The sequence below is a fragment of the Squalius cephalus genome (assembly GCF_949319135.1).
Source record: "Squalius cephalus genome assembly, chromosome: 16".
NCBI lineage: Eukaryota > Metazoa > Chordata > Actinopteri > Cypriniformes > Leuciscidae > Squalius > Squalius cephalus.
Genome location: NC_137137.1, coordinates 16,498,327 through 16,570,415, shown reverse-complemented (window position 1 = coordinate 16,570,415; position 72,089 = coordinate 16,498,327). Strand labels below are relative to the sequence as shown.

The window sequence follows — 72,089 nt, the reverse complement described above, 5'->3', positions numbered from 1 at the left end:
CCGGAACTCTTCTACGACGAAGCCATGCTGTTGTATTATCTGCAGTGTGTGGTTTTGCATTGCCCTGCTGAAATCAGAGGCGGACAGAGTACACAGCTACATTACTTGAGTAAAAGTACAGATACCCCTTGCTAAATTTTACTCAAGTACAAGTAAAAGTACTACAGTCAGTTGTCTACTTAAGTAAAAGTACTGAAGTACTTGTTTTTAAAAGTACTTGAGTATCAAGAGTACAAGAGTACATTTTCTAAATATTGCATTACTACTGCCACAGTGCTTACATTGGTAAACACAGCAAACACTTGAAGCGAAAACTATCATTAACTTGTTCAGAAAATTGAAATAGTCTGGCGAGGTGGGCCACGGCTTGGCACGTTCCCGGGATGCGATATTTTTTTTCCCATGATGGTAGGGGAAGACTCATGAATATTCATTAGGGAAGTCATCCCTGATTGGTCTGATGACCTACCCTAACCCCACCCCTAAACCTACCCGTCACTGGGGGTCTTATGACCTCCATAACCCCGCCCCTAAACCTACCCATCACTGGGGTTAAAACCAATCAGGGATGACTTCCCTAATGAATATTCATGAGTCTTCCCCTACCATCCTGGGAAAAAATATCGCTCCCAGGATGGACCTGCTGCGTCTTCATCCATTTTTTCGTCCATGGTTTCGTCTCTTATCTAAATCTGACCATGGAGTTGACTTTGGCGGAAAGCTGAAGGTGATTGCTGATAGGCTGTCCCAATCAGTGGTGCCTGCACAATCCAATCACATTTGAGAGGGTTTCCGAGATGTTTCTTTTTTCCTTTTTTTAATTTTTTTTTTTAGAAGAAGTAACGGGTACTCACAGTTACGGATAGAAATGTAGTGGAGTAAAGAGTACAATATTTGCGTCTCAAATGTACTTGAGTAAAGTCATGGGTACTCCCCAAAAATGATACTCGAGTAAAGTACAGATCCCTCAAAATTGTACTTAAGTACTGTACTCAAGTAAATGTACTCAGTTACTGTCCGGCTCTGGCTGAAATACACAAGGCCTTACCTGAAATAGAAGTTGTCTGGAAGGGAGCATGTTGCTCTAAAACCTATGCCCATACCGTATGCACTTATGCACCCCCACACCATCAGAGATGCTGGCTTTTGAACTGAACGCTGATAACACGCTGGAAGGTCTCCCTCCTCTTTAGCCCGGAGGACACGTCATCCGTGATTTCCAACAAGAACACTATTCCACTTTGAAATAGTCCTTGGCCCACAGGACACGACGGGGCTTCTGGACCATGTTCACATATGGCTTCCTTTTTGCATGATTGCGGATTGTGTTTACTGACAGTGGTTTCTGGAAGTATTCCTGGGCCCATTTAGTAATGTCATTGACACAATCATGCCGATGAGTGATGCAGTGTCGTCTGAGGGCCCGAAGACCAGGGTCATCCAATAAATGATGATATTATGCACTGTAGATGATGAGATTTGCAAAGCCTTTGCAATTTGACGTTGAGGAACATTGTTTCCACAAGTATTCCACAATCTTTTGCAGCACAAACTAAACTTTAACCGGCACAAACGAACAAGACTATTTTATTTGGAGCGCGTGGGGGGCTGGGTGACCTCAGAATGACCTATAAATATTCTTTTAATATCTAAAAAATCGAAGCAGCACAAACAAACAAAAATTCCAGCACAAACAAAGTAAAAATGATTGAGCCTATTTTGCCAACGTTTTGCATTGGGTGGGGGCGGGGTTATTCACGCAGTGATTGACAGGGTGGGAGGGGGCGGGGCGAACTTCACGCGGTGACTGACAGGGCGGGAGGGAACGTGATCGGTTCGGAATGCATTTTCAATTTGCACAATGAATTTAGCAACATTCATTGTGGGACATTTAATGAAAATGCAATCGCAAGTGTGAATGAAAGTGTGATTAGCTGTGAATGTAAATGCAATTAAGAAAAATAACATTTAAATGATCATTTTGCTACAGTTTTTGCTTGAACATGTTAAACATATCTAATCATTTCTGTAATACATTTTCATTTTAATTTTGCAACTTATCAAGCTTTAAAATATGTACTCAATTTACATATTAAAACTAGTGCATGAAATGACAAATGTAAATTATATAATTGAATTTTAATTTAGCACCAAACGTTGCACAAATGTAATGGCAAATGTACATTTAAATACAGAAATGCATTGCCATTTTACATATTGCATTGCATTACATTTCAAATTGAATATTGCTACCCAAATGCTTCCATATTATGCAGATTGGAGAGCCTCTGCCCATCTTTACTTCTGAGAGACTCTGCCTCTCTAAGACATCCCTTTTATAGCAAATCATGTTACAGACCTGATATCAATGAACTTAATAGTTGCTAGATGTTCTCCTACACTGTAAAAAATTTATTGTCAAATCAACAGTAACTTACTGGCAACAATTATCCAGTAGTTGCTGTATTTCATTCAACAGTAATATTACTGTAACACTAAATACAGTACTGTTAAGCATTCTGTAAAATTAAATACATTATTTTACTGTATTTTTTTACCATGTTAAAACACAGTATTACACCGTTGATTTGTAATAATACTGTATAGTATTATACAGTTATGAAATGTTATTTTATGACTTTTATAGTGCTATTATTATTTTAATATTTTATTATAGGAATATTATTTTAATATAGGAATATTATTTTAACTGTTAATGGGAAATAGAAAAAAGAACAATTGAAGCTTTAACTGCACAACAAGGTTTATTGTGTATTTTTAAACAATACATTAGTAATAATAATGTAATATAACACAACAATAAAAATCTGCTTTAAAATAAGACTAATGAACAATATATAATTAATAATTAAAATCAGTGAACAATTCATGTATTTCAATTCATGCAAAAATGATCCTGAACAGGTAAAAAAGAAACTTAGAAAGAAAGCAAGACAGGTGAGGATGAAGGCCAGGTGAGGAGGGTAGTGATGGTGTCAAGTGGAAGAAGAGCGACAACACTTCTGATAATCCTGCAAGGAATGATAAGCACAAATCAATCAGAGGCAAAACATACAATTAATAATCAAAAAAACCTAACTCACATTATCAACACCTTTTTAGGAGATTTTTTTTTTGCCTATGGTATCCACCTTATTTTTACAGTGGGCATGGCCATTTGTAAATGAAATGTGTCTGGCTTCCGGTGTCATCTGCTTACAGTTATTTCTAGCAGTACAAAAAAGCTTGTTATGCTTCTTGATATTTTGATGTATTGAATTTGTCATAATTGTCAACAGTTTATAGCACAAATATTTTTATCATTTACAGCACTTTGTTATTCATCTCGTTATTTCCATATAGTGGGTAATGAACCGGAAGTCTCGCACATTCACAGAAAATAGCTTAGGTAGGCTACTTTAGTTTTTACATACAAGAAACACGTTCAACATGGACACGCAAACGGTTTTCTGTGGTAACGAACAAATACTCTGTAAAAGAGAATGAACATGTCCTGTATCAGAAGCTAAAGTAATAAATATTGAGAAGGCAATGGCCCATATTCTATATCTCTGACTCCAAACAATCGGTCACTGATCAGGGCTGCGTTTCCCCAAAGTATTGTAACCTTAAATTGATTATAGAACAATTACCACCAATGGTCTCTACGATCAATTTAGGCTTACGATGCTTACTATAGTCAGTTCCTTTCATAGTCATGTCTGTCGATTTGATTCTTACTCATTTTAATGATGAAAAAGACGTGCGTGAGCTCACGCCGTGAGAGGCTAATGTGAACGCTGAGCGGCAGCGGGTTAGATTAAATTAACGCAAATATGAGGTGTGTCTCAGGTGTGTTTAAACTAAATAACTCCCACTTGATTAGGACAGTAGCTGCTGTTCATTTCTCTGCTGTTCGATTCTCGATTTTGAATCAAATTTCATTAAGATATGCATAGATTTGATTTTAGATTTGATCATATATTTTAATTCTATTCTATGCATACAGTATATCAAATTGAAATTTGATTCAAAAGAGAATTCCCAATTTCAAAAGTACTGCCTCTTTTGAATCAAATCGTGATCCCAAGAATAGATTTGAATCGAATCGTAGAATCAAAAAGATTCCCACCCCTATTACATTTCATTATATGAATATACATATACATTTCAGGACAACTTTACCTGTTGTCTTCATTATTTAATGTATGTTTGAGAACATTTAAAACTTAAAAGAAATAAATATTTGACATTGATTGTGATAATTATCAACACTGACTGATATGAAACATTTTATCAAGATGATTTTTTACCATATCACTCAACCCTATTTTTACCATTTCATTTTTTAATTAAAACTTATTTAAAGAGATGTTACAATTATAATATAAAAATATGAATTCTTTGACTTATACAAGGCATATTTGTTAAATGGAAACTGTAAAGGGAACATAATTACATTTTAAAACAGACTATCAATTGAAAAATTTATGGTTTAAGTCATTTCCACCCTTTTTGGATTTTTTCTAAATACAGATTCAGACACAAATAATTTCTACAGATATGGACTCCACTGCACATCCCTAATATTACTCTTACCTTAATGATTGTGCCAATCATATTCTGCAAAGTCCCTGATGTAAGATGCAACGTGTGGATTCAAGGCCATGGTCTTCCTCCGAACAACCTTCCCACTCTTTCTGCTCACCTGGAACTGTGATGTGCATTTCGAATTTTCAGGATTTATCCTGACAAGAAACCTACAAAAAAATAAAAAATATTTTACTGAATCAAGAGTGATCACAATATAGCATAATCTGTAATAAGTCACATCACAATAGGGGATAAGCTCTAAACCATCACTTGTGCAAAATAAAAACCCATTGGTGTTAGTGTTACTAATAGAAATCAATTTGTAACAAAAGTGTATGAATGAACACTGACTGAGTCAACTGCACAAGGTCCTGGCAGATCGCCAGGTCAGGTCCTCACAGGCGTGTAAAAGAAAATTCTGATTTAGACGAAAATAAGCGCGAATAAATCAATAAGAGGAATCGAAAATTTAATTTTATAACAAGAATCCGAATCCTAACCTTGGGTATCCGATTTCAGGATATATTGATCGATTTGATATAACCGTATGATATAAAATAATGAACGCGCGGGCACTTCCACCGACTTAAAATGGTAACTAACAAAATTATTAGATCATTCTGACCTTATAAGAGGCTACATATGCAATTTATGTTAATAAAATCACATTTATTAATCAAGTAGGCTAGCTATCAACAAGAAGGAAATACGCTTCTGACTTAAACGAGGCGTGGAACATAAGCCGCGGGCAGTTCTTCTTCTAAACTAAACGTTAACCTGCTACTATTTAGTTTGCATAAAAAAAATAATAATAAAGATTAATCACTAACCAGATATTTATGGCGAAAACTTCGCCGACAGACACAGCGACGCGATGCAAAGGCCTGCGCTCTCAAAGTTAGGCTACTCAGGGAACTAAAGATTTCTTCATAAAATGGCAGCTTGTGGTTATTTTTCGCGGTCATTTCGTACTACTCTATTTAAATTTACAGTAGGTTAACATGTCCCAAACTACATTGAAACATAGAGTAGCCTATCATACTGTAGACAGCTTATAGTAAAATGTTGAGAATAAATTAAACATCGAAATCGTGGTCAGCTATTCTCTAAAAAACTTTAAAGTTATTAGCTAGAAGTTCGAACACATACACATATTAAGATTTATTACTTACCATATGACGAAGTTCCAGGTCGGCAGAAAAGACGTGACGATGCACTGAGTCACAACAGAAAAACTCTGTCAAAGTAAACGCGCTCTCCTGCACCCCCACTGACAGAAATTAAGACTGTTAGACTGTAGGACCCAGTCCTGGAAATGTTTTTTGTAAGGATAATGTTAGTAGTCCTGTGGAATTGTGTGTGGTGTTTTTCGCGGTCAATTTGCACTGCTGTATTTAGATTTACAGTAACTAATAATTTCCCAGAATGCATTGAAAATCTACAGTAACATACTGTCAACTGAGTGCACAGTACATAACTGTTGAAAATACAAAATAATACTGTGAAAGCAACTAAATCTACAGTAACATACTGTACATAGGTTATACAGCAATAAACTGTTGAGAAAAACAGTATAATGCTGTGAAAACAACAGAAATCATTTACAGTGTAGCTGAATCTCTTCAAAATGTCTTTTTGGGGCATTTGTTGCCCCTGTGCCAACTTTTTTGAGACCTGTAGCAGGCATCAAATTTGAAATGAGCTCATTTAGCGGATAAAAGGTAAAAATTTCTCAAGTTTAAACATTTGCTATGTTATCTATGTTCTATTGTGAATAAAATATTGGCTCATGTGATTTGAAATTCTTTTAGTCTTCATTTTATTCCAATTTAAAAAATGTCCCAAATTTCCAGAATTCAGGTTGTCCATTTAGCGTAAACAGCAATTGATAATGGATAAGTGGATACAGTGAAACTTGCGAAAACTCACTTGCGCTCCACCATGTCAGATAGTAGACTAAGCAATTTGTCAATAGGCCTGCTTAGTATTGAGTCTGACAATCAAAGGCTACAGACAAGGCTGCTTTCATTAAACGTTTTTGTGCACATCATGGTAACCGGCTAATTCAGCTCTACTGATTTATTTTGACAGAAAATGAGTCCCTGGCTTCTGCTTTACATGTTTGATTATTTGTGTGACTAGTGTAACTAGGCTCACATAATCAGTTACAGTAGTATATCTACGGCATCTTACAGACTATGCATCATTTATTTTTCCTGGAATTTTGCCCAAAATGCAAAGTTGTATTTTTTGGTAATCAAAATATTCTGGATTCCTTATCTTTTTGATCAATATGAATAAATAAATAAATAAATAAATGCACTTTTGTACAAATTAAGTAGAACATTTACTTCATTTTAAAAGTTTTTGTTCCCACCAGTAATCTCCACTACAGCAAGGCCATTTTTCCATGATAACTCCATATGCTTACACACACATTCTCATACACACACACGCACGCATTCTCACACATAGGCCTACTCACTCTCATACACACATTCACTCACACACACAATGCTGGAAACAAAGATTTCGTATCCTGCGGACAATATTACAGCCTTCATATTTCAGTTAAAATGGAAATTCGTGCAGTATAAGTAAAGTATCAAAAGGGAACCAAGCACACACATGTCTTCTGTCATTGGTTTCAGCGATGAAGTGGCTCTCTATTGTGCGTGCAGCTTGTGAACAAGCAGCACACTCTAGACAATAAATAAATCCAAAACAGTTTTGAAATATATGGGGACACTTTTTGATGGTGAGACTGTACCCCAGTACTTTCATGTCGACATGAAACTGCTGCGATAGTCTTTTCTTACCTGTTGTGACATACAGTATCTGAATGAAACTGCTTCTCAAAAAAAAAAAAAAAGTAGGACGAGACTTGATTTTGCCCATCGGGAATTGATTGGATAATTGTGGTTTGCTATTGCAGTGATCATCTGATGTGAGTGACAGGTTGTCCTGCCCTCACCAGTAAACGTCATCAGAGAAGAGGGATGTCATTGCAAGAGGGAGGGGAAGTTATTTTGATTAGCCTATAGATTACAAGGGCACATTACTTTTTAAAAATGATGTGCACTAATAATTCATTTATAATAAAAACTGCAATATTCCATATGTCATGATGACTTGAAAGGCTAGAATTTTCAGTATTGACACACTACTTGCACTATTTATACTACAAAACGACACAGAATAGTGCATAAGTATGCAAATTGGGATAAACCTAAAGTTTTGCATTGTGTGTTTTTGATTAAAAAAGAACCGAATTATATGAGTCATCTCTAGGATTGGCTAGCACTAGTCACGCTGTATGTTTTGATTCACTAAACTTCCCCTCCCTCTTGCAGCAACATCTCTTCTCTGATGACGTGTTTACTGGTGTGAGGGCGGGACAACCTGTCACTCACATCAGATCACTGCAATAGCAAACCACAACCATCCAACAATCCAAATATGGACAAAATGAAGTACCGCCCTTCATGTTTTCTTGTTCGAGAAGCTGCTTATATCACAACAGGGAAGAAAATACTATTGCAACTTCAGTTTCATGCCGACTTTAACCCCTTTCCAAACACTATTTATGAGATGCTGAAATGTCTTTGTTATCACTGATTTTACTACCACATGTTCCATATGTGTTGGGAATAGTTACCACATATGGTTGCTGAAACAAATCAATTCATTTGCTTGAATCGCCACCAGCATACATCATTAGACATACAATGGCTGTTTTGTCCTTCACCCTTGCCAGTTTTTCTTTGAGTCTAGCTGTTTTTCTTTTTTTTTTTGAGGATATATATTCCATCACTCTCTGGCACTGGATAACTGCACTTAAGCCTCCAAGCCGCGTTAGACTTGATTTTGCTCCGGGCTGATGGCAGCAGTCACTGAAACGTAACGCTCCTCTGGGTGTTACCATTGAAATGTCAGCCTGCCATTGCTGATCACTTGTTCAACAGCTTCCAACACTGGAAAATAAACACCTTTTTCGTTTTCTTCTTCTACTGTCTGATTTTTTTTTTTTTTTTAGTCTTGTTTTTTTGGGGTGGGAGGGGTGATGAGATGTGTGATTTCAGGGCCTCTGAATTCCTCCATTAATGACTCCCAGCTTTCCAGCTCTGAGAGGCTAGAGAGAGGGACTGCAGCTCTGATACTGATAGACCTGCTAAATGCTTCTCACACACAAACACGGACACTCTGCCGGGGTGGAGAACCAATATGGATGTCAGTTTGCTGATTGTAACATTTTTACTTGGAAAAGAAGAGTACTTTAATATTTTTAAATGATGCACACTCACATGAGATGATTCCAGTCACATCAGTGGCTGAATAAAGGCTGTTTTAGTGCGCGTGATTTTTATACTCTTGTAGAATAGAATTAATCATGGCGGACTGCAAATATTGCAGTTTTTCTGAATTGCTAAAACACATTTCTTGAAACCATCACTCACTTTCTCAAAACCTTAAACACAAAACCAAATTTTCAAACCACATTCAGAGAACCTCTGACTCTTCTGGCAAAATCAAACAATGGCCTCAAAACCATTTTATCTGTGCTCAAAATCAAACAATGGTTTCAGATCATACACACAGCAAGTCAATATTACAGATCATTAGACACTACATCAAAAAATGGAGAACACAGAATCCAAAGCATGTTACAGGAACAAAAGTATATTCCCAGACAGCAACATAGTGTCAGGCCCGATCCGGGCCACATCTGTGGATTCCATGCGTACCAGATGTGGGCCGGATCTGGGCAGACATTATGTTGCTGTCTAGGTTTTAACAAAGTAAACAAATGCCAACTTACAGTAGTAAGGTGAATGAATTGTATATGCACTGCAAGTATAGTATTGTACTGAATATAGTATTGAAGTCTGTATATTCAACACTTGCATACTGTGAAAATACAGTGACCCAACTGCAAAAGACAAAAAGGTTACAGTAAAAAACTCTAAATGAAAAGCAGTAAAGGACACTCAGAAGAGATGTGCAACTGCAGAATCAAGGTCAGTGAGAGATTTTATTCTGCTTCAGCATCATGTCTTCATGTTGGGTCCGGCCGGAGGACTTTGTCCACATCACAGACAATGTTGTCTCTGCAGGCAAAGGGAAAAACCCTAAAGCAGACCCAGCCTTGACAACATTCTCCACACCTTGCTCTTTCTCATCCTCATCCTCTTCCTCTCCTTCTCTCCCTCTTATATTGTTTCCATCCATTGTTGGTATCAACATTCAGTGCAACCGACTTGTTGGTTTGGTCACATCATTAGAAATAAGTGTGAACAATTTTGAGTCGTTGTGTGTAAACGATGACAACTGTGTTGTAGTTGTGTTTAACGTTTGCCTGCCTGTGTTTAGCGTTTTGAAACATAAGTGCATCACAGTGCGAAATGTGTTTTAGTGAGTGAGAATGTGTTTTGAGTTTTACAGAAAGAGTGATTTATTTGACAAATTGGTTTAGGCTGTTGAGAATTTGGTTCAGAGAATGGGTTTTAGTGTTTTAGCAATTCAGAAAAACTGTAATACTATCAATTTCAACAATTTCTAAAAACGTAGAATTTCAAATATTTAAAAAAAAAATTATTACAAAATATTTAATATGATAATAAAACGATTGTCTTCTCTTACCTAGAGTGAAACAGCTTTTAGAACAAGAAAAATTTACTTAGTTTTTCCTGCCCTCGCGCCAGTAAACACGTCATCAGAGAAGAGAAGAGAAGAGAAGAGAAGAGAAGAGAAGAGAAGAGAAGAGAAGAGAAGAGAAGAGAAGAGAAGAGAAGAGAAGAGAAGAGAAGAGTTGCTGCAAGAGGAATTTTGATTAAAGATAACCAAGGCATATTACATGGATAAATCATTTATAATAAATAATATAATATTCCATAAAAATAAAAATAAAAACCTTTTTTTGGAAGATCCTTTTTTTCCCATTTATTCCGTCTAACGACCACTTATAGTCTCTTACACCAAAAACAGTCATCATTTAGTTTTTCTCTAATTACTCAAGTTTCTGTCAATGCCCTCTTTGTGGAATAAATATCCTCCTGAGAACCAGAAAAAAAGTTTTGTGATTTTTTTTTTAGGTCAACATTGTTTGGATCATAAGAAACAAATGGAATAAAGACATTTTTGAAAAATATATATTTTATTCCTGTTATGCTATGTATGTATAGAGGACAGGACCCATTTATTAAGAAAATTAATACATGAAAATATGCAAAAACAATGTTTTTTTCATTCACCAATCAATTTTTAGTATAAAAATGATTCTCATCTATATATATATATATATATATATATATATATAATTTAATATATTTTAATTTCAATGGTATAAGTGTAAACTAAATAGGATAATTTAGTCATTTTTAAAGACCAAGGAGAGGAAGATGTCAAGGTGAAACCTCCAAACATTTGATATCTCTGCAAAGCCCTGAATGTGCTCTTTACAATTCATCCAGACTTAAATTGAGAAATTCCCTAAAAAATATCGTCCTCTACAGAGTCAAAATGCCGATAACAGGTTCTCAGGAGGATATGACGCCAAAAGGTTGCAGGTTTGAACAACTATACCTTGTTCAGGTGTAGTTGATGTTTCCAGGGCCGGTTTTACCCTCGTATTGTGACATGGGCAAAGTCTTTTTTTTTGCCCCACAATAACCCTATGTTGGCACAGTTTTTTTCTGTCGTTTGGCCAAAAGTTCAAAATTATATAGGATGAATACAGAATTGGCTATATGTCTCGAAGACAAATGCAAGGCCAAGATCTATATTTGCCTATATGTTTTATGGCAGGTTGAGTTATGATGTTTGACTGACAGTTTGAGGATCCAATGGAGTTACAAGCTTCAGTTTCGAGCTCGTATTAATACGTTTTGAATTGGTTAAATATTTGCAAAACACACAGACATAAAGGGTGACCTATAGTAATGATTTATGGAAAATGAAAATATGACGAATTATAGAGAGACAAGGTTTCTGCCCGATATTTAAAATTTTAATTTAGATTGTCTTACAGTGATCTACAATTAGAGTGAAATTTAAGAAGAATTAAAAAAATATATTATTTCTCCTTGTTGTAATAGCCCCCCATCCCAACCCCCACCCCCACCCCCACGCATAAATCTGGCCCTGGATGACCCGTCCTTCAATAACAACCACTTTGCCAAAATTAGATGATGTCACAAGGTCATAGATTTCATAATGAGCCATTTTTGCAGTTTCGTGTCAAAAAAAGTTGAATCATTAACAGATTTATTTGACCTGAAAAGCTCATTTCACAATAAATGTTAATGAACCAAGTCCAGCCAAAGTTCGATTTCTGAGTCTAGATCACATCACATGATTAGAACGTCAGTCCTGATTGGCTCGTAGGAGACATAGGTTGTGCTCCTGTTGGCTCTAAAAGCAATTACACCGACCACAGTGTATTCAAGAGAGCAAGTTGCTGCAGCGCATCAAAGGTTACAGTAGATTGAAACAAGCTTGGCAACTATAACGTATGAATAATAAATGGCTGCCACCCATGCAGCAGTTAGAAGGGGGCAGCCTGAATCAGTTTCCATCACTCTGTTTTTAAGGCCATATGCCCCTTTTCATTACTTAGAGCACACCAGCTGTATTGTAACTACAACCAATTTCCTTGCAGTCTATAAAACTGTCAATCAGAATCATACAAGAGAGCCGAGCGCAGAGTTGAGTATGACTGCCTGAACAGGGGGAGGCTGAATCTGTAGCCAGATGTCAGCAAGTCGAATTCCTGCGCGCGAGATAATGTTGTCGGACTTTCTTGACTTTAATGTAAAGTTCAGGCAAATTGATTAGGCCTTTTGATTGTACGTTTGAAATGTACAGAGGCTAGGTCAGGGAATCGTTCTTTCTTTTCTTAGACTCGCACAGCATAACCAACAACGTCTCGGATGTCTCGGTTAAATCAAGCAGGTTTGTTAGTTTAAGGCCCGTATGTGAGGAAATTTATAATGCCTGGGTGTTAGGTGATGAAAACGCTAATGCTCCATGCAGCATTTGACTAGTAAATGTCACAAGGTTACGCTAAAGAAATAGTCACGGGTGTAGCTACATTTTAAAGAATCATTTATTAAATGTATAGCAAAGAGACAAATAAGTTATAATATTTTTATTTGTTAGAATTCTATCAGTGTTTGAACATTATTATTTAGAGAGCTAGTACATTTGTTCTACTTTCATGGCTAGCTTTTCACAATACCCAAAAACAGTCTTCAGATTGGACTCACTCTCGTCTATATAACACTGTAACAGGGGAACTTTAGTTGTCAAGAGAACAAGTTAGCAATGAAAGTGTGCATCTTAACGTCTTCTCAGTTATGTTCTCACAAAAATGGTAGCATTACATATAAACTCTTTAAAAATATACTTCTGTCAAATAACTTGACAACTACTATGTACACTACAAAAATAAATTTTCATATAAATAAATTATATGGCATACATTTATCTTTGTAACTGAAAACGACATACATCCACGCCAAAACAATGGGAAAAAATGGCAGTCTGTAAAAAAAAAAAAAACATTATTTTTTCCTTTTAAAATCCTCTAAGAGCTATGATGGATCTGTAAGGTAAATGTTATATACTCTTTTTTTCCTATTTAACATTAGTAAGCACTTTATACAGATCAAAATCCATTATTGTAACAAAGAAACTGTAATAATAGTGTTTTCCGACAGACGTAAAAATCCCTGCATTGTTAAGAACTGGCATTATGACCATTATTGAACAAAACATCTTATTATACAAAAATATAAATATTGCAAAACAACTGTAAAAAAAAAAAAAAAAAAAAAAAAATAGAATATATATATTTATATATATAAACATTACAATAGTTGCCAGCCATGATTTTCTCCCATTTCTGCCAATGTGACATTTAGGAGAACACAAACACAACAAACAAACAAACAACACAGAACAGCTCTCAAAGTCTTTGTCAAGAACAAACGTTTGTTTGACAGGAAGTCAATCTGGACGAGGGGGTCGCAGCAAACACAAACACACTATTAAAGACACACATGCCAGCTTCAGAGCCATGGAGGAGTGGGGGCTCCATGACTCTTGACCCTTAAAGCACTCGCATGCACCATTTGGCAGTTGAGGGGGGAACGTCCAATTAGTGTCACAGCGTTATGTTGTGGATTTTTATGAGGTGAGGTCAGCGCAGAGAACTGCTCGTGCTAAATTAGGGCCAGTAGTTGTGGTTTGTCATTGAGGAGGTCAACGAATTGACAAAAACCATCGTCGTGATCGGCCGTTATGCGACGCACACCTTGAGATTGCTCGTTAGCATAGCTTATTAAAACAAAAAAAGACAAAAAAAAGGTTACGTCACCAGAATCAGAGCGGATATTGTTTAACAGTAATGTTTTAGCTTAAACCATTATTGAACAGAAATAATGCCGTACCGTAAAAACAAACAAACAAACAAACAAACAAACAAACAAACAAAAAAACGCTACAATGAAAACCCGAAAAAACCGTCACATTGCATTACCTTAGTAATGCAAAGTTGGAGTCATGAGCAAATTTAGGGTGGCCGCATACGACCGTTTTACAGTAAATAACTGGAATATGAAGAGAGAATACAAGAGACCAGAGAGAGTTCCAGTACAGAGGACAGAAAAACGGAAGCACAGTCACCCAACAATCACTCGTTTCCTTCTTCATTTCTGCTCATCTAAATTCTCACGCATAGCGTGTTTCAATGTTAAACAGTATTTGTTTTTGTTTTTTTTCAACTACCACAGGTTTGTGATAAGCAAATTAAAATTAAAAAGCATAAACTCTAACGCTTCAATATACACAAAACGCAAACATCCGCACGCACGCACGCTTAAACATCTGATGCTTGTCGGCAAACAACTGGATATTAATGTGAAGTTCTACGTGTTCTAGCATATGTCTGAACAAATATCATTTCCCTGAATGTGTCCTCTGAAAGTGAAAGCATCTGTGCAGTTTTGTACTGGTGTTCTGAACAGAAGTGTACCGTAAGTGCAATGGAACTGCCACAAAATCGTTCAACATATTATGTTAGGCCACTTAGTGTTTGTTCTTGTTAGTTAATATGCATCTGAGGGGTCTAGGGGGCCTGACGTGGACCAAAATATTCATACATGCACACATACAACAACAAAAAACTGTACATTTTCAAACTCTCACACGCACAGTTCTATAAAATTAGAGAAAATAATTGCATAGCATTATACAAACATTACAACAATATCATAAGCAGCAACGACTGTATGCTGAAATGTTTGTCAAGAATGAAGTTTCCTTATGGCACAGATACCCAAATGATGGGTGGGCACTTGGAACACACAAGTCTGATGATCCCGGTCAAATTATAGCTACTCTCAATTCATTATTTACATTTGTGTACACATAAATACTTAGAAATATCTAACAATAATACACCAGGGTTATACAGTAACAGAGTCAAGCACCGAAATGGCACCGCTGGTCAAAGTGTCCCCGCCATGTAGCACCATGTTTCTGAAACGCTGGCAGACAGATGTCCCATCTTTGGCTGTTTGAGCTTCAACATTCAACCACTGTGAAGACAAAGTAGGGGGAAAACAGGTTTAATAGCAGTTCAATATTAATTCATAATGACAGATAAGATACCTGGTTAAGTCCACATAACTGAATCAGATAGAAAGGTGTTATTATTAGTAGTCGTTTTTATTAGGACTGTCAATTTCATTTTCTAATTCTATTATAAACAATTATGTGTTAAATAAGTAATGCAATTAAAAACACATTTTGATATATGTAATTTCATTAATAATTAAAAAAAAATGCTTTTTTAAAGGAGTCTCTTATGCTCAAGGCTACATTTATTTGATCAAAAATACAGTAAAACAGTAACATTGTGAAATATTATTGCAATTTAAAATAACTTTTCTATTTGAATATATTTCTATTTCTGTGATCAAAGCTGAATTTTCAGCATCATTACTCCAGTCTTCATCTTCATCAGATTTATCTGTTTATATTATTTAACGGACCTGAGCTAACATGAACTAATAACATGAACAATTGTATTATTAACAAAGATTAATGTAATAAATGTATTTTTCATTGTTAGTTAATGCATTAATATAAAATTATTGTAAAGTGTTACCACATTAACATCAGTTTTCTGTAAAGCTTCTTTTTAAAACAATGTGTATTTTGAAAAGCACTATACAAATAGAACTGACTTGACTTAATATCTTTGTGGAAGCCGTGATTCATTTTTTTCAGGATTCTTTGATGAATAGAAAGCTCAAAAGAACAGTATTTACACTACCGTTCAAAAGTTTGGTGTCAGTTAATTGAAAAAAAGGGAACGAAATGAATACTGTTATTCAGTAAAACTGCTCTTTTGAGCTTTCTATTCATCAAAGAATCCTGAAAAAAATGATCACGGTTATAATATAGTATTACAGTATATATGGATTTTGATTACATTTATTTTTAATTAATATAAACTTAAACCTTAATTCATGCATTATCAATATTAATATTATTTAATATCATTAAACATTTGAATAAATTGACAGCCCTATTTATTCATAGAACTGCTGATTTGATGTGGACCACTCTACTTGAATTCCGCCGTATAAGAAGCTCCCCAACTAACCTCAGCTGGAGGGTCTTGTGTGGCAGACATTGGGAGTGTCATATTCTAGATCCTGCAGCTCCATGCCCTCCGCTTTTGAGCTGTCGTTGCTCTCGTCAAAGGGCACGTGAGGGTCGGAGAAGTGAGGGTCAGTGTAGACATCTTCTGAAGTGTGATAGCTGTCATTGGAGGGGTGGGACGGGTAGGTAGCGCTCTGGCCGGGCATCCCCGAATGAACGGCGACCGTCACCGAGGCTGAGGCCGTCACCGTTGTGATGGGCTGACCATAGGCAGGGCCTGTGGACGGCTGGGAAGGGTGAGAGTAAGGGTTGTGGGAACGGGGACGATGAGCCCCTGAACGTTCCCGGTGGTTGGGGCCTGAACGGCCTCCTGGCTCAGTAGCGGTTTCAAAAGCATCCATGCGCGGCCTGTGAGGGGGAGGCGGGTGTCCGCTCCCAAAATCCCTCTTAGGGTCCCTGCTACAGTATCGCTTTGACGACTGAGGTCCAGCATCCTGAGAACTGGGCTGATGGGTAGACCTGTAATGCCGCTGTGGTTGCTGCTGTCTAGAGTCATCCTGCGGAAAACATTGTAACAACGTTACTTCATTGTTTTTATGTAAAATATATAGTGATATAAACACTCTACTCACTGAGTAAGAAGGACATATTGGCAATTCAACTTGACGACTGCCTTGTCGTCCCCCTGTGGCGATCTGCACCTCTTCCTGTCTGGCTGATCGCCCCCTGTTGGGCTGGAGGTCATATTGCTGAAGCTCTTGGCTAATGCCAGACACAGTAGTGTTGGAACCGTATTCTGAGTCTGAGGAGTCTGAACCTGCTCCAGGGGTCGTGTGACTGGGCCGCATGGTGAAGCGGACCACCTGTGGGGGAGGCTCTGGAGACGGGGTGGGCAGCCGGCTTCGTCCGTCCGCTGGAGATACCTGAAAGTGTATTGGCCATCAAAATAAAAATCTGAGAAGTTGCTCTATCTAAAATCTAAAATAAAAAAGATTTAACATCATCGTGCAGTTTTGAATATTTACAGTGGCTCAGTTTAGCCACACTTAAAAATGCTGATAACAGATAAATGGCAGATATAAAAATTCTATGCTATTTTGTCTAAATAAATTTAAATTAAAGCACAATCAAGCTTTTTTTATGCTGCAAGTGAATTTAGGCATCAAAGCATTATAATGTACAGTGTAAGAAAGATTACATTAAACACTGTGTTTTCAGGCCCCACTTCTTTTTTAAAATGGAACTGTTTATTGAACTTTTAGACAAAATGTATAAAAAATGTAAATCAAAAAAACTGTGTTTTTATTGTTCATATTTGATACATCAAGCTTTTATGGCTCATATTGTATGATATAGAAAAATATGGAGCTCATCCTCAAGGGGTAAAAAACACCCCAATTTTATTCAGAGGCTCAAACTGAGCTAAAATATGCAATTTGGAGCAGTTGCTGATATTTATATGGCCAAAAAATTAAATGCATGTAAATATCAGTCATCATTCTATATCTGCCAATGATATGTCTTAAGATGATTTTTTAAATGCTTAGTTGTATGATCAAAGCTCTGTCAAAACAATACATATCTGATACATTTGATTTTTGATTTTTCAACAAAAACAAAAAAAAGATGCATGGATAATTAAGTAAACCTAAGTTGTTCCAGTCCAGTATATGCTCATCTTGAAATATTACTTAAGTTATTATTATTCTTAGGTTTAAAAATCTGTGAAGATTACACAGTAAAAAGACATGTATCATGATCTGAAGTGGGATGCTTTTAGAATTATACAAAAAGGCCTTTTACATGCTAAAAACAAACAAACTATCAATCAGACAACAGGTTTTTCAGCAAACTCTTGGGCTTGGAAATCTGCGTATCAAATATGATAGAGTAGGTATTATAGGGTGTGAGCATTAGATGACAGCAAAAGTAATCTAAATGTCTAATATTGGTAACAAAATATTTTGGTCACTCTTTCAGAAAAAGCTAAGTTTAAAAGGAGTTTAGCACTATGTATGGTATGTGAAGGCGTTATGCAGGATAACTTAACAGGAGCAATCCCCTTACCTCAGGATAAGGGCCAAAGTAGGACAATAAGACTGGGAGCAGCACCAGTCCATTCAGGACCCCCAATACTGTTAGGATGGCCAAAACAGCGAAGAAATACCTGTAAATACACAGCAAAAAACACTGTAATCAGAATAAAAAAGGAACTTTACTGCTATGATTCAAGCACAGAGCAAAAGTCACTCAGGCACATTCTAACAAACATTCGCACACAAAAAGACTTTAGTCGGGTTTGGTTTTAAACAAAATTACCTTGTGCCAGAGAAAGTCTCCAAAGAGGTCTTTTAGAAAGCAGCACAGAGAAGCAGAGGACATAATTAGTTGGTTAATTCAAAAGGATGGAAAATAGGGAAGGAAAAAGAGAGAGGTTTTTCTTTTCTCTTTTTTCTAGGGGTGAGTGGAGTACAAGCAAACACAGGGAAAAGCAAAACGGGAAGGAATGTGGAGTACAGGCTTGCGAGAGAAGAGAGGCAAAGCACAAAGGGACAGGGGCCTCTCTCGCTCTTTAAAAAAAGAACGCAGAAGCAAACAAATGAAGTGAACGGTATAGAATTTAAACAATTTAGTCTAGGAGGAAGAGACGAGAGGAAAGACTACAGGCCCCTTTTGCCTGGCCTCGAGCACATTCACTTTCCCTCTCTTTCTTTCTCTATCAGTCTTTCTATGCTAAGCCCCTGTGAAATTTCCCTGCCTTTTACAATCCCCTGCTCTAATTAAATCTCTAGAGTATCAGGTAAGACCCCCCAATCTCCTCGACAAATCCCTCCCTCTTGTCCTCCTTCGCTCCCTCGCTCTTTCTCTCTTCTTCATTATGGCCAGCTTTCCCTCCTTCGCTACTCCAGCAATGCATCAGTGTAAATTGCTGCGGCTCAAATTGCAGCTGCCATCTTGTACTTCAGAGAAATACTGGGATGAAAACACACTTTTTTCTTAAAATTTTCTTTATAATATTTTTTTTTCCTTTTAGAGATGTTGAAAGTTCTCGCTTATATATCCAGATAATGACATTTCTGTTTAATATTACCATTACTAAATTTATGCACTGCAAAAAAAAAAAAAAAAAAAAAAAAACGCATCAATCAATGCGTTTTCTTATTTTACAGTAAATGATCTAAACCGTTTTAAAACCAGACTAATTTATTTGAGCTGAACTGTGAGAGAACAATGTCTCTTTTCATAAAATATATACTGAATAAATAAACACATTATAGATGAAAGACAAATTATGAAATATGTATTTTAGTACAATTCACCCCTGGTTTTACAGACAAGGCTTAAGCCTAGTCCCAGACTAAAATGCATGTTTGAGCTGCTCTAACTGAAAGCAACTTGCACTGGCATATCTTAAAACATATCAGTGCCATTGTTTTGTCTCAAGATGCACACCAGTAATGTTTTTTTAAGGAACATTTATAAAAGCTACTTAAAATGTCCTAATTCAACCAAGGCTTAATCTAAACCCTGTCTGTGGAACCAGGCCTTAATGTACTTTTTATCTTCTTCACACACACAAATAATGTTAGATTGATAATTAAAAAGATCATATATATAAAGAGATAAATAAACAAAGTAAATCAAATAAATATTATATAACTTAATTTCTCATTATAAATACATTTTTTGCATACAGATATTTTTACTGGAAACCACATTTTTGCAGTGATATCAAAGGTACTGCATGGGCGAAATATGCATTTAAATCATACTTTATACTGGAATTAATATGTGAATGCATGTGTGGGAGAGACAGTGTGTACATTAGTGGGCCAGCTGGTATGCAGCACAGCTGCACCTCAGACTAAACCCACAGACACATTTATAACTGATGCTGCTCTTGCTTGGCCTCCCCAGGTTTACAAGCAGCTCCTCAGACTCAAACAATGTCCTGTTATGGCCGCACGAGGTGGGCTTCTCACTAGAGAACCACAGACCTGGGTGTCTCTCTAGACACACTCACTTTATGTCATTTGGGAGGATTCGTAGGTCTGGTTCAAGGGAACAGCTACCACAGTGTTTAACCAAGCAGACGCCACTTGTTTGGGAAGAGAGTGGAGAGAGAAGCCAGCCTGGTATTATTTAGGCTTATGTTTGAAAAAAAAAAAAAAAAAAGTTTGGATCTTTAGACTATGTCTGCATTTCATCAAGTAAGGTTCCTTGAATTGCACTTTTGGGTTTGCGTTTGGCTCTTGCTCTACCACACGAAAGGCAGAACTCACAAGCTGAGAGATCAAACAGATCAATAGCTACAACTCAACAGACATCATCTTGGTCGAACCGCTCGGAAAGTCACAGACTCCAAACTAAATGTTCGTGTTGACGAGTGATTTAAGCCGGTGTGCTTTTGCACGGATGAGAGAGATTCCTTCAGACTGGCTGAAGCAACAAGAGAGTTTTATGTTCTTCAACTCTGAACTCTTGAGACGTCGCGTGAAGTGTCCATGAACCAAGAGCTGTTCTCGAAAGCCACTTCTCCCAAGCGAAACTCTCGCCGAGCAACACGTCCGATCTGTTTAGATTCAAAACATTAGCGGACCTGACGGAGCAAAGTCAGGGAAACATTTATTCCTGCAAGGCTATAAAAATACAGCCTGCGTTTTTAGTTTTTTCCATATCTCCGGAGGCCAGGGGGTTTTGTTTGATGAAAAAACAGTAGTTGCGTTTCAATGGGAGCCCATGAGAGGGACTGGGGCCCAATGTGGTCTGCGGAGAGAGTGTGTGATTGCTCTGAACTTGTGTGTGTATTATTTTTCTGGCATGCTACTTTAGATCCAGAGTGATTTGAGGGTGGAGGGCTGTGGTGGTTTTCCAGTCCTCTAATAAGAATGAGCTACTGCAGACATTTGTTCTTTACCTCCCATAGAAACAGCCGAGATACTTACCACTCAAACACTCATGACTCAGTTTGATATAACTGTGATTTGAATTTCAGCACAGTGATAGTCTCGATACCGCTCCAAGAAACAATAAATTAGCGTATCTGTTCGGACTCATCTGAGGACAGGAAGGACATAAAACATGAAGCAATTGCAAAGTTACTGATTTAGATCCTCTAAGTAGCAGTGTGTGTCACTCCTCATTTCCACTCCTCGACATGCTGCAAAATAACCCCCGGGCCCTCTCTGTGCTCAGCTTGTAAATGTCTTTGCAGGGCCGTAGAAAAAAAAAAAGATTACAGAAAACACAGAGGAGAGCCTCAAGCTCTGTGAAGACAGACAGGAAAGATTGTGAAGGGAGGTTGGTTAAAAATGAGAAGAGAGTTAGGAAAACATTTACACTGTGTCCTAACCAGGCGTGATGTGACAAAAGCGATAAAAGTGATATTTTCTATGTTAATCAGTTTCTGTCAAACCAGTTATGATGAGCAAAGAGCAGCACATTTTGTCAATTGGTTAGTTTCTATGTTTATGCTTTAGATAGCCAGATAGCTATGCATTCACAGGATATTCATTGGACCACAATCATTCTCCTCATGAATATTAAATCATAACCGATGAGGTTTGTCATTGTGCGTCAAGCAGGTTTGGTTGAGCTTCTGTTTATGTTCGCTGATCAATGTTTAAATGTGAATAAAAGCCTAAATCAAATCTGTTCATCATTAAAAGCAATCAAATCTCTTCCGAAAATTTGGGCTAAACTGCTCAATTCATATGGATTACTTTTACGATCTCTTTATGAACTTTTTGAAGTGACAAAGTGCTAGTTGCCTGAACTCAATAGAGGGACAGAAATCTCTCAGGTTTAATTTAAATACCTTCATTTGTGTTTCGAAGATGAATGAAAGTCTTACAGGTTTGAGACGACATAAGGGTGAGTAATTTATGGCAATTTTTCATTTTTGGGTGAACTAACCCTTTACTCTGATTAACACAGCTATCCCATCTTAAAGTACATTAAATGTACTACAATCTATGCGGCAGAAAGGGATTGAAAAATACAAGTCTGCAGTCTTTACCTGACTATGAAGTCGAACTCTGACCCTGCCAGCATCAAGACTCCTAACAGGGTGGAAAACGCTCCATCCAGCACTGGGGCAAACATGTGCTCAAGTGCAAGAACGGCTCGTTTGTTCCTGTCCCCGATGGCTGTGAGGAACGCCTGAGAAGAAAACATAACAAATATGATCAATATAAATCACTCAGTAAATAATAAAAAATAATAATCACTAAATAATAATGAGTGAACTGGCTATATATAGTCGCAATTGTGAGATAAAAAGATGCAATTACGAGAAATAGTCGCAATTATGACTAGCAAATGAACTCACTAGTGCCACGTGGACGGTAAACTCCACACCGATGCCAACAGAAGCGATGAGGATGACGACGGGCACAGCGCTGAGCTTGATGCCGATCAATCCCATCATGCCAAACAGCTCCACCGTCATCAAAGACAACACCAACACCTGTTGGAGAGGACCGGCAAACATAAATCCATCATCCTAGTTCTTTCCGAAAACACAAGGAGCCATACTTTACATAGATTAAAGTAAAGCACGGCTCGGGTTAGATGGGTCAGCTTAGATAAAGCGCTGTGGAATGTGGGAAAATATCTGTTCTTCAGACGGGCTCTTTTGCGACGCTTTCATATGGAGCTGAACTCGGGCTATGAACTGGTAAAGTAAATGCCATAATCAGCTGATGAGTCTTGGGTTACTTGGGGGCCTAGCTGCCTTTGAAGAGGGATGAAGAGGACAGAAAGAGGGCCAACGGAGGGGAGTTTGGGGGCTGGGAGGGCTGGCAAATGAAAGGGAGGGGGGTCGAGCATTGCGGAAGTGGGGACGTATGGAGTTTAAGGGGGCCGCTGGTGGTCTGGGACAAAAGCGCAATGGTAAAAGCTGAAGCAGGGCTATAACTTTCCCTTTCAAGTGTCCAGTAAAGCGAAAGGATGAAGCCGCTATCCTGTCAGACAGAGTTGGATCAGTCAGATGGCTTAAACACTGCCCCTAATAAAACAGAAACCATCAAAAAGTGGCTGACAGAGTGTGGGAAAGAAAGTTAGGCCTCATGAATGATATAAATGTTACATACGCGCACATTTCAGCAGGAACAGCAGGTCTTTTTTATATATGATATAGTTGCTGTGGTAACCTCTCATTTCCCCATTTATTTTAGAGAAATGTCTCAAAAAGCCTCATGTAGACTAAACAAACTGGCTCTGACAGTATAAGATAAACACAAAGCGCAGGGCTGTAAAAACACGGCTTCTCTTCAGCTATTCATGCCTGCCCTCCCGTCTTGCTCGAAATTGTGCACATTTAATTACTTCCAAACCTCTTGTACATCACAGTCCTTCAAAGAATAATGAGGAGGACGTTGTGAAAGCTTGTTTCCACCTCAGAGTAAAAAGATTAATTAAATGTAATCGTAAGAAACTTGTTTTATGACATATGAACCAAAGCGGCAATTGAAAAATGTACTCAATTTTAAGACAACTAGTAGAAATATGTGCAATTAGTGTTTTAAAGGTGGTATTATGAAAATAGTTGCAATTTTGAAATATAAAGGTGCAGTTATGAGATATAAATGTGGTTATGAGGAATAGTCACAATTTCAATAAATAAAACATTTACTATAAAGTTGCAACTGTGAAATATAAAATGTGCAATTGCAAAAAAATAAGGTCACAATTACCTTTTATTTTGTGAGGAAAAAACTGAGTAAATAGATATTAACGGATGATGAAGTTTAGTGAAGGAGCGAGAATATGAAGAATTAGATAAATTAGCATTAATTGAACCCTATGATGCATGTACTGTTGAATAACCGAAACAAATATTTTAATGTTTCTTTTTACTCCAAAACAGGACTATAATATTTCAAAAGGTTGACTTTTGAGAGAGTAACACAATGAACTAAAACTCAGTTCAAAAGATATAAAATATAAAAAAAACATAGATATACAGTATGAAATATTTTATTTAGTTATCTATATATTTATATCTATATATTACCACTTAAGACCTGCTTACACTAAGTCCAGTGTAACTAAATGCTACGAAAGTAAACAATTTCGTTTATAGATTTGTGCCAAAACTACTTACACCTAGTCTGACGTCTCTTAAAAAAATGTTTGGATACATGAATTCATTTTTTCGGCATGTGAACAATTTTTAAAAAACGACCTAGCCTCCAACTGAAAAAACAACAACAGATAATTGCAGTGGATATTTCAGATCATGAAGGAGTTCATAGAAATGTTCCGTTTCATGCCAAAAATTCAGACTTGGTTTGTACAAGCCTTGAATGTACATACACAGATAGAGCCAAGTCTGTGATGAATGTGCGTGTACACAAAACCCTGACACATCATAAGGAGAAACTCACTATGATTCCCGCAGTCCAGGGGTTGAGCAGGAAGACGGCGCACACTAGAAAGGTGCAGGCCAGCACGACGCTAATGGACAGCAGGAGCCAGTGACGCAGGCCTACGTACTGCTCCCAGAAGAGGAATGGGTAGCCATTTGGGTAGCTGGGCAAGCCCTGGCGGCTGTAGTTGCTGCAGATGGCGCGTACACTCTCGATGGCCTCCACGAACTGTGGCGTCTCACGAAGCCCGTTGAGGTAGAAGGGAAACTGTGCATATTCGATGGGCTCAGCAGCCGGAACTGCAGACATAAAGACAAAGATGTCCATACAAATGAGATAATTATTAGTAAATTTTACTTTTACAACAAGCCACATGACCTGTCGCTCTTTGAGAGTCGTAATTAGCATAAAGGACGTCTAGTTCTCAAAGTGACAGACTGCACCTATTAAACATGTCGATTTTTTTACCGCCCCAGGAGGAAAAGAGCGCTAAATTACCAGCTATCAAATCTCGACATGCAGCCGAGTGTCAATCCTGATGATGATCTGCTGTAATTATGTTGTCAAAAATCTGCACTGCAATATCCCATTGCTCCTCTCTGGAACGAACACACACACGCGGACGACCATCAAACGTTTGAGTATTGCCAAATTCATGCTGACAGTTATCACCTGTCATCAAAGCGTGTGTGCACTGCAGGGCTTTCAGCAGCAGGCCTGGAATGAGTCATCACTCTGGCTACTGGACTTGGATAAGCGGCAGTCTTAAAACCACAAATAAAATCAGAAGAATGTGACCCAGAATGACTAGCGCTCCAGAGGTGTGTGTGAGAGCATCTGTGAAGGGTGTGTGGGTGGAAGGGAGGGAATATCTGAGTGTGTGTGTTCTAGTGCCTGAAGGGGTCAGGCAGGACCACTTGCTAAACATGCTTTTGCCCCGTTATAATCTCCACTATAAATTTCCATCAGGACGGGAGTTGGACGTCTGCCAGCCTGCTGTGGGGGCTCAGACTCGGAGAGGCCGTTTCAGCTTGTTATCCAGTCACATTTTCCCCTAGCGCCCACTGTGTACTGCACACACACAATGTACACAAGATCACGCAGCCCAGTGTTGCAGTTAACTTTAAAAATACAACTACAATTGGAATACACCCACTTTTTTTTTATTATTATTATAAATTAATCAAATTAAAATAAAATAATCAATCAGAAACAACTCTCCCCTTCTGTTTAAAGTATAAAATTATGTCACTAAGCCCTATTATTTGGTAAGCCGAAAAATAAAAAACCCTACATAAGAAGATAATATTTTATTTTTTTATTATCCTGTTTTTGTATCAAATAGGTAAAATTACGGACGTACAATGTGTTGTAAATGCCATTTCATGTTGACGTTTATCATTTAACACAAAAAATGTATATCCTACCAAATAAAACCTGAATAAAGGAAAAAATCCCCCAAATGACAGCAGGTTTATTCACAGGTTTAAAATGTCTAAACTTCCAAACCACTAATGTAAACTAAGCATATCCCAACCACGTAATGCATTAATGCCATCTTCTGCTGCTTGGGATGAAATTATTGTGCTCACAAAGCATAGGCGCTGAGGATAACAGGATAAGATCAACAAAATTCAGCATATTAAAATACTGAAAATAAAAGTTGGTTACATGGACTCATTGTAAAGTTTCTGGCCCCTTGGACTGGTGATAAATGAATCAGAAAGTACTCACTGTTGAGTCTGCTGACAGGAATGGAGTCTGTCCTGTCATGGATCCACTCAGGAGGGTGTGGACGGATGTTGGCCTGGGATGCGGCGTAGGCAACCGGGTCATTGCTCACCCAGGCAGATAAATAAATATGGAAGGCGTTTGGGTTGATGATTCCATCGGCACCCACCAACCGCTGTCTGGTTAGCTGGTGATTAAAAAAAAGAAAAAGAAAATGTAAAATTAGAAACTGTTCAACACGGTTCGTCTGCTAACTTTAACTATTTCTAGAAAAAGCAGATACACCAACGTATGTACTACATAATTGAGCATTGTGAATGCCCACCAGCACTGCAGCAATCTCTGCTTCTCACCTAGCTACCTCCTGTGAAGGCAAAGTCATTACGGCATCACACTCAATGCCATACATGTTTCTCAAGAAAATAAATCTACAGTTTCCTAGCCAGGAGTTGGGGGTCAGTGTGCACTAGAGTGTGTGTGTGTGTGTATGGGGGGGGGGGGGGGGGGGGGTATGGTCAGGGTGTGTGGTAGAAATGAGAGTAAGTGAGAGAAAAATTGCTTGAGTTAGTGTAACAATAAAAAAATTGGCCGGAGTCCCTGAGCGCGTCTGTGTGCAGTTAACCTTGCTGTTAACACTGGAGGAAATGCCACCCAGCAAATGGAGGAGAGCTATAAAAATAACACAGCATCTGTACAAATGTTGCAAACACTTGCTTCTCCTGACCCCTATGAATACCCACAAAGCCCGGCGCCACAGACGGCTCCTGCTGTGAAGGCAAAAATAGGGTTTTTGATAGGACAATGACCTAAAATCCCACTCAACACAAGTAAAAATGAAAAACAAGTAAAACTGCCTGAAAGCAACAAAAAAATCTTGAGATTAAATACAAAATAAATAAATAAATAAAAATAAATCTGTAAAAAAAAAAAAAAAAAGCACGCACTTTAGATTTTTTTTTTTTTTGGGGATTTATTTATTTAAAAGGGACAACGCACATTAATCAACATGAGGACAAAGTCCAAAATGTAAATGTGCCAGATTTAGCCATACAGGCTAATTTTCATCTGCAGTCCCTAGCAGGTTGATGGTTAAGAGAAAACAATAAATACACTACAACAATACAATAAATACATATCAATAAGAAAGCCTTAGATAAAAATAAGTAAGAATAACACTACTATTCGCAATCTGGACAACTGGCAGGTTAATCAAAAAAACAGAAAAAAAACAAAACAAAAAGTATCCTACACAGTATCATACACAGTAGACACAGATTTTTTCACTTTCACCACGGTTCATCTTAAAACTGACGACGCATTTATAATGTGGTTTGTTGTAAATAATTATAACAAAGTGTAAAATAGACAGAGTTTGGCTAATGTACGTTTCTGTCGATGGATACGTATTCTGGCTTCCCCATACGTTACAACAGCGATGATCAAAAACACATGGACAAAACAGTCACTCTTTATAAACTTTGTTCGATGCGAGTGCTGCATGCTCTAATATGACCAGTCATTTACGCCATCAAACCTGTGCTCCGCACCGGCCTCGTGTCTCACGGAGGAGCTACGGGAGCATAAAGGAGGAGCGACGACAGTAGAGGATGAGAGAGGACCAGGCCTGGACTATTTTACGTTATGTTTTGTTTATGTGTGCACTGCAGTCGTCCATGAGGGGCTGCCGCTTTTTCTTCAGTTTCGTGTTTGGTTATTTATTTAACCTCGTTACAATGATATTTTATTTATGTAGATTTTTTTTCATTTGCATTGTTCTTGCATTCTATGTAAAAAGACTGGCGAGTATGATAAAAATTTTTTACTAGACAATGGTGACTCAGTGAGCCTCATCGAACCTCAATGGTGTGACTCAGTGTCCGAAGGGGGTTGTAATTTATCATAGTAATCAGAAAGATGATGGGAAAAATGTTTAAATAAAAATAAAATCTAAAATAAAAATAGTAGATGAGTAAGAAAATGTCTTACTCAAACTTTCTATTTTATATATTTGTTTTATTAAATAGAAATTTTATATCATTTTGTATTGATTTTCTGTTTAATGTATTTCAAAATGAATAATACATATAATATAATAAAAAATATAAGGTGAACAAGAGACAGGCAGCATGTGATTCCCGCCTCTTATCTGTATACACTGAAAGGGGACATGGCAGCACTTCCAAGAGAAGGGAATAAGCGGACCTGGATTCCAAAGATCTGGATTGCATTAAGCAGCAGGATGCGCAACAACTGTATGTCTTCAAGCTGTCACGGGAAGCACACAGTGCAAAGCTGGCGGCCTCCTGGCCCACTGCCGCCCCTCTTCCCTCACAGGCAGAGGAAATGACATCACAGGGCCGCACACCAACACAGATCGGCTGGCTTTTCTTTCCCATTCAGCTGGCAATGGTTCAGCACAATAATGACCACTTGAAAACAACAAAAATGCAAATCATTTCTGGTCTTATGTGTGCATTGCCAATTACCTGACAAGACGACACACTCTCAAGCACACATCCGTCCGCTCCACACCTCCCACCCTCTAGTCCCTCTGGCATATGGTATGCCTTGTATTTTTCATATTTTTGCTCTCCTCTTGCCTGACATTTCATGCTGGGTAGCAACTGGAAACTGTTAATGTGTTAACCTGTTATGTTTTTTTGTGTGTGTGTATGCGTGCAGTGGTTTCTTTCTTGACAAGGCCCCTCTGAAGAGTCCTGAAAAGGTTGTATAGGCTGAGCTTTAGGCCTGCAGCAAGAAACTGGAACAAATGGTTTAAATGAAGACTTAATTGCTTTTTCAGAGGCAAGTTGCGGCCCCATCGAGAGCTTTAAATTCCTGTGCTTGGTAAAGCAATCAGAGAGAGAAAGAGAGAAAGAGAATGAGGACAGATACAGACGAACATTCAGAACCCAGGTGTGGTTCCTATGCGTGGTTATAAACCCTGACACTGATGCTAAAGTCATATCTGGCCAAGCACCCCTCCATCATCTTGAGAATTACACACACAGCCAGAGATTCACATAAACATGTTGACCATGTCAACCAGGAAGTAACAGACAAGGCCAGGCCACTGTACTGTACTATCAATATACTTCGGGGGGAAAAATAGAGATGGGCATGACAATTGTTTAATGGTAAATAATAATTATAATAAAATATATTATTATTATTATTATTATCAACAATTTTCAGAATTTATATAAGTATAACATTAATAATAAATATTAGTCAATATTATTAATAATTATTATTATTATTAATACTAATAAGACAGACAGACAGATAGACAGATTTTTTTAAACATTCAGTAAAAATAAAAATAAAATAATAAATACATAAATTAATTCAAATAAATTAAAATAAAATAAAATAAAAATGTCACCAAGCCCGCTTATTTAAAAAGCCAATAAACAAAAGAAGTTAATTAGTTTAAGTTGTGAAGTTAATTAGTTCATTTAAGTTGTGAAATTTATTGGGCGACCTGCATAGTATGTTTCTTAGTAAATAAACAGTGAAAAGAGTGTAAAGAGTTCTTTAAAAAGAGTGGATACTCTGGATATAGGTGAAAGTTTATTTGTGGATAAACCACCTCGGCTCCATCATCTCTTTGAGAATCATGGGATTCAATCTATGAAAACTGGAGTTGCATTGAGATGTATCAGATCTTACTCAAGTGAGGTGGACTCAAGTCTAGTTAATTTCTTACCAGGTTGATGTTTACTGGCTTATCCCTGCGGCCGGTCTGCACCAGGAGTTTGTAGGCCAGGACACCATCGTCAGAGCCGTTCCTGTAGTTCCCCTGAGTGATCCTACCGGCCTGCCAGTCCTTATCGAATGCCTCCTGCACACCTGCCGGGACACACACACATTATTTTGTGGATACTGTTCAATAGGTTATACATAAATCATGTTAACCTCTCCTCTCAGTCATCCCTCAACCCCTTGTTCTCTCTCTCCCCTCAACGCCAGTGGTCCGTTTCTAGGGCACATTGTTTTCTCTCTCCCTCGCCTCACTGTCTGTGACCAATTTGTCGAGCCATTTCAAACCACAATATTAAAGACAGCTCTCTCCACCCTCTCTGGAGCGGCCTTTACTGAAGCCTATACGCACATACATACACCAAAGTAAACGCACACATAGAGACGCTGCCCCTGCACCGAACAAAAATGTGTTCCAATGAGACCGCTGAAAGGATTAAACAAAAGAAAGTAAATGAAAAACACCAATGATGTTTGAGGTTCTGGTTGACCGAGCTGACAGCGACAAAGCAAGTCTGTACATGCCACCCAAACTCTGTCTGGACAGAAGTTGTTTGGAAACAGGTACGCCTTTTAAAAAAGGAGCTATGAGAGAGAAAGTGGGCAAAACAAGGTTTTCTTTTGAATTTGACCCGCCCGGGATTAGATACGGCATTCCGAGCACCCGACACATGGATTTCGTGGAAAGAAGCCGCTGTGGAGAAAGCCATTGCAGGGACATGCCCTTTATCTCCCAATCTTCTTGTTTTTTTTTGTTTTCTTTTCACGGTCACCTTCACTGCATTTTTTTGTAGTGAGAGAAAAAAAGTATTTTCCTTTTTTTTTTTTACAGTTTTGCTCTGTTTTTAATCTCTCAACTGAAATCTCATTCTCGGATCATAATCCGTCTAAAGAAATTAAATGTGTTACAGATTTGGAGGTTTAACAGCGTGATTGATGTTGGTGAGAAACAGATGATCTGATGATGGTAAAATTGAGGTAAAACTCATCTCCAACTAAGCGAGGCGCTGTCTGGAAACCAAGACAGTCTCTAAAAATGAAGCAGTTTGTGAAACTCAAATGCTTTTTAGAGAAAATAAAATTGTTTATAGGCAAATGGAACGTTGGAGATTTTTCCCCTTTTTAAAAATACTCCACCATTCAAAAGTTTGTGGTCGGTACGATTTTTTTTTTTTATGTACCTGAAAGAAGTCTCATTTGCTCACAAATGTTATGAAATATTATTACAATTTACAAGAACTGTTTTCCATTTTAATTTATTTTATTCCTGTAATGGCAAATCTACATTTTCAGTTTTTTTGGCCAGAAATCATTTTAATGTTGTTTTGATGCTCATTTCTTTTTTATCATCAATGTTGAAAACTATGGAAGCTTGTTTCCGCCACTGAATAATAAATAAATAATAATAATTGTGACTTTTTACCTCACAATTCTGACTTTTTTTCTCACAATTGCGATAGATCAAGTCAGAATTGTGACTTTTTTTCTCAGAATTGCGAGATATGAAGTCAGAATTGTGAGAAATAAAGTCGCAATTCTGAGAAATAAAGTCGCAATTGTGAGATATAAAGTCGCAATTGCGTGTTATAAAGTCAGAATTGTGAGATACAAACTATTCTGAGGTAAAAAAAAAAAAAAAAAAAAAAATCCATCTTTATTTTCCTTAGAACTGGACTTTATATCTCACAATTGCGACTTTATATCTCACAATTGCGACTTTATTTCTCAGAATTGCGACTTTATTTCTCACAATTCTGACTTCATATCTCGCAATTCTGAGAAAAAAAGTCACAATTCTGACTTGATATATCGCAATTGTGAGAAAAAAAGTCAGAATTGTGAGGTAAAAAGTCACAATTATTATTATTTATTTATTATTCAGTGGCGGAAACAATAAAGTGTTTATATCTCGCAATTCTGACTTTATAACACGCAATTGCGACTTTATTTCACGCAATTCTGACTTTATATCTCGCAATTCTGACTTTATAACACGCAATTGCGACTTTATTTCACGCAATTCTGACTTTATATCTCGCAATTCTGACTTTATAACACGCAATTGCGACTTTATTTCACGCAATTCTGACTTTATATCTCGCAATTCTGAGAAATAAAGTCAGAATTGCGAGATGTAAACTCGCAATTGTGAGATAAAAAGTCGCAACTATCTTTTAAAATGTTTTATTTTGTGGCGGAAACAAGCTTCCATAGAAAACAGTTCAAACCATGATACAATATTTCAGGATTCTTGGAAGAATAGAAAGTTCAAAAAGTATTTATTTGAAATAGAAATCTTTTGTAATATTATAAATGTCTTTACGGTCTCTTTTGATCATTTTAATATTAATGTACTTTGCTGAATAAGAGTATTAAATTCTTTTTCAAATTTTTTTTTTACTGAGCCCAAACTTTTGAATGGCAGTGTACATCTAACGAAATGTATTGAGGTGTATGCTGGCAAAAAAAAAAAAAATGCTTATGTTGGTAATTTTGCTTATCAGTCAGATGATCTCTTTCAGTCTAAATGGGCAGTTCTGGATCAGAATGAGCTGCAATGTGCAATATAACCAGACCTTTTGGAGTTTAGTTAAAAGTTTGGCCTTTACCAATGGTTTCTTACACAAGAATGATCGATTGCACATCTGAGTGTATTACCTTGCAGCCAGTCTCTGAAGTAATGCAGCCACATGCGTGGGAGCTGGCTGTCCTCCTCCCGCAGGACGTACTTCACAGTGCCGAAGCGTTGGTGCAGCTCATAGAGCTGAGGCTGGATCTGTGCGTAGTCCGCTCTCTGGGTCACCACATACATGTTGTAGAAGGAAAAGTAGCGGAATTGGGCACGGATGAAGTCGTATTCCCCCGTCTCCCTAGGCACAATGTCAGTCAGCTCTAAACCGTCCCGGACGCAGGTGGTGCCGTACAGACTGACCCCGAGCAATGCCAAGAAGAGCAAAATTACCACCACCTGATAGGAAACACACAAATAGAGAAATATGAGTCAGAGTTTGGCTATATCTGAAGCTACTGCTGTTTTAGTGTCTTATGACTAAGTTCTGCCCTGTTTGAGGTGTTTGTGGTTTTCAGAAGGCCCTGACTCACAATAATAACACTCACAAAACTTAACTCCAGGAGATTAGCTCATTGCTGGCATCTCTAATCCCACTTCTAATCAGATGATGTGTACGATGGGGGAAAAAAAGCATTTTACCCTCACCTTTGTTGTAGGCTGCAGCAAAAACGGTGCATAATGATTCTCAGCGAATGATGCAAACGTCCATCGAGAGCACGGCGGTTCCAGGCAGCGTAAACTTGACTCCCCAAACTGAGATAGCAAGTCTCGTGTGGAACTAGCGCCATCAGGACTTTGGCAGGATGCTGTATCGGAGGCCGCTCCTGGCCCTGCGCTGCTGTTGTTGCGGTTGTTGTTGTTATTGTTGTTGCGGTTGGGGTTGGGATTGGCATTGGGATTGGGATTGGGAGCAAAGGGTTGGACGGAGATGTGAGAATGTGGCTCTGCCGTGGTGTAGTAGGCCTGTGTTCTGGGGTCGTACTCTGTGCGCAGCTGTACGGTGGACTGCATGGTGATTTGGGTGTGCTGGGCGAAGCTGTGGCTGCTGTAGGAGGGCGGAGGGCTGTAGTGGCTCGAGTCAGCGGAGGAGTCGGCGTACGCTGCCTGCGGCTCCAAATGGATCACCCGGTTAGCACAAGGGCTAAAGGAGAGAGAGAGAGAGAGAATGACAGAGCATTTCAGTAAAACAAAAGCACCATGTAACGGTCGATTCTGTGTGGAATTTCCTGCAATATCAATTTATATCACAACAACACAGGAAATGATACAGAAGAGCTGGATAAAGTCGGCATGTATAGACTAACATTCACCACAAAGGAAGTTCAAAAAGGTAGGGATCTTAATCATTCTTCCTTCTAAGATACCTCGATTGATCCACATTGTAAGTCAGCATCATTCTTATCCTTAATGAATAATCCAATCCCATAATGCCTACTACAAGCTCAGTTGTGCTGTCCCAATTTGCCTACTTTTACTATGCACTAAAAATTACTATTTTTTTAAAGAAAAAGTAGATAATTTTGAGTGTAGCAGAAGATTAGGCAAGTTGTGGGACATACTATTACATCATAATTGCGTCTTTAATGGGCCGGACTATTGCATAGTTTTGTGCATCCTGTCACCATCAACTGGCCTGTCATTTTATCACAGTTAACATCCTCTTATACATCCTGCATATTTCAGTTTATTTAATTAACGCTACTCAATCCGGGTACCTTTGGGATACTCATTTTAACATTTGGGACACACTCATTCTAATTTCGAATTCTAATACTACCAGGATGGTGGACGATGCGAGAGACCGTCATTCAATACAGATAAGTATCAATAAATACATAAAAAAGTGGATTATTTTACCCAACATTTGCGTACGCTCTGTTTTTTCTATTATTATTAGAATATATTGTTGTTAGCTTAACAACATGCTAACATCAAATTACTGAAATCAATTGAAAGTGTGTGGAGTGTCCTGTGTGGAGAGCCATTTGTGGCGAGTCGCTGCCTATCTAGCATGCTCCAAATCAGTTACTTATAAAGGTTCATGACAGTTAGTATGCTGGCTTAGAAGGCAAATGAAGAAAGTTAACAAGGTTTTGTAAAAGAGCTTGTATCTTCTCCATGATTTTCTATATGAATGGAGAGTAAACGAGTGAGCTTGTGAAAGTCCTTCAGATGTGGCAACTCATTACTCTTGAGCGCTCATGCAAATGCATGTAAACACGACCGCAATCAGCTTTCCAGTCGAGAGCAGTTAAAGCCGAGAGGCGAGTGAGTGCTGGTGACTAGAAAGCAAGCGTTTCAACCATGGTGAAAGTTTAGGCATCAGGTTTAATTTCCTGCAGGAGTTTGGGGGCATGACTACGAAGGTAAAGTATGTGCCTATAGCTGACTCGCTTTCTCTCTCTCATCAGACACCAAGAATGTTACAGAAAGCAGGAGAGGCAACAGCATGTCTTATTTAAAGGCCCGGGGCCACAGACAGAGAAAAACATCAACACACGCACATATGCACACAAAGTATATATGTTAGGACAGGTTGACGCTTAATTGTGCGGTTTTATACTGCACTCAGTGTCATAAGTCATTGAATATTTTATCTGAATTTATTCACCATATCTGATGAATGTTTATATGAGAATAAAAACCTAAATGAAATCTGTTCATCATAAAAAGTGATTGTGTGTCTTCAGAAATTTTGGACTAAACCATTCAATTCATATGCATTAGATTTACGATATCTTTTTGAAGCATCAAAGTGATAGTTGAGTAGACTGTCAATGGAGGGATTGTGTTTCGAAGATGTGCGAAAGTCTTGCGGGTTTGGAACAACATGAGAGTAAATGATGACAATATTGCTTTAAGGTCATCATGAGAACAAAAATGTTTATATATAGACCAAAAATGAATGTATGTTTACTTGGGGACAAAACCCTAGAAGTTAGCTAACTCTATTTGGGGACATCCTTCAAAAGAAAATTGCTTAAATGATGTTTTTCTCCTAAAATGCAAAAGGTTTTTTCCTATTCAGGGTAGAGTTAAGCTAAGTATGTATTAAATATAATTAGCTTTGAAAACAACAGCAGTTCATGATGAGTCTTCCTTTAGCCAGATAAATGTGTTCATTACCTGACAAAGCAGCAGAAAATGTCAAAGCGGCGGTCCTCTCGGCGGTACAGGTCCATGCTGAGGATGGCAGGAAAGATCAGCAGCACCATAGCGAAATTAAACACCACGACCACTGCCGCCTGAGAGAAAAGAGAAGTTGCTATTAAGCACATATTCACACTTGCACAAAATATTCACATACAGCAACACCAGCACATCTGCGGAGGGTCTATGCCAAAACCACAATGATCCCAACAAATTCAATTTTAAGACAATTATCCTCTTCAGAACAGATGAATGACAAAAAAAACCAACACAACCCTTGCCATTCCAAAACTGAATTTGGGCTCATCCATCTTGAGTGAAACCCACTTAAATTTCTAAACGTAAATCACATTGCTATCGAACTCATAATTCGATCAACACACTCCAATATGAAGAACTGACTATGAAGTGGTTTGTATCCAAACCCAGGAAAAAGACTTTCTCAGTGTTCAGCTAGATGTGGCTCTTCTGACCTTGGGAAACAGCCACTTTCTTTCAGAGCCGATATATCACACGGTTACTAAAAAGACTCCACCGGGCCAAGAGCTCCTTACCAGCGTGGGGAAACGAGCGAGTGATTTGAAACATTTAATCCTGATTAATTCGGTTGAAGCTTACAGAATAACTAGTGTGAGAAGAGAGTGGATGAAGAAAAGCGACATGACAATGAGAGTCAGAAACCGAGAGAGAGAGAGAGAGAGAGAGAGAGAGAGAGAGAGAGAGAGAGAGAGGGCAGATCGAAGCATGCCTGTCCTAGTTAGGGTGTATTTTTTATGGGTGGAGGTTGGAGCCATGTCAGACTGCCAGACCACCCAGAGAGCAGCTCAGCCTGACAGAGCCAAGACACAAGAAGACAGAGAACTCATGGATACAAAATACAGTGACTCCAAAAAGTATTTGGACACACTTGTCACTGCATTACAAAACAAAATATCTAATCTATCAGCCCTAAAAAGGAACAGAGAGAGAACAAATGAGAGACTGTGCATGAGTGATTCTAGAGTGAGATCTGTTAGGCTCGACATGTGCGGCCGCTTTTAGGCTGCCAAAGAAACAGATAAAAAGACAGAAAGTCAGGGAGGTGCCAAAGGAACAGTGCTAACAGAGACACAAGAATTAAAACAGAGAAATAATGTTTAAATTCAACATTAAGTGGTAATTGCAGCAACCCATCACTTCTGTAATGTTATGACACAAAAATACATGTTGTTAAAGTAAATGTGGCAATTTATTTTAATGGGGAATAAATAAAGACAACCATTTTTTCCTCTGGAATAATGTGCACCAGTGATTTGTTAAAACTTGAAATGTACTCAGAAAGGTTGCATTTATTTGATCAAAAATACAGTAAAAAAAAAAGCAGTAAAATTGTGAAATATTATTACAATTTACAACAACTGTTTTCTATTTGAATATATTTCAAGAAGTAATTTATTAAAGCTGAACTTTCAGCAGTCTTTAGTCACATGATCCTTCAGAAATCAATATGCTGATTTGATGCTCAAAACATGTATTATTATCAAATGCAGTTGTGTTGCTTAATATTTTTATTGAAACTGTGATTCTGTTTATTTATTTTATGAATATAAAGTTCAAAGGTAAAGCATTTATTTGAAATAGAAATCTGTTGTAAGATTATAAATTTCTTTACTGTCAATTTATATCAATTTAATTAATCCTTGCTGAATAATTTCTAGTTAAAAAAAAAAATCTTACTGACCCCAAACCTTTGAATGGTAGTATATATATATATATATCAGTCAATTAGGTACATTTTGAGTTTTGAGTTTATGTTGACTTTTTGACTTTTGTTTTCCCAGAATAGAAAGCCCGCAAATTGGTATGTAAGTGTATAAAATGTTCATAGGGACAAGATTATCTATAGGCTTGAGATGCATATGGAAGAGTGCGGCATAAAACAAAAAACAATTTTTTTTTAGTAATTTTTAAGCATTTCCCCCAAGGTGGATAAGTTGAAACAAAACATTAGACAAAAGTTAAAGTAAACACATTTGGACACAAACGATCAATTAAACACACTACAGCTGAAAAGAGACTGTTAAGGCAGGAAATAACATGTTTGCAAAAGTAGTATCTCTTAGCCGTGAGTGAGTGAGTGCGTGTTTGTATGTACGTGTGTGTGTGTGTGTGTGTGTTCACAGCGGTTTTGAAGATGAGTGTTTTCAGGCACAGTTGAACAGGTGCCAGTTGGAGTGCGCTACAGTGAAAAACAGCGTGTGTCTGACAGATGTGTGTGAGACATCAATCCACACATCCTAATACTAGATCTACAGCACCGTATGAGTGCGTGTGTGTGAGTTTAGGCGTGAGCCACGTGTGGTCGGCAGTCTCATCCCGCACAACATATTCTGAAAATATGCAATCATTGAACAGACAAACACAATATGAGACTTCACATTGTCTACACTTGCAGATATATAAAGAAATGGTATATTTCTGATTTAGGATCAAAGGATCCCAAAATGGGGGAGGCTGTCTGTAGGGTTTAGGCTGAGATTTGTGTGAGCGTGTTTGTTAAACAGAACAAGGCATCAGTGTGTAAATCTCTGCATCTGTCTCTGTGCAGCTGTGTTATGTGGATGATGGCGGGGTTACTTCACCTAAAGTTCAAAGGTTAAGCAGCTCAAGCGCTGAATCAGTGTGAGTTTCATGTGAGGGCGATGAGGCTTCAGACGTCCAATGGGGAAAATCTTTCAATTGAATTTAGTAAGACTGATTAAGTAGGTTCAAACGTAGGTAGTTTCAGATTTCATCTAGGCCATTTAAAAGGTTACTTCACCCAAAAAGAAACTTACGTCATTTTTTAAAGAGTTACTTTTTTTCAGTAGAAAATCAACCATTCAATCACAATGAATGGGGACTGGAGCTTTTAATCTTCAAAAAGGATGTGAAAGCACCATAAAAGTGGTCCATAAGACTCATGGTATATATTCAAACGTCTTCTGAAGCCATACGATAGCTTTGTGTGAGAAAAGACAAACATTTAAGTCATTATTGACTGAAAAATCTCCATTCATGAGTAGTGAATCATGAACGAATTTGATTCATTAAAAAGATCTGACTCAAAATTATTCATTCAGGAATTGGACATCAAAACTTGTCACTCAAACATGCTAAAGAGAGCTAGAGAGGATTATAGTCTTATTGTGTATGATTCGTCATAGAGACTACTTTTAATACACTTTAAAGGCCTGTTCACACCAAGATGAATATTCAGTGGGAAAATTTTGCACGATAAATGGCTGTTAATGTATCTGTTTAGTAGGGATGTGCCTGAAGCCTAATTCCAAATTTGGAAAGGCACGGAAAATGAAAAATGCATTCAACTGAGCCCCTAAAGATACATGGTTAGGCTTGCTGCGGTAGTCGGTTATACATTACAGTACATCTTCACGTGAGGATAGTAAGGAGAGATGACTGACGGCTCGGTAGAATGTGTCATTTCCTTTCTGAACACGGTATTTGGCTTCGAGGCACATTCCTACTGTTTAGACTGACACGAATATTAGTATGGAATCAATGCAGTATTTCTGCTTTTCTATAAGTGCCACCTACTGTCAGAAAAAGTCAGTAAAATTGCATTTTCCTTAATTTTCCTTCATCCTGATGTTTTCTCTGCATTGTTCTAAACTGAACTGTCATGCCGAACATTTGTGTTGGTGTGAACAGGCCTTACAGTTGCTTTTGAGTTATTTTTTGAAGACTGAATTCTCCAGTCCACAGCCTTCAGAATATCTCCTTTTCTTTCCCCACAAAAGAAAAAGAGTTATAGGTTTGGAACGACATGAGGGTGAGTAAATGATGACAGAATTTTCATTCGACAGTCTCTTTATCCTGATTTAAGTCAGGAACGGTTTGTGGGCAGATCTCCTGCTCAGCCTCTTTGCAATGTCACTTCCACAGCCTTGCGGTCATAAATAAACCGCAGATGTGTGGAACAACAATCCGTGAGACCCACCCCCACTCCCAGATTGAGTTACATGCCCACAATCTGCACACTTAGGGGGCCATACCACTAATCACACGCCGTAGGGGGGGTTATGGGCCACACCAGCTCCCTCAACCTGTCACACGCTTGGTTTGATGAATGAAATCAATAAAAGTCACGTGGAGAAATCTGGAGTCAATGAAGGTTTGGAACACACGCACATACACAAAGAAAGAGCAGGTATGGACATGGGAAATTTCAGCAAACATCCATTGGTAATATAAACAAACACACAATTGCTACAGACAAGCAATTTGAACTGCATTCCTGTTTAAGAAGATGGAAAAAAAAACACACACACAAACCTGTAAGGAGAAGGCTCGGAGTGCTGGGATTGGAATAAGGGCGGCCATGAAAAATGCTGTGACATTACTGATGGAGGTCAAGGCCACACTAGCCCCAGTCCTCTTCAGACATTCACCAGTGCGGTCCTGAGGGAAAAAGACAGAAAGTAACATCACATTGTCAACAAATCCACAGCAAGTATTTTATTCTTCCCCCTGGAGTCCACTAATCAAGGTCTCTTGCACCAAAAAGTGTTGTATATTAGCTTTTCATGTCCATTTTTAATTCTGACCCTGAGAATTAAACTGGCTGTTTTTGCTACTGTGCCTCAGACTACTATACATAAATTACCTCTGTTATGACTGGCATGTGAAATGAGTAACAATGTCATTACCAAGTTGCTGAATATGTAATAACATGTAAACATGGGGAGTATTATATTAATGTGTGCACAGTTTGACATCAATACCATGGCGAGTACAGTTTTTGCAGCTAGTCTGATGCGGTTTAGTTTAGATGGCTGATCTAGGAAGATGACTGACATCTGGCTCGTGATAACGTTGACATTTTTTATATTTAGAATAGATTTATTAAAAACTGTGATTTACTGCAAACTTAGTCACTTATTATTCTTTCATCTAATTGTTGTGCTTTGAATGATTTTATTCTTATCTCGATCGAGTTTGGATTTAGAACAAAATATATAATTCAGTGTAACTGGAAATGACAATAAACATTGATTAAATTATAATTGTTTTAATCTATTCAATTTATTTAATTAGTTATATACCAAATATGGGGGTATGTGCAGCTCTAGATGTTCTGAGTGCATTCTGTACTGCTTATTTTAAGACAAATTAAATTAAAATAAAGCATTTATAAAATATCTTGTCATATGATATAAAAATTGTTATGTTTAGTGTAAACTTATTCAAAACAATTATATTTTGAACAATTATATTCTCAGCTCGACTGAGTTTGAATTTCAGTAGAATAGAAATAAATGAGTTTAACTAGAAATTTATGATAAATACATCAAAAACTTTCGTAAATAACAATTCAGACGTTAGCAGAACAGAAACTGAAAAGACACATTATGACTTAAGGTGTAACTTTCATTTAAGCGTGCTGAAGTTTAAAAATCGAAGAGAGCTGATAATCAAACAAATTGCCATGACAACTTAATGAGCTCAACTTCTGATGAAAAGCTTTCCTTTCTTGCCCCGCTATTATGTGGATTTTTTTGGAGAGAGGAAAAAAGCAAAAACAGATTCATTTCCCTCCCTTTTCATTATCCCTCACTCGCACAGAAATATTTTCCATCAATATCATTTTAAACAAAGAAGCCCATGGTGCAGAAACACGATTGGCTCGTTGTCTTGTTAGGATAAGCACTCTCTTCTCGTTTCAAAGTCATTCAGGGTACGAGGCGCAAAAGAAACAGTTCAAAACCCCATCTCCGGACACACAGAGGTAGAGATGAGGAGAAGGAAAGAAAGAGGGAAAGTATTTCTGTGGTGTCTGAGGACGTGCAGGACCACACACAGAGAGCTTTAAGACAGGAGGGCTCTGCACTCTCTCTCCTCCCACAGGGGAACTGTTTACTTTCCACACAAAAGTGTCGCTGCACGCTGTGCAATCTCACATAAACACAAGCAAATACATGCCTGAACTCAGCCGTCTGCATTAGAGTAATCTAAATCACCTCTCATACACCACCACGCGTACACGCACACACAAAAGCTAAACAAAGATACCCCTGACAGATAGATAGACGAAAGCACATAAATAAATTTACTAAAAAAACAGATCACAAACACTTAAGATAGCCATTGTCCAATCAAGTTTTGCAGGCAAAACTAACAACTCAAATCCTTAACATCTGTGCTAGTAATGGCTATACAGAAACTGATTAAAGATTTACACAAAAAGTACTGTGGCAATACCATGGAAAAGTGATGATATCAGATGATAATATCATGGTATTTTGATAAACTAAAAAGACCAAAAGTATGTGTAGAAGTATGAAGTATTAAAAAGACTGTACTGCAGAACAAATTACTCTTATGATCTGGTTCTTTTAATGAATCGTTCAAAAATAGTTGTAATCAGGTTTTTTTTTTTTTTTAAATCAGTTTAACGAATCCTTTACTATTGCTTTTAGTAAGTGTGCATTTTATATTTTGTGCACTTAAGATTTGTAAAATGGAAATTGGTGTCATATATATATATATATATATATATATATATATATATATATATATATATATATATAGGGCTGTCAAAAGATTAATCGCGATTAATCGCATCCAAAATAAAAGTTTGTGTTTACATAATATATGTGTGTGTACTGTGTATAATTATTTTGTATATATAAATACACACACATGCATGTATATATTTAAGAAATATTTGCATACATATACTGTATATATTATTTATATATAATTTATATTATATATAAATATAATTTTTTTATATATAAATTACACATTTTTCTTAAATATATACAAGCATGTGTGTGTATTTATATATACAAATTTAATTATACACAGTACACACACATATATTATTTAAACACAAACTTTTATTTTGGATGCGATTAATCGCGATTAATCTTTTGACAGCCCTAATATATATATACATTATATATATATATATATATATATATATATATATATATATATATATATATATATATATTACAATTAATGGCAAAAGTGCATGGAAATGTAAACTGATATCTCTTACTGACACACAACTGCAAAAGATATAAATAACTTAAAAACATTTTTTTGGGTTACTAACGTGCCTAAGACTTTATATGCCTAAGACCTACAGTACTATATATACATATGGTTAAAAAAAACCCTGAATAGATAATACACCATTATTATAATATAATGTAATATAATATTGCATAAAAATTTGAATTTAATGATTCATTATATCAGATTTAATAGATATTATACAAATATTTATACAATACTAAAATATTACATATTTATTCCATGATATTAATTTGTTACTTCAAAGTATGTTATAAAATACAATGGAATGAACACGAAAAAACAAAAAAAAACAAAAGAAAACAGACAATGGTAGTATTTTTTTTATCAGTGTTGTGACATTGTTCATTGGCCCTCAGCAGATCAAAGCGTGCTAGTGTTTTTGAAGTTACATCACAGGTCGGGGCAGGTACACACACATTCCTTTATGTAAGTGATAACATGAGGGTACGCTCAGATATACCCCCTTCCTCCTGATAACATACTAGCTCCCTCATTTCTGAACTGACTGCCTTGTCTTGACACTATCTTTGGATGTGTAGTCACTATGTGTTTCTGAGGGTCTGTCACAGTAGAAAACAGTAGTTGTTTAGTAGTGTTCCCTGTTTTTCAGGACGTGTGGAATGAGATAACACACCTCGAATGGAATCCTCTTGTTCTGGCCGGTCTCGCTGAAAGCATGAGCCAGGAGAAAGACATCATCCACCCCTACACCAAGGGCCAGGAACGGCAACACCTTTACGCACATGAAAACAGAAAAGCATGCTACATATAAAGTACACAGTAGGTACCGTAACATCTTAGGGCTAGTTCACACAGAAATGTTTTAACAGCAAAAGATGCTGGTCAGTGGGGAAAAAAAGAAGATGCAAGGTCTAGAGATGCATTATTTTAAAGTTGGACTTCTTTTAACTTGAGTGGCGCGTTTTTAGAATGGCGTGTCATGTGCGAGACGCTGCAAAAGATGCGAGTGCTATGGTTAAAGATAGCGTTTGCATTGAAAAAGATTGGAAAAGTAGCACAGCGGAATGAATGTGTTTTGTGTGAACATCAACAGCCCCTTAGATTACTCATGTTCATGCGATGTACCTGTGTGGTAGCGGCGTTAAAGGAGATGCCCAAAAGCGAGCAGAGTCCCAGTCCAGCGGCGACAGAAAGAGTGACCAGCAACACTCCGGCCAACCCGACCGCCCCCTGAGACTTGGCGCAGTCCCACCGCAGCATGGTCAGACACGCATAGGCAAGCTGCACACAGATAACACAGCTATAGCGTTAATCTGACATTATCACGTTACCGCAGTGCCGTTCTCATGAGTGCGGTCACGGCACAGCAGGGTCAGGCATGCACTGGCAAGCTGCATGTAACATAACACTAGGCCTATACACACCAAGTCTGAATTTTCAACACGAAAAAACTTTCATGACAAGATTTTAAAATGAAAAAATGTGTCTCAATATTTATCAATGATCAGTCGATCAATTGAATCTTAGGCTAGGTCAATTTTTTCTACCTTTAGACACTTGTAGAGAAGAGAGATGGACAGAAAATTATATATGGACAGTTACTGTAAAAGTAGATTCAAACTCTCAACGACTGCATGAGTAGTTATCTGCTTGGCAATAGCGTCAACCAGTTGACTAATTGGTTTATTTAAAGAATTTCTGTACAATTTTTACTTGTTTGGGGCTTATCTGACCAGGACTGGACACATTTCTTTGGGGGCATTTACATTAAAACAACTAGATGGGAGTTGCAACATAATGGAAAAGAATACAGGGGTCTCAAGATGCATTTTTTTAAGCTGGACTATTTTTAATTGTATCCACCTTGTGAAAAAGAAGTGCCTAAATCTTAAAAAGTACACTTTCATGACTATGTTTCTTAACACATTACATTTTAAATCATTATGTTTCAATATCTCTGGTCGTGCTTTAAAATACACTTATGTACACGTTGACTATCATACTAAAGCACATGTAAAGTACTTCGTAATTTTGTAACTTTGTAACCGCAGTGTGTTATTTAATTACATTTAAAGTTAATATATTTTTATTTACTGAATTGCAACTTCATTAAAAAGGTGTTATTACAAATATATTTAAATAAATTACATACAAATGTCAATAGAAATTACAGTAAAGTATATTTTAGTTTACCACAAATACTTATCAGTACATTAATTTCTGTATAATCACTCTTTTAAAAAGTATGCTATATTGTACTTTTATTTCACAAGGGACAGAGACTTATAAACACCACGCTTTTGGTGGGATGCTCAAAGAACAGAGCAAGAGGTTTTGTATTTTCTTGTAATTTAGTTACTCCAGTTTTGGTGTGAAATTACCTTAAAATGTTGTTAACATCAAAATGAGGCATATTCCACGATTATTCAAAGACTCGGGTGGATACTTAGGTTAAAATGTGTAACGCAGAATGTAGTGAATGAGGTTGTGCTTTAACCTGAACATAAAAGGAGTCTTTTAGTCTAGATAAAACTAAAGCTCTTCAAGACAGAACTGGAGATGTGTGAGTGAGTTTACCATTAGGAGGTAGCCACTGGCGATACGGATCACGCTGACATCAGAGAAGGACTTAAGAATGTCTTCGAGGGTGGTGGTGGTGAACGTGAGAACTTTCTGAGACGAATTTACAGACACACTCTGCTGGACGGCCTGAGGACACACAGGACGGAAGGAAGAAAGAAAAAAAATATTTAATGTTGTTTATCTTCGATTCATTTACACCCTTTCTATCATTTTTCTATCTATCACTTTTCCTTGTTTTGTATTTTCCCTCTGGCGAATGAAGCTAATTAAATAAAGTGGAAATCACAGTCCCACAAATGTTTCAACAGCACAATTATCCAAGAAATGAAAATCACAGCCCCACCCCCTAAAACCACACGCACTCACATCCACAAACACACACATGTTCAGCCCTGCACACACACGCACTAAAAGGAAACCCTATGCCAAGCGAAGGTCAGGGCTGACAAAACAGAGACCAGATGATGTCACACACAAACCACCAATGGGACGGCAGCTGTGAAAGAGATTGTGTGCTGAGCGGGTTAATGCGTTCCAGACGGTCCTGTCAAACACACACACACACACACACAGATACCACACACATGCTAAAACACACACACACACACACAAGTGCTGGGGCCACCATACCAAGAGGGGGATTCTGCAATGGACACCAATCACTAGCAAAAACTAGCTGTGTTGTAATGCAGTCATTCCATATTAAATGAGCAAATCTCTTATCAAAAGCATGCTAAAATGATTTGTAAACATTAGTTAATGCATTAGATGACTTAACAATGAACAATAATTTTACAGCATTTAATGATGCATAATTTTATATATAACATGTTGGACAAGTAACAAGTTAACAATTACAAGTTATTATAAACTAGGGCTGTCAATATTTATTTATTTTTACGATAAGTATGCAATTAATCGCACAAAATGGTGCGATTAATCACGATTAATCGCATACTTATCGTGGAATTAAGCATACATCGTTTATCTTGTTAAGGGTGTTTATTTTGTTGTCATTTGCTATATCCAGCAAATTAAACTATCAGATTAAAGGATGCTTCTTACAAAACTGTATTTACTGCGAGCTTTTTTCAAGGTAAATGTGGGTGTCTTTCCAAAAAAGGACACTTGGAGACATCAAAAGGACACCTAATAACCAAATTATATAAGGAGCCCAAATAATACATACATTTATGCATATGAAAGCACACATGAAAAAAAAAAAAAAAAAAAAAAAAAACATTACAGATTAAACCTTTTCCGAATCCAGTGTACAGTGTGTGTACAGTGGAACAGCAAAGAGCTTTTTAGAGCTTGTTTTCATTTTAGACATGTCAAGCTGTGATATTTCACAGGACCACTTGGAGATGCCCCCCCCAAAAAAATTTGTGGAAATAACATGAATGTACTGAAATGTATCTGTGCATAAATTCAATATGCGATCAGTGCGTCGAGAGCCCACGTACGTACAGTTTGTTATACTGTATATACTATTGTTAATTTGTTAATTCATGTTTGTTAATAGTACATTCATTCATTTATACATTTTGAAATGTTATATGTAAATGTAAACATTGACACTATGCAGTTATAATAAATGCTGTAAAAATGTTGTCCATTGCTAGTTTGACATCCTAACGCATTATTGTTAACAAATTGAACCATATTAATATTTTCTGTAAAATGTTCATTTATAAATAAACAATTGTTCATTTTTTAATTCACATTTGTTCAAAATACATTTATGTGCATTATTAATAAATGCTGAAAAAAGGTTGTTCATTGTTAGTTCATGACACCTAATGCATTCAATAATGTTAACAATTTGAACCTTAATGTAAAGTGTTGATTTCTAAAACAGACAGAACCGAATTACCTCTAGAAGATATTTTCAGTGTCACAACATTGCCCATCAAATACATGTGAAGGGTTTAGTGTGCACATTTCTACAGTGTCCCATCGTGACCTTTCCTGACCTTACAGATGTGCCCCGTTTTTCCAAGTTCACACTTAACCTGAGCGTTTAAAGTATGAAAAAGGAAAAAAAAGGAAGTCTATGCCTTTGAAGGACTGCACTTAAACAGCTGGGTCCTAACCTCAAGAGACACAGCGCCTTTGGAATGTATGCATTACTTATGACTAAAGACGAATGCCTTCACACTGCATGAGTACATGTATGTGAGTGTATTTTCCAGGAAACACAAAGTTGGACTGAAGGAATGAATCACCACGGGCCCCCTAAACGGTTCATAACAAGATCCAGTTTTAGGCAAAGTAAAACCCGATGAAAGGATGAATTACTAAAAACACTACATCAGAAAAAGTCACTGTAAATGTCTCCACTAAAGTAGACTGAAGTCTGGACAACAACAGAGCATTTTTACATCCTTTCCGTGAGGTGATTCGCGGTGAGAGACGTGCATGTACCTCAGAGTATCTCCTTTGCCAGGCCTCTAGTACGGCAGCTGCTTTGTCCTCATTCCAGTTGATGTGTGAGACTTCATCGTAGCCCTTCAAGTGCTCGTACATCTGCTTTGGGGTCATGAGTTGGAACATGGTCTGAAGAGCCTGTGCACTTTGAGGAAGAGTGAAAAGAGAACAAAATGTTGAGCTGAATGTATGGTATAAACTGACCAAGCTTTTCATATACAAAAAGTTGTGGTGACATTAAATGGTCAGCACACAACTTTGTAGTGCGTTGTCCTCTGTGCAACGTGTGGCCCAATTTCTAAACAAATCGCTCGATGGGTGTCGCTTTATTGGTTATTGTTTAGCATGTTGTTAAAGCTCAATTTCTTGGGGGGAATGAAGTGATAATGGACGCTGCTTAAAAAGAGCAACAACAGTCTTGACCTTGTCTGTCATTTCTTGGGGATATAAAAACATGAAAAGAAGCACTAACATGCTGAAATACAGTGGTTGTCACTTTGCTCCACAGACGAGCTCAGACTTCTCCAACTGTAGAGTACAGACTCCCTCAAGTGGACTGTCAACCTGCTATTGTTCAATGAACACTTCTTGAATGAAAAAAACCCTTGACTTTCTCTTTTCAGAAAGCCACAAGGGAGTGAAAAGATTCCTAGAAATCGTAGTGGACGATTCCAGAGCCACTTGAGAATATTTTTCCGCCGCCACCACTGCAGCGAATTAACATTTTTGGGATTTGTGACAATGTTCTCTCATAATATGGATGCTGAATTCTGTCCCCACTCAAGACCTAAAGAGGTCTGAAAAAAATAAATTAAAAAAACATTTCACTCTTAGAGTAAAAGGTGTGGGCTTCCTCAGTCTGTGGGAATGAATACTAATATGCAGTTTACTAATGATTACAGTCTGCCAAGAAACAAAAAACAAACCTCATACTGTACATGTGAGTGTGTAAGAGAGAGGGAAAGACAAACTGATATTTTTTTCCACTGCTATGTAATGCCCAAAATGGCCTCAAATTGCACTGCTAACATATTTAAAGACACACTTTACACGCTTCCATTATTTCCTTTTGCACACCCTCTATGGTTTTCACGATTGTTTTTCTCCTTTACAATTAAAATACATTAAGATGAATTTATTTCTATGAATGCCATCAGTGTTTAAATCCCAAATTGGTCTCTTACCTTAGAAGTTTGCCGCTGTCGTTCTTCTTGGTCCCACCTACGATAAGCTCCTCCTGCCAGTGCATGTACTTTTTGGAAAGCCCATAGCAGCCACCAGTCAGAACATGAGCCACGTCAAAAGGCTTAAGATGATGACAGATCATAAATCAGACACACTCAAGATGCAAAACAACTTTGCTTTAATTATGTATCTTTAGCTATAGCCTATGACTGGGAAAAAAGAGATCCTACAATGATTTTTGGCTATTGCTCTATGCCATCCTTTGTATGCTGAACCCACCCGTGTCATGTTCTTGTTGGGTGCTGACAATGGGCAGTCAGGGTCCGCAGGATTCAGGCAGGGGCGATCCATGTAGCCATGGCCCACCTCTGCTTTGACCAGCATCTCCTCCCAGATGTCCGCCGGATTTTTTAGCATCTTCAGCTCAGCAATGAATCCCATCGGATCAAAGTTGGTCCACTGCACTAGGGGTTTGCCACTGTGTGAAAAAAAAGAAACCATTTTATTGATGCGGACCTAATGGGGCATTCACATTATGGCACTCACACATTACAGCCTTAAAGTGTGTTAGATGATGTACAATGGAATTGAATAGAAGAGAGGGTTATAGGCACATTAACTCCCATGAAAAGTTGCTAACATAAACACAGAGTACCCTTGACATGCCTTTTCCACTCCCAAATTTCTTAAGATTAGCCCATTGTTTAAAAACTAACATTGATCTTGTACGTTTCAAAAGATAAACTGTTTTTATAATGCAGCACTCATTGCGGTAAGATTTGCGTTTACCAAGGTTGCATGTATTTGATGGGGGGGGGGGGGGGGGGGGGGCAGTAAACTTTAAAAAACTATAATATTGTGAAATATTTTTACAATTACACTCTTCTATTTTAATATATTTTAAAATGTCTTGTTAAATAATTTTTTAAAATAACTTAAATAAACAGTGCATGTTTAACCATGGATCCCTGCTTATGGGATGTTGGATGTGCTTAAAGTGGTACGGCATAACTACGGGGAGCGGAGGAAGGGTGACTGGATGGAATTCCGAAGGCTTAGGAATTGATGGATGCTGCACGTCACAGCGGTGGCAGCACAAATGTAGTTGGGATTGGATTTCAGCCTGCCTCCATAATAACAGCTTTGAGAAAATGGAATCAATCCGCTCATCTGATCTTTATCCCCTCTAATTATACTGCCGTGCCGGGTGATCCCGCTCAGGGCCTGGCATCTCCCCACAACTAACAGCCCAACGCAGCAGTTTCACAAACCTCCCATACTTTGCTTGCCATCTCGTCTCAGTTGTTTTTTTCAAGACCCTCTTTCTCTTGCTGTGTCTTCACCCGGTCTCCCGTCCCGCCCGTATGTTTGACTCTATCCTCAGACGGCCTTCCTCGGACCGAGTTCACCCTCCCACTTTCCATCACCCATCCACTTCCACCGCTCCGTTGACTGATTCTCTAAGCCTCCCTCTGTCAAACCAGCTCCGCCTTTCTGTCCCTGCACCATCTTTCTCTCATTTCTCCCTCTTGCTTTCATTCTTTCCTTTTTTCTGTATGTGTTTTCTTCTGCTCGCCCCTCTGTCTTTCTCTTCTGGCAGGCCTGCGGTGGTTCAGACCACATTGTATGCGCCTAACCAGGCTTGAGTCATTATTCCAAGTCCCCCAACCAGAACACAGTAAAATCCTTATTTACATCCATGATGGAGGGAAAGAGGGAGGGGGGAGGGGGGCAGAAAAACTTTTGCAGACTTGGTGGTTGTCCACTGAGTGTAACTGTTGCAAGGAGCCATTAGCAGCAGAAGTGTGAGGCCTCGAGCGGTTCAACATTACAATGAAGGCCTTCAGAAAACCCCACTGGAGACTGTGAAGCACCACTTAGGGCTGTCATTCGATTAAAATATAATGATTAATGTAATGTTTTTAAAAAAATATTGATTCATGCAAAAATAAAGATTATCTAATTCTCAAACTGAATCAAAATCACAGAACTTGATTCAGTAATAAAATAATCTTTCCTGCACTTCATGGACTTAATCTTACAAGCATAATGCAAATAGTTTTTGACGCTTCCATGCTCTGCGCATTCATTTTCCGCTGGTGTTTGCATTAACATTTCTATAAATTATAGCATTTAACTCGTAGATGCTATCAGACATGTTGAGCTTCAATGATTATAAAATTTCACCTTACAAAGAGTACAAATGACTCTACTCTCATTTAACTTCCTGTTTAGGTTTGAATTATAAATAAATTACCCCTAAAGAGGTAATTTATCAAATAAACATGGTAAAATCCACTTTTAACCACCACTCTTAATTGGATTGGAAAACTTTTTCCTTTAAATTTAGTTTTCAGCATGGCTCTATTCACAGGAAGGACATGTCAGCGAAGTGTTTACTGTATGAAAATGGCCTTTCTGGCAAATCAACTTGATTTGCAGAGTCAGACTGGACAGTCAATTACAAGCTCCAATGAAATACAGAAATGTGTGTGTAACTTACGGGAGGTAGACCATTCCTGAATGTAGCTTAGCACCTTCCCAGAAGCAGTCCAGAGGAGTGATGATCAGACATGGGTGCAGATTCTCTATAATCTGAAAAGGTAGATGTGCAATTACTTTCACAAGCCTTTGGGTCCTCCTCTGAAGATCAAATATTTCTACTAAAATGTCATTTTAAAAAGATGAGCATTCTTCCTTACCTGGTCCACATAATTGTTTTCTGTATAAAGTTCTCCTGATTTGTAGCATAAATGTTCCAATTTCCATTGCCTGAAAATGCAATGGTGGAAATTAGATATACTGTAATTTTGTGCACTACAATGATTGAAAATAAAAAGAAAATTTGAAAGAAATAGTGATCGTTTATAGGACTTCATACACATAGGAAAATATACACATTCACAATTTTTAACCTAAAATTCAAAAAAAGTCCATTGACATACTGTGCGTCAACTACCCAATAAAAAAAAAAAAAACTCTGCAGAGGCTGTTGTGCCATTACCTGTTGTACATGTAAACGTGCACTCTGCTGGCCTTTATGGCGGAGTCGAGGTGCTGCTTCAGCGCCTCTACGGTCAGAATGTTAGTACCTTCCTGTCGTGGCGTCTGTATCATGAGCTGAGGACTAAACATGGCCTCCTCTCCGATCTTCTGCCGCGTGTACTTGAGTTCCTGATTCACCCTGCCACCCACTAGGAAATGGAAATGAAAAGAGATGGAAAAGAAGACTTTTGAGATGAGGCTCTACAACAATTTAGTACTTTTATTTATAAGTCTAGGAGCATGAAATGTTGCTTCGAATTCAACAGCTCAATGTCAGAAAATAATTAAAAAGTATAGTACGCTGCTTTTTTGCTGTTGTTGTTATTTTTGTCCACCACCAAATGATCAAATTGGTCCTAACTACATAATTTTTTTAGTAAATTGGTATTGTTTATTTTATTTGTTTTAATTACGAAACAACATAATTACATGTAAATGTTTTACTTGTTTATAATGCATTTCAATATTCACAATAAAATTGAGTTAAACATTTAGATTTTTATTAAAATGTATTTTAGGTAAAAGATGACAATGTAATGATGTGGAGTTGAGTGGGTGAGTCAGATGCTAATTCGGATATATTTATTTCATTAAGCGAAACATTAATCAATGTGATTAAATTCATTAAAAACACTGACTCAGAGTCAGCGAAGACAACTAAATAAAAAGACGCGTTTTCTCTGCATTATTTCACAGTGCAATCTTTTTAGCTCATCACACTCAATTCACCAAGCTGACAACTTAAATTTATTCATTTATTTACTTGTTTATAAACTTATTACCATCAACAAGCAGTTGAAAAACCTACAAGAAACAGAGAAGCGTGATAAAAAGTCACTCAGTGACAAACAATCATAACTTTCACTTCCGTCACACAGGGTCAAGCACAGTCTCACTGTAATCAATCATATCTTCCAGCCTCGATGAAAGGAAAAGCTAACACATGTACAGGCTCTCATCTGTCCTGTTAACTTGACTTCAAAATGCCTTTCAGTGCACCCTTTAACACCTGCAGTCTTCTTCACAGCCTTCAAATCCAGGCTTATGAATTATGAGTGTGTGCGCAAGTGCGTTTGCATGCGCACACGTGTGTGTAAGCGCCTTGGCTTCTTTATTGCATTGGGGTAGTGGAGTCGTTGTGTGGCACACCTAAGCTCCAACAGGAACAGAAAACCCTCACAGCTACAAAAGCAGCCTTTCAAAGCGTCTTGCTGAACACCGTCCAAGTCCACCTCTCAAAGCTGTCGATTCTTCACGCGCTCTCTACCTGACCTTCGAAAATAGAAGACTTCTCCATTTCCAGGATCAAGCACCCTAGAGAAGCAGGCAACACGGTTCACAAGGACTTCACAGTTACTCTGAACCAGGTAATAATACAGTCTGGTACAGTCAGGCAATCTGTCAATTCCTTGTAACGTAATCAAGCAAATCATATAATGGTGTGATGTGTTTCGGATGGCAGGTTGCATGACTCTGAAGCTCTTCTGAGATGTTGAAGCAGGGAGGAGGGTTCATTTATGGTCAACTATTTTACTTTGAAGTATTGAAGGTAAATTCAACCATATTTAACTGACCTATTCTGCCAGAGGAGAGATTCTGAAGACTAGCTTTGCTTGTGTATTACACGGGCAAAGTCACTTGACATGAGTTGTTGCATTACTTTGGCGGCATCAAAAAAGAAGCAATATTGTTCCCTTCAAATGTACGTGCAGTTATAACGGGTAAGCACTCTGTGAAGAGAGTCAATGGTTTCTATTTACAACGTGTTTTTGTAGCGTTGAGCTTTGTAGCCAATCACAGACATATCTTTTGAGTAAGTGAACACAATAACAATCAGATGCATTTAAGTTTGGTCAGAATAAGCTCAACACCACTCAAAACAGCAGAGTTTTGTTCAGCGCGAGTTCTGCACGCTTGTGAATCCTTTCATTATAACCCAAAAAGTATAAACAAAAGTAGGCAGCTTCATCGATTGCAGCTTTGTGTACCTGCCGTTATAATTGACAGCTTCATTATAATGGCAACAATCTTTGCTTGCTTTCTGTATAGGCTATAATAAATATTTTACAGACGATACATCCGTGATAATTAATGCGATATGGCTCAGCTTGTCAGTGAACTACGGCTCTGTGTAGTAAATGCCGCTCCATCTGAAAGCAGGTGATGGCGATTTACTACTAATCAAGGAAGATGCGCATAACAATGTCATGCGATATATCGCCCAGCCCTACAACTAACTACACATTGCAAAGTTTCTGGATTTAAATGTGCGATTGAACCCGATTGACAGTGATAACCATAGAAAAGGCCGGTCAAATGATCTGTGCATGAAGTCTTGGAGTGTAAAGTCAAAATAATAGATCTGCCACTTCTATGTAATGTGTAATTTTGTTGTTCATTTTATTACTTATTATTGTTTGTTGTTATTCATTTGATTATATTGATTATATTATTATCTTTTCAAATAGCCTAAATTTACAGATTTTAAATAGATCATAAATCAAAGTGCTTAGAACTATTTGATGTCTTGAGAGCGATTTTTTTTATTATTTTTTATCAATAAATAGGATAAGTTAATATTACAAACTATTTTTTTGCATTTATTTAATTTATTTTAGATTTATTGTCAGTACTGGGCTCGCAGTTCACATGGGTAGGGTACTTTGTACTGTGTGTGGTGTGTGTGTGTGGGGATGACCGTGTTCATCCACCACCAAAGTCATTTTTGACCCAGGAAAAACCCTGGACATGAACAAAGAAAAATTAAGTCAGAATCATATGTTAGCAATTACCAATGTTTTTCTGAAGAAGTTACACTAGCAGGTTTTAAACAAAGTCCTCTCCCACCTAGTTGTGTGTGGCAACAAGACTTAAGGCTGATTTATACTTCTGCGTCGGACCTACGCCGGAGCCTCTACACTGTAGACTACACGTTGGTTTTCATTTATAGTTCTGCGTCGTTGTCCGCGTTGACGTGCAATTATGCAGAGGGAGCATGTGAAACCCAAGGGAGGGGATCTAGCAGACCAATCATAGCACTTGCGTTTGCGTAGAATTGACGTGTTGTTACATTTTTGGAGAGGTGCACGTCAGGGTACGCGCGCTACACAAAGCCTTAGATGTAGCTACGGCATGAGTTCAACGCAGAAGTATCAATTGGGCTTTAGGCTCTTCACAATTTTTCCACACTCTGAACATGTGAGAATAGTCTCAATTTCACGCAGCATAAGCAAGCATAAAACAACAAAAAATAAAACAATTAGCAACCAATTCAGCTTTTTTTTTACTGTTTTCCCCCTCAAAACCCCTAAAACTTCAAAAACACAACATGCCTGATAACTAAAGCAAATAAAATGTCTTTTTCTCATTAACCTACTCGAGCTCTGGAGGAAGGGCTGTGTAAAGCAATCTGTAACAACTTATAAGCTATAATTCAATTTAACAATGGTTTTCAATTCACGAGACAGACATACGTTGAATATTTTCAAACCATTGTAATTGTATTAAAGTTGAAAATATCCATGCTTTTTTCTAAGGGCAGACCACCCTGCCAGTGAAAAAGGCTGAGAAGGAGGGAAATGTCTAGAAGCATTCTGAGAAAGCAATGGATTTCTTTTTTCCTGGGCCCAAATGTACATCTGATCTTGTTTTGGGCCATGTTTATAATATCCCTCATTAATTGCAGCTTCAAGCGAGCCTGAGCTTTACTTCAACATGATTATTGGGACCAGGTTGATTATATCCCTAACAAGCTTAGCATGTTCCTGATTTTGAGGCCCTGGGATCACCAACATGTTTTGGAGATGAAACAGCCTCAGATGTCAGCTTTCAATCAGAAAAGTCTCCACTCTGGATTACCATGCATTGGGTCACCTACATGTCATGAATGGCTCCTCTGATGTATGTCCTACAGAGGCAACAGGAAGGAACTATAACAATGCATGTCGCTCACTTCACAGAGAAAGACTTCAATATTGCTGGAAACGTCATATTATGACCTGAACTCTGGAGAATTCAACACCCCTCCAGAGACGCATAGGTTCTGGGGTCACAAATGGCCTTGCCTCAGGTGTGAAATTAACACCAAAAGAAAATGTGAACGAGAAAGAATGACAGAGAACAAGAGGTGAATTCATTCAAACATGACTGCAGGTGTGTTTTATGGTCTTTTAAAAAACAGCATGATTGTCTAATCCTGTGCATCAAAACTATAAAAACTAAAAGCCCATAAACTGTATCGACATGGACAGGTGTAGATATATTCCTGGGAGATTAAGGCCGTTTTCACACCTGGCTTGTTTGGAGCATTTGTTTCGGAACCTGGTGTGGTTTCTCCCTTCGTTTTGTTTAGGCAAATATGAATACAGCAAACGCGCTTGGATTCACACCTAAATGAGGTGGTCTCGGCCCGATTGAAAACAAACTCTGGGGCGGTTCGGTTGAGGTGAGAAAGTAATCTGCCCCAATGGACCAATGAACCAAGTGGTGGTATCATAATTTATAAGAGGAAATGTATTATATAAAAAGCAACATCAAATTATGTGAGTGAGCACACTAGTTAAAGCAGTTGACAACCAAAGAGAGCCTCTTCATCTTAAAATATTGTGTATTGTGAAAAAAAAATTCTTGACCACATTATCGAATATGCATTAATCAATTGAAAAAAATCAAGGTTGGGAAACTTGGGAATCGAGAACCAGTTATTACTCTTTTTAACAAACCAGTCAAAAATATCTCATGAATCAAACTTGAACTCATGAGTTATCTTTTGGAATTAATCTAACAACTCACTTTCTGAATCAGAGTGGATCTTGAATCACAAGTCATATCTAACTCAATATGACAGTATATATGACAATGTAAAGTATACACATTCAAAACAAATATTTGTTGTAATAAAAGTTATTTTTCTCAAAAATCACACAAAAAAAAAAATCTAGAATGAATAAATTAAATGGACTGGAACCTTAGACAGAACTATTAATCTTCTCATAACTATCCTTAAAAACAACAGTGTTATTCACATAATCATGATAATAATAGGAATTCATAATTAATAATAAAAAATCTTAATTATAATGATAATTATGTATATATAATATTATGGATATATAATAATTATGATTTTTAAAATAATAATATATAAATAATTTCTAGAAATGATCTCTATGAAAATCAGAATCTGTTTATCTGATGAAATGTTCCCCAAGAAAAGCTGTAATAAAGCAGCTTATTATTTGTATACTACACATGTAAGCAAAAAAGACATAACATTAAAGCTAGGTGTGGTGTTATAAAGGCTAGCAACTTCAAGATATCTTTGAAAGCATTAGATCCCATCCTCCCTTCAGAGCGTCTCCAAAGCCACTCCTCCTCCAAAACACATGAGCCGGAGAGTCTGCAAAGCATCACGTGTCTCAAAGCACATAACATTACAATAATAATGAACGTAAACAACTTAGAGAGTTCTGGCTTGTACCACCTGACTGCTGCAGTATCATTTCGCCGTTGATAGTGTTGCCACAGAAATGCATAAATCCGAGTCTGAGGACATGAACAGCCCCGGGAACGCCACATGTTGCCATCTCGCAATCACAGTAATTACAACATGGCATGAACGCTATGCTTTAACCAGGTATTAAAAATGCTAAAATGTGCAGCAGCTGAGACACCTATAAACAAATCAGATAATCACTTTCACTAACTAATATGTAGGTACTTTAGACAGCAAAGAGGACTTTACATGTAAAACCAAAACCATCCATATTGTCGAACCCACAGGTATGCAAGGGGTGCAGCAGGAAAGCCAGTGAATCTGGTGTGCATGTCAGTGTGTGTTGGTGCCTCCACTGGGCCCATTCAGTTTGTTGCATAACATTAACCCTTGAACCTCCCTTTCACAAACAGGGGGAGCTGCCATTGCAAGGACTCTCCCATTGCCCAGAGTTTTCAAGCGCATTACTATTCTCGCCATTCAGCTGCAGAGTGGCTTTTGAGTGGCCTGTTTCTGAGGGGTGTGAGGGGTTTGGTACAAAAGAAACATCCCACCCACACCCCCCCCTCCACCACAGCCAAAACCACTGCACCCAACCCCTTGAAGATCATGACATAACTCCACACTACTGCAAGCTCCCCTACCACCCACCACTTCATCCCGCCGACTACGCCAATCACTCGGCTGGAGGGCCGGGAAGAACGGTTGCTGGGGTCGCTGCGTGATGGGATGGTGTGGCTTATGGCAGCTTTTTTAGATTGGGGGGGGGGGGTGCTGTGTGTGGCAATGCCGGCACAGGGAGGAACTTTTTATGACTGTGTTGCGGGCGGGATTAGCTGGATTAGACTCCAACTCAGAGAGACCCCCTGTGGTCGCACGGAAGTTTCTGCACAGGGTCATAGCGGCATGAACTCTCTCCCTCGCGCAACGTGCACAAATCCAGGCACAAACTGTAGCGCACCACAAACGGCCTCATCAACGACGCACCAGTTTCGACATGCCGCTGACTGCTAAGCTCACATCTAAACCAGAAAGCTGCCTTCAAAGTATTTATTACATTTCGTTTGGGTTGAAGAAAAATAATATTGCCATTTCTAGACGTCAGTTTTAATAGCGATAAAATTAGGTAGCATATCCACAAATAGAGCAAAGCCCTGCAGTGGCTCCATACATTGACCTTCACCATGCACTTATCCACCTTTCGCAGAGGAGATACGATGGGTGGGAAAGAGGGAAAGTGAAAGTGAGAGAAAAAGAAAAAGTGAGGGAGAGAGAGAGTCCCTGACCCGCAGCTGTAGCACAATGCCCCCAAGCAGCCTGTTCGACCCCTGACACAAATTTTACACCGCAGCTGCCATTTACTCCACACCGCATTACCATATGTATGGCCAGCTCTCCTCTAATTATGCTAATCACCTGTCCAGATCTGCTCTGCGAAAAATGGATGTATTTAGCAGTCCGCTGCCTACAAATACAGCTTACTGCAATCCAGAGATGTACATTCAGAGGGGCCTGAATGGGTAGATTTTTCCACGTTGCTGGCTTCATTCAAGTCCCTTGCCTTAAGAAAAAACTATTCAAATGAACTGGATTGCACTGCAACAAAAAGCATTAGGAAAAGTGTGTGTGTGTGTGTGTGAGTTTGTGCACACTTGAGGTTGGGGGATCAGTGTGCACACCTACCCAAACATTCGGTGAGCTCCAGCAAAATAAGATATCACTGGGACATTTCCAGTTAGTCAGGGTTTTAAAATAAATAATCGCTTATTATTACATGACTCTCTGGAATACTGGTGTCTGATTGGCTGATTACAGGTGTCTGCAGTCAAAAAATTTGATATGACTATCAATAATCCAAGTTAGCTAATATAATAAGTAGGGTTGGGAACCGAGAATCGGTTCTTATCCAGAACCGTTTTTGTTTTTTCAAAATACTGGAACCGTGCGAAATTCCGAAGTTTCGGTTCCAAAAACGGTTCTGGTGCAACGTGTGGGTGAATAGCTGGAAGCTTATCCTTTAATAGAATATGAATATTCTCATGAATATTAAAATAGTAATGAATGCACTGAAAAACCCTTGCGCTACTCTCTCAGAGAGAGAGTGTAAAGACAGTAGAGCTGCACGATTAATCTTTAAAAGATCTCGATTCAAACACCCACACGATCTTATTCCTAAATGACAAAAACTTCACACCGGAACATTCAAATCTGTTTGCGCTGTCGCGGACCCAGAAAGGGCAGTTGTCAATATATATGAAACAGCTTTACTGTCACAGTCTTTTCAACCACACAGTATCGATATTTCTGTGTTACAAATATTCAAATGATCACAGAAGTACTAAGATAAAAGTTTATTGTTCGAGTAGAAACACTGATGTCTACGGTAGCAACCAAAATAGAGTAAATCACCTTTTGAAAGTCACTTCAAATAATGAGTGTATCGATTAGGCTACATCTGATGCTTCAAAACATTCATAAAAACGACTGTTAAATCTGCAGTCCGTAACTTTTTTGTGTTCAGAATTTACAAATTTTATATAATGAGCGAGAACATCATGAATGCCTTTTTTCAAACCGTGTTTTCGTCTTATCCTGAATCACTACGGTAAGCCTGTAATAAGTGTTTACACCGCTGAGGAGTATCCAGTACCTGCATGACTCGTCATAGACATATACAGAGAGAAATAGCTCCGGCTACAATGTTCTTCCGCAAGATGCATGCAGTTCTGTTTATTAACCGCTAGAGCGCCGATTCATCCAGTAATGAAATAAGTGAAGTCTTTATGAATCAATCATTCAAACCGATTTAAAAATTGTTCTGTTTCACCTGTCTGGATCATACATGTGTGTTCAAGCATATTATACCCTTTCTGAGAGGTTATTCTCCACTGCTGAAGATACAATAAGCTAGGAGAGGTCCCAAATTCTCCTAGAAAACGCAGAAATGTTTATTTTCCATCAGAAAAATTTATTATTTTTGCATTAATTGTTAAATAACATGTTGAATTTGTTGACATTACCAGTCTGTTAAACTCATTTGACAAGTATAAGAAATACACACATAAAGGATTGTGCATTTTTCCCTTACTACTAGTTTTTATTAATTGTTTTAAATCATTTTTATTGAATGGGAACCGGAATCGGAATTGTTTGGTGGAACCGGAAAATTTCTTACGATTCCCAACCCTAATAATAAGTCTACTCAAATCAATAATGTGCAAAAAGCTGCAACAGATGCATTTCTACTATGGTTTTACATTCACATGCAAACCAATTTTATCAGCCTAAAAACACTCGACAGAGATCAATTTCCTTTCCTTGGTTGCCGATAAAGATAAATATCGAACACTTCTTGCAGGTTAACTAGGCTTTAAAGGCATGTTTTAAGGCAAGTTTAAATTTTCACTACAAGTTTACTAAACTGTTCCCAAAGAACAAGAAGGAAACTGGTCAAGATGTAGGCTGAACTTCGTAGTATCTTGGCCCATTAACCGAAGCAGCAGATTGCAGAAAAACGGCCGCTCTAACCAAAACACAAATAACACTTCAGCTACTACGCTCCCCTCCCCCTCTCACTCTCTTTCGCTGAACTCCTCCGCCCCTCGGCCACAGAGACAGGGAGGGTGGAGAGGGGGAGGGCCAGACCACCCGGCATCCATGGCAGGACTCAGTGTTTACATTGCTGCGCTTCACTCTGTAATACATCTGGCATCCCAGGGATGGACTCCCAAGTGAAGGGGGAGGAGGGGGGTGTCAGTGTGAGGAGCGGAGAACGGGGGGGGGGGGGGACTGAAGGGCAGTGAAAGCTTTCGGAAGAAAAGAGAGGGGAAGGGGAGTAGGAGAGAGCGAGAGAGAGAGAAAGCATGAGTCTTTTCCGTCATTTTGGTGTCTCTGTTTTTTGAATAACACGGAGTGGAGGTATGCAGAATATAAACACAGGAATTGGAGAGCTGTCAGGATGCTGGTTGTGGATGGGAGTTGCTCCATTCGTATCTGTCTTCCACACACTTGCGTCAGTTTTAAAACTGTTGAGGCTGCCGCTGAAGAAATCATGATTTATAGACAGTGTAAAATACGAAAATCAAACATATGTTAAGCAACTGCAAAGTATTAAACAAACAGTTTTAATCTTCACGCTATTTGTGCTACAGACATGAATGACACCTCAAATTGAGTGGAAAGTTTAGAAGAGGTGCACTTTTAGTTATCAGCTTTCACTTGGTGGAGAAAACAGGCAAAATTCCCATAGTTACAATTGAGAAAGGGCCAAATCTAGGGACAGTCAAGCGCCAAAATACGATAATCAGAGGAATTTGCTACATTGTAAACTGCTTTGTCATGCAAGTTGTCCTGCACTGTATGTGCTACTGACATGAATAGGCCCCTCAAACTGTATGAATTGTTTAAAATACAATGCAGTTTTACTTTTCTAAGCAATCAGACATACAACTTTCACCTGGTGGAGAAAACAGGCAAAAATCTCATAGTTACATTTGAGAAAGAAATCATTTCTATGAACCAGAATATCACAGTATCCACTAGGGATGTGCAAGACTATTCGACTAGTCGATTAAACAATACTGCTGTGCTGATAGTCGACTTGGAAATACTAGCCTAGTTGTTTACTTTTTTTTTTTGCATATTTAATGGTTTGCTTTATATTCTTACAAAGGCTACATTTAAAATACTGTTATGTTAATGATACATTTTATTATTGCAAGCGTTGGTTTCACTAGCTCAGAGTAGTGGTGGGCTATATACTGGTAGACACGATTAACCGGTAGAAATTTGTCAACCGGTAGAGATTTTGGACTATCGTCTCTATCGCGGTTACGCTCATGTGACTTTGCTGTGCTGCACAGTAACGAAAGCTTGCGTTTTTAAACGATGCGGTTTAAAAACATGTTATTTTATAACGTTAAAGTGCAATTAGGAGCGAAATACAACTCATTTAAGTATATGCACCCGCTCTCTGAGAGACTGTTTCTCAGCGCTGACTGAGAGACGAGCGCACATTAATAAAGCACGTGAGAACTGAACTAAATGCTTTTTGCTGCCTAATTGGGCTTGGACGACTGAATACACAAACCTAAGTGTCAAAGTCACCATGTAGCCTATTTGCAAGTAAACACAGTAATTTATGTCTTAAGTGAACGTAATTAGTTGAGAATGGTTGAGAAAGATAACGGTATAATGGATCCGTGCAGTCGGTCTTAAAGTGACAGCATCCAAATTTACCTGCTGTCATTATTAATACTAATCGAACAACAAATAAGAGAAAATCTCTCACTGCACCTCGACTGAATCACTTTTGTAACTGTAATAAGAAATGTATATTTAATTTAAACAAAGTCTACGTATTGTTTTTTTATGTGATTATACATTTTATGTAGTATTTCTAATCTAGTGCTTAAAGTTTTTCAGGTAGGTCTATTTCATTTGTGTCTTTGTTCTATTGTAGTTTGTTTTCCTATATGCTTGTAATTAGTTTCTTTGCTCTTTCTTTATCACTGTTAACTTGTCTTCAGTAAGCTTGAGAGGTTTTTTTTTAACTTAGGCTAGTATTAGTTTTTTGTGATATTGAAAATGATGATTCATGAGCAATTTCAATGATTAAACCTTATTTAAAGCAAAAATAACTATATTGTGATATATATCGTTATCGTGAAATAAAATTACTCATATCGTGATAAAAGATTTTGGCCATATCGCCCACCCCTAGTGCTCTGCATACATCCCTTACAGTTCAGCCATGTGTGTCCAAGCCTTCCTGAGCACATCTAAACAGGGAGAATTCCACTAGATCCTGATCTCTTCACCACAATGCAGGAAGGTCACATTCTTCAGCTACTTCCTTCATAGTAGAAGAGAACTTCTTCCTAACATGAACTGCAGGTTATACACTCCTACACACTGCTAGTGCTAACTCTTAATCATCCTCATGTTTTCACTGGAAAACCAAAAGAGATTTGTCAATATGTCCACACCTGTTGAATGTAAAGGCATTCTCAGTCGACACTTTATTTCCAAATGAACACATATGAAAAGAGCATAATAAAATGGCTCTCGTCATAAAACACTGAAAAATTTGATAAAGTTAACACAAAACTCAAATTTGCACAAAAAGGACAAAAGACCAACAAAGCGAGAATGAAATAAACCCAAGTTACATGTCTTCCATAATACCCAGATTTACTGCACATTGATCACTGATCTAATAAATTTACACTGCCCCCTGCTGGGTGTGTAAAAACATCTTGCCGGTTAAATTAATCATCAAATGCCTTTAAATCGATCTAGCTCTTCTTCCACAGGAGGGCTAGAATAGTAAACCTTCTCTCATCATGGTTGGCGTTAGCTGGAACCCCTCACTCTGCACCCGGGTCATGTAGCCAGGATCCGATGAGCTTTTAAATAGCGGAGTCTCCACTCGATGACCTCAGGTCCTGAGGGACACAGCCTTGTGGCCCCGAGCCTCATGCTACTCCTCCTACCCCCTGCACGAGAGAATGGGACAACCCGAACCCTGATATTTCAATGATTTCACTGCGAGAGCGGTCCTTCTCAAAAGCGGCCAGGAGGGGAAGGCGTACAGGAAGGCGAATGTTTACGTGAAACTGTTTTAATTAAATTCAGGCGGTGCTGGTATTTTCTTTAAAAAAAAAAAAAAAACTTGGAGCCTGTGATCTTGAAAAGCAAAAAAGATGGCTACTCATTTTATCTGCAACTCCTTTTTTTTTTACTTTTTTTTTTACTTTTTTTTTTTTTTTTTAAAGCTATGCAATAACAGCAAATTTGCTTAAAAAGCCATTATTTTGAGTTTATATACATTTATATACACACACACTTAAATAATTTTTTTTTCTCCTTCTGCACAAAATCTGACCTGAAGAAGTCTGCTAGAGGTCCACAAGTCTCCACAACTTCAAAAATTAGAGTCCAAAACATCAAAGCTACATTCATATCAGATCAGTGAGAGGATACAGCCAGTGAATCGAAAAGCTATGGCAACATTATCTACATCAATCATGTAACGCTGAAAATCTGTAGAGCAACCAAACAAATTATAATGGTTGGAGCGTAACAGCCCTCAATGGCAAGTGATGAAAGCCAACATGAGATCACACTGAATCCCATTCAAGCTGAAATTCAGGGAGAGTAAGAGACACAGCTTCAACGAAGGGTCATTTGGAGGTCGCTAGCAAAAGACTGTTCCAAACGAAACATAAACATGCATTTTAATGGACGCTGGGCCGACATCTCCCAGCGCAGAACCTGGCCAACCAGAACTAATCTATCCCTCAGCTGTGGAGTTTAATCTAAACAAACAGGTCTCGATGTTACTGCATCTGGAAGCTGTCATGTGCTTCGACATGGGAACAACTGAGGTGTGAGTGAGTGTGTGTCCAGCAACCGACTGTCATACTTCATCTGCAAACCTCCTGCACTTTTTGGAAAGGAAATGTGGAAGTGAGCAACAAAAATAAAGCCCTGAAGAGAGAGAGGATAAAGCTCTGGGTAAGGTGTTTGTGATGATAAGGTTCACATTCGATTTAACAAAAATGACTTTAATGTTGAGAATAATTACTAAAGATTACTGACACTCAGCTTAAGTATTTACGTAAAATACCAAGCATTACCGCAAACATTTTTCTCTAACTGAGGGGTAGACTGAGGTTTTAGGGTCTAGGTTGCTACTGCACCCGCTCCATTATAGTAGCCTAAGCAATGACTTAAGCTGCTCCAGGGGAACTGGAACTATAGTGTAAGGTGCACTGGGTGAAAAAACAAAAGTGTCTGCTAATGGACAAATTAGTAAAGTAAAAGAAAATAGACCAAATCTATTTATATTACCTTCTCTAGTTTATCTCAAAAATGCAGAAAAACTGTTAAAAAAATAAATGTAATGCTTCAATGGGCAGGAACATACAAATACCTCAAAACACCTTTTGTGCAATTGACATAGTATATAAATATATATATATATATTTGTGTGTGTGTGTAGTAGCAAAAATTGATATCAAGAGGGGGTATCTGTTTTTAATGAAAAATTCAAAGTAAACCATCAAAATATATTTAAAAAATCTTTTTTTTTATTTTTTTATGAGAACAAAGAGCAAAACACTAAACTTAGTCAAGGTATTTACAAATATTACAAAAAAATTATTTGGTAAAAAAGTCAAGCTATAGTTTTATTTACTATGCAAAAAAAAAAAATGCATAGAAAAACAAAAAGTTTGCAGGAAAAATCATACATTAACAACATAGGCAGTCATTAATATTTAGTCATTTATTGGTTCTCTTTTGTTTTTGCATGTGTTAAATAATAAATTCTTTGTAGAAAGTGTGGCCAAAAATTATATCCATACAATTTTGGTCTCTTTATTTGATATAAATTATATTATATATTTGATTTTAATAATATTTGAATACAAGTCTGAATATGTAAATTTCTCTAGAACAGACATCACTTTACATATTAGTCGTGGGTAATTTTATTTGCTATATTTAGTTATAATTTAAAGCCATGAAGTGGCAAACAGACTTAGCAGTTTTGGCAGTGCCTCCTCAAAAGTAATTTACAGTATAAAAACAATATAACAGTCATATTATACTAAATATGAGATCAATTAGTGTAAAAATCACTCGTTTTATAAAGTAATATTGTTTTACGAGGGCTAACAAAAATATTGGCAAAAAGTCACATGACAGGAAATATCTGACTAGGTTCGGTCAATTATCGTGACAATGGCCACCTATCATAATAGGAACAGTTCAACTGGTCAAAATGGTGTAACTAATTACAGAATAAACAGCTCACCCAATCAGACATCACAAATTTCAACTTGAAATTAATTGAAACAATAATCTACAACTAAATAACAACTAAAAATGCAAAGATTGTTAATATAAATACACATTATTACACTAGGGCAGTTTGTTTAGAGTGTAAGGTAAACAGTGTTCCATGTTTACACAGTGTTCGGTTAAAAGGGACATCAAGTGGAAATGCAAAAAAAAAAAAAAGGAAACACTGAGAGGCAACTGTCTCATTTCATAAATCTACCACACACCACTGACTTTAATTTCAGTCCTGGATGGACAGAACATGGCGTGTGTATTTACAGTCCAAAAACACACTGAAAGCCAATTTATCCAATTAAAATAACTCAATATAAAAATGCCTGTGAAATCAATTATAAGGTAACCTCTTATATCATCTGTGGTCATATCAAAGGTTCTTTAAACTGCAGGAATGTAGATCAAAGCAGAAAGGCCTATTTGCCCCTCCCCCCTTCAAAAATCACCACCCACACTACGGCCCCAACATCTCACAATTGACTTATTCATAAAATAAAAACAATTCTCTTTCAAACTCTCTTCAAACCGCCTAAGAACTGTAGTCTGTGTCGGGTCTGAGTGCACGTTTCTGCCTGTAGTTCGCTCGGTTCCTGCTGAAACTCTGAGACAAATCTTTTTGGAAAGTTGAACGCTGTCCAAAACAGGACCACACACAGGCTCTGTGAGCAGCACGGATCAGATTCAACTGCTGGAGGCAGACACACACACACACACACACTACTCGCACACACTCACAAAATGGCGGCTATTCGTGTTAAAAAAACACTCACATTGCTTTCTAAATCAAGTATCCACTGATGTATCGAACTTGGAAACAATCGGCGGGCGCGCGCGCGCGCGCTATAACGTTCCATAAGCAAACTGCATTCGTGCGCGCGAGGCAAATTCGAAGCGAAAAACATTCTTATCACGTTTAATCTGGATTTCTGCCAGACTTCAATACAATAAACAATTCCTTCAGCTTACATGACAGACCCCCCACACCACACCCACTGCTTCAGGTCTGCCTTTAGATTACACTTGAGGGGAAAACGTATTAGAAAGACGTAAGTACAAGGAAAACAGCTTCTTACCTTCTACCCAGAGTTTCTCCACATCCGTCTCCAGATTAGCTGCCCTTAGGCCAACAGCAAAAGCTCCGAATATTAAAAGGCCCACAACTAAAAACTTTCCGCAGTTCTTTTGTATGTAACAGCCAAGTTTAAACAAGAGTCTTTGAAACTTTGCTCTCAACCACAGCGGCGCTTTCCTCCCAGTCGCCTTCCCCTACAAGACAAGAGAGAGCAAATATTAAACTCGCATCACCTTGTTAAACAGATAAACTAAATTCCGTCGATACTTATTCATAGTTTTTCGATTAAATGCGGTAAATAAACTAAATTGGCACTTAGTGGGCTTCATTAAGTGTAGTATCAGAAATAACCTACTTTCTTTTCAAGTAATTACTTGAAATGTATTAAACAATTAAGGTTATGTATAACACCACTCATAAGGTCTTAAAAGTACCCCCTCCATCCACACTTTCAAGCACTGTTTCTATGGCAAGCCATTTTAACATTTATTCTATCATCTTATTTTTACTACTAGTTACTAGCTGCATCATTTTTACTACTAGTTTATTACTATTGCAAGTAGTAGTGACTAGTATCTTTTTCAGTGTCACTAGACATATCTATTTATTAGATACCAGTCGTACAACTTACTCATTTACAACTAGTCACTATGGCAATAACTAACCTGTTGTGGTGGGACATTTGAATTATCTCATGTTGTTCAGATATCAACTTCAGAATAGTATCTATTCCAGTCTTACATGTAATTATTCATTAGAATATAATACATTTTCTTTAGATACTACCACCTATTCCAGTTTTCCTACTAATTAAACACACACTAAAACATATTAATAGACACTAGCGTGTATTCAAGTTGCTATACTAGAATCATTCATAATCTTACCAGTAAAAAATTATAATTAAAATATAGAGCAGCCATTCTGACTGGTCAGTCATTACATAGAAAAAAAAAAGTTGTAACTAGTCTTAGAATGTTACAGGTGTTGAATATGTGCTAAAACTGGTACACTGTAAAAAAAAAAAAAAAAAAAAAAAAAAGTGCTGCCTTAAACATTTAAGTACAATCAACTTGAATGTTTAAGTTAAATTACATTAAACTGACTTAAAAAAAATAAGTTGAATATTTTATAACATAAAAATGTAAATGCTTAACTTATTTTGACAAGTTAAAGCAGTGTAAAAACATGTAATATAATTTCATATAATTTACAATGTGCATATACCACATTAAAATAATAGTTCATATTTGAAAGAATTACAGAAATACAGATCCTCAAAGAATTCAATGGCAAATAAACTAAGACAGTTATTACTAATGAAACTATTTAAAAAAGGATGACTTAATTTTTTATTATTATTATATAATAATAATAATAACTAGTCACAAAAAAATAAATACTACTTGGTTCTAATGAATAAATGTTAAAACAGCTTTCCATACTACTTGTAGCCTACTATTCTCTCGGCATTCAAAGAGCATAATTCAAATGAGTTATTGTCCCACGCATAAACTAGACGTTAAAATGAGTATGACTGCAATGTGACAGATTGCATCCTTTGGACACTGTACCAGGGAAACAGGTTACAATGTCCAAAGTCATGTAGGTAATATCGGAGATGCACGTGGGTCGCATAGCTGAAGGGACGCGATGTGATGTGATTTGGGAAGTGCTGCAGCCATCACAGAGGGAGTTACGACAATATTTGTGAACGGAAGAGGGCAGCCACATGGATCGTGCCTGAGCAGTGCGGGACGAAAACGACTCCGTGTGTAGATCCTATCTGAGGGGGCTTCAATCAGTCGGATAGGGCCAACATCACCAAGACCCCTCGCTTTACTTTCAGAGCTCAGCTTCACGTCTGACAGTTATGTTTACGATTAATGTATCGGGACAGATGGGCATAACGGTGAACAAACGAAGCGGCTACAGGTTGCCTCGCGCACAGACCCCCCCATCGGCGCCGTGGCTATCCCGTTACCTAGCGACTTCACTAAAGTTGAGCACTTTGTCAGAGATTCCCGACAAAGTCCAAATGCAAACAGGGCAAACATAAAAGCACCTCTGATATCTGCTCCAATGCAAAGGCAGCATCGCAATAGCTCGGTCTCTGCAAATACTCCAAATCCGCCGCGGCGGTCCGATAGTTGCCCCTATTTCTCCGTGTTAACCTCGGCCGATCGGGGTCTCTGTTTTCCTGCTCGGAGGAGACATTAACAGCCGAGGCCATGTTGCAAAGTCTGCGCCGAACGTCTCGTTATCCGCGCTAGTGTATTTCCCCGCGAGCGTTTAGTGATATCCGAAGAAAACCAAGTTTGTCTCTCGTTGATCCCAGATCCGCGAAGCACTTCATACTCCTGTTTGAGACGGCGAGTCAGAGTCTGCGCCTTCCATTCCAACATTTCGCGAATCTGGAGGTCTCCAACAATTCCCCACTTTCACGCCGTCCGCTGGAAAGTCCGCGATATCAGAAGGCGAAGTGGAAGATGCTGTGGAAACGTCGATCTCTCGGTGGCTGAAGCATTCTGTGATCTATGGGGTCCCTCCTCAGGCCGCGCGACAAGGCGATCTCTGAGAGATTCAATAGATGTGAAAAAAGATCACTCTCCATTCGGAGAAGGGGAGGAGGGCGTGGCGAAGACCGCTCGAAATCCCGCCTCCGGGGCTGTCAGATGGCCGGGGTTCCTGGGCTCTGATTGGTTCCAGAAGGGCAAAAATTACTCAGCAAACACGACTATTATTAGCTGCTTAGCAACAGCTCACCAAAGTAGAGGGACCACCCAAGCCGCGAGCCCTCGTGTGTGCATCTCAAACTTCAGGGGAGTCTTAAAGAAGCAAAGCACTCTTTCTTGCAGGACTCACTCGAAGCGCTGGGTCCAACTCAACTCAACTCGAGACTCGGCGTCCAGACAAACACATGGAGAAAACTGCTGAAGCAGGGGAGAACGGACTCTTTCTTTCTTTCTTTCTTTCTTTCTTTCTTTCTTTCTTTCTTTCTTTCTTTCTTTCTTTCTTTCTTTCTTTCTTTCTTTCTTTCTTTCTTTCTTTCTATGGATGATCTTATTTCTTTTAAACTAAAATAGTGTAGCAAAGGAGCATTGTGTTCAGTGTTTGAAGATTAATTGCTTTTCACACATTTCCTGTAATTCTATTTTTTACTTTTCTATGAGATGATTTATATTTTGTAAACAGTGTTTTTGGAAATTTGTAATAAAGAGCATTTTAACCCTTCCACGCATAGTGGTCACTACAGTGGACAGCTATTAAAAAGCATTTTCTTGAATTTGCACGGGTTTTTATGGCAAAGTTGCACATCAGCCTCTTCAGTGGACCCTGGTGCATCATCCTATAAATTGCAACCAAGTGGCAAGCCTTTGTGTTTCGATTTTTTCCCCCTCCAAACCAAGATGGCCAAGGGTCAGTCAGACATGCCAAGTTGCTCCGGAATATCCACCCATTCCTTCTATCCTAGGAGACTCTTGTAGGTAAAAAAATATATTGCAGCATCAAGCAATATCTAATGAGTCATATCACAGTAAAATTTTCCAAGTTTTGATTTTAGATTGAGAGAAAACTCTGATTAATCACATGTCCACTGTAGTGGACGTCATGCATCAATTGCTATATTTCAGCTACAATTCATAATTATAATGTGAATATTGTTTTTGAAATTTAAAACTTAACTTAATCTGCAGTGACTTTTTTTACTGTAAATAAATGTATTTGTATTATTAGAATGTAATTTTCATTGACATCGAAAAAAGTCATGTGATTACATAATGTATGACACTTGTAATGCATTACTTTACTTGTTAGATCAAAAAGTAATCTGATTTCATAATGCATGTTATGAAAAATTTGTAAAAAAAATTAAATAAAAATCAATTCTTGTTTTTCATGCCCTAAGAGCAATAAAAACACATAGGAAAAAAAATCCTGACTGAGGTTATCATAATTCATGCATGAAAGGGTTAAATTCAAAATCTTTCTTTATTTCATATGGTTTTCTTTCTTAATTTTCTCTTTCTTTCTTTCTTTTTTATTTGGTTTTCTTGATAATTCATTTTCTATAAGTTGTAGTTGTAAGTATAGTAGCGCCAGTTTTAAGTTACAGGGCAATGGAAAAATGCAATTTTATAGTTTTGTACAAGTCTGTGCCAAAACATGGGAATTCCTTGTCTTGTTGCCCTTTTTTTCATCAAAAATTATGCAAATGTTACATAGGTTTTATACTATGCATATCACACATCCAAAAATAGTTAATGACTATTGAGAATGAAAAATCTGTCTTGTACCAAGCCGCAGTGATGCTCTGCAATACATCATGATTAGTTTTCCTTCAGTCGTGGCTTAATGATTAGTGAGTCAGACTAACCCAAAGGTTACAGGTTCGATTCTCAATACCGGAAGGAAAAGACTTGAACAGTGTGTGTGTGTGTGTGTTCACTACTCACTACTCCTAATATATGTGTGCACTAACTTGGATGGGGTAAATGCAGAGGACAAATTCTGAATATG

The 72,089-nt window shown here is 37.8% G+C and overlaps 1 protein-coding gene across 3 annotated transcripts; it reads right to left on the bottom strand.

The window, feature by feature from the left end:
• Positions 1-13,754: 13,754 nt before the first annotated feature.
• ptch1 (patched 1) lies at positions 13,755-70,191 on the bottom strand. 3 transcript variants are annotated; one of them, XM_079897687.1, is made up of 24 exons: positions 69,634-70,179; positions 67,570-67,762; positions 52,100-52,289; positions 51,798-51,867; positions 51,599-51,690; positions 49,375-49,573; positions 49,095-49,216; positions 47,908-48,055; positions 45,475-45,606; positions 44,023-44,178; positions 43,571-43,669; positions 40,165-40,290; positions 35,827-35,945; positions 33,346-33,841; positions 32,787-33,096; positions 30,076-30,218; positions 26,370-26,553; positions 24,654-24,934; positions 22,595-22,732; positions 22,283-22,425; positions 18,331-18,430; positions 16,896-17,186; positions 16,265-16,820; positions 13,755-15,191 (listed from the first exon to the last, which is right to left on the bottom strand). In XM_079897687.1, exons 1-23 carry the CDS (start codon positions 69,799-69,801, stop codon positions 16,266-16,268), a joined length of 4,455 nt encoding a protein of 1,484 aa, XP_079753813.1. In that variant the 5' UTR covers positions 69,802-70,179; the 3' UTR covers positions 13,755-15,191; position 16,265. The 3 variants fall into 3 exon arrangements, with proteins under 3 accessions (XP_079753813.1, XP_079753812.1, XP_079753814.1); XM_079897686.1 differs by having other exon boundaries at positions 16,265-17,186; positions 69,634-70,180; XM_079897688.1 differs by lacking the exons at positions 13,755-15,191; positions 16,265-16,820; positions 16,896-17,186; ... (2 more) ...; positions 22,595-22,732; positions 24,654-24,934 and adding an exon at positions 25,140-25,234 and having other exon boundaries at positions 69,634-70,191.
• Positions 70,192-72,089: the final 1,898 nt, after the last annotated feature.

Excerpts from the sequence above, each read along its gene's own strand:
- ptch1 (XM_079897686.1), bottom strand. The coding sequence starts at position 69,801 with ATGGCCTCGGCTGTTAATGTCTCCTCCGAGCAGGAAAACAGAGACCCC. Across the intron at positions 49,217-49,374 it reads CCAACAAGAACATGACACGG|CCTTTTGACGTGGCTCATGT; the intron begins GTGGGTTCAGCA and ends CATCATCTTAAG. Across the intron at positions 43,670-44,022 it reads TTAACGCCGCTACCACACAG|GTGTTGCCGTTCCTGGCCCT; the intron begins GTACATCGCATG and ends ATGTGCGTAAAG.